We start from the raw sequence: 65041 nt of genomic DNA, 5'->3' as shown, positions 1-65041 counted from the left end.
AGAAGAAACACTTCCCCAGGAGGAAAAGATTTACTGGCAGGATGTGACAAGGGAAAATATGTGGGCCCTGAGCTAGAGACTAGACTAGCCTAACATAAGCTGGTGACCAGACCGACCTTGACTGGTGAGAGAGCATGAATGGAGTTGGTTCCGGAAAAGCAGAGCCGTTAGGACTGGGCCAGATGGGTAGGGGTGTCCCTGGGAGGAGGCACCGCTGAAACAGGGAGACATCAGGATTAAGATGTCAGATGTCAAAATTGATGAGATTTGAGAATTGATGGAACTCGAGGGGGAAGCTGGCCCAAGCCTCACTAGGCCAGTCTGACGTATTTGTTGAGCCCTTGTGTGTGCAAAGGGCTACTGGGGCTGGGCCTGTAACAGGTCCTCACCTGGAGGGACCAGAGCTGTGCGCATGCCCAGATCACCTCTCGGGCGTGCCGGAAGTGCTGCTGTCAGGCCCGCGGAGGGGTAGAGCTGCGAGCCAAAGGGCACTGCTGGCCGTGCGGGGGTGTCATCTTGGAGGAGACAGAATTTTGTGAGGAAGACGGGAGGCTATTCCAGGCAGAAGGAGGTTTGTGCTGCCAAAGTGATTCAGAAGTCACCAATATGGGGCTCCTGCCAGTGGAGGTAGAGATTGCTGAGGATGCTGGGAGAAGGTGACTGGTGCAGGCATCACCTGGACGAGGTACTGAGTGAGGTGAGGGGGACTCGGTGGACAGGTGTTGCAGCTGGAGATGTGAAGACTGGAAACTGGAATGAGACTGGAGGACTGGAAACGAGTGAATGAGTGACCAGCTCTATGGTTGGCGCTGGGTTTTCACCCTCTTTACACCCACTTGAGTGCTGACCCGACTTTCAAATGAAGAAAAATGAGGCTCATAAAGGGGAAGTGACTTGTTCTAAACCCCAGAATTGGGACACAGGGGAGCTGGGATTTGAGCTGGCCTTTTGATTCCAAAGCCAAATCTGGAGCTCCTGTATTGGAGCCTAGGGGGCAGGTGAATGGTCTAGAATAGAGCTGGGCAAACTTTCCCTGTACAGGATCAGATAGTAAATATTTCCCGCTATGTGGGCCAAGAGGCAAAATTTAGAGGGTATTAGGAGATAAGTAAAAATATAAGAAGAGATGAAACATATTTCCATACATCTTTACTGACAGAATTTAAAACATTACTTATGGACACTAACTTTTGGGTTTCATAGAATTTGTGTCATGAAATACTATTCTTTTGATTTTTTTCAATCATTAAAAATATTAAAAAATCACTCTTGGGAATTCCCTGGTGGTCCAGTGGTTAGGAGTCCGAGCTCCCACTGCAGGGGACTAAGACTCCTCACGACTCGTGGTGTGGTGCCCCCCACCCCCCAAAAAAAGTCACTCTTTGTTGAGGAGTCATACAAAATCAGACAGTAGGCTGGCCGGATCTGGGCTGTGGGCCATGGTTTGCCAACCCCTGGCCTAGATCTGTGCTGCCCAGTATAGTGACCATTGGCTCCATGTGGCTACTGAACACTCGAAAAGTATGTAGTCTGGATTGAGATGCACTGCAAAATACACAGTGGATTTAAGGCAATCTAAAAAAACCAGCAAAATATCTCAATAATTTTTAATGTTGATTACATGTTGAAATTATAATATTTTGGATAGATTGGTCTAAATTAAATATTATTAAAATTAATTTCACCTGTTTCTTTTTACCATTTTACTAATTGTCTAATAGTCTTTTAATGTGGCTATTAGAAAATGTTAAATTATCCATGTGTTTGCATTTGTGGCTTGCATCATATTTCTGTTGTACAGTGCTGCTCAAGGAGTGAGACTGGGGACATGGGGTGAGATGGCCCCTCCACTTGTGTTGAGGGAGGTGAGAGGAAGTGCAGCCTGGCATTCAGGAGTGGAGTGTGGGGCCATGTTGGGGCCATTGGATTTCATTAAGAAGAGGTGGAAGGGCAGGGTGAGGTGGATATGCAGACCAAGGAGGCTTCTGCAGGACTAGGTTGGAGGTGGTGAGGGGGCTTCAGGGAATAGTGGGGTTGAGCTGTTTGGGGGACAGCTGTGAGAAGCTGGGGGGCAAGGCAGCTGGCGAGAAGCAAGAGGTTCCTGAGCAGTCAGCCAGGTGAGTGTGGGATGAGGACCCTGCCCTGAGGAGCTTCCAACTCTCAAACCCCCTGGATCAGGAGACAGTATGAACTTATCTTCCATTCTGAGCCTACTTGGTGAAGTGGTTTGGCTAGTTCACTGGCAGAATGTGGAGATAGAATGATAAGATGCAGCATTCACCCCCAAAATCCTTGCTTTTCACAGCTGGAGAGGGCTCGTGGCTAGAGATCATTCCTCTCTCCTCAGCTATGTGGGCCCCCTCTGCCCAGCATTGGGAGTCCTGCCTACTCTGGCCTTGTGCTGGGAACAAACGTGACTGTCAGAGCCTTGGCTCCTTGCACTTGGTGTTCATGCCCAGGAGCTGGCTTTGCCTTGCCCTCTGGAAGGAGAAAGGGGTGGGAGGTGCTAAGGAGATGGTACCTGCCTGTGGATTCCTGTTTCTTGGCTCGTAGGAGAAAGGCGGAGTTTCTGTGTTCATATCTGTCATCTCTCATACTCAGCACTTGAGGTGGCAGGATGAAACCCTCAGCATGCCTGTTGTCTCTTGTTTCCCAAGTGCCCGGGGCTTGAGGGAGCGCTAGAGGTGCTGAGAGGACACGGCACATGGAGGCCTGGCTTCTAGGCCTGGTGCCACTGGACATGTTACTCCTTGCTATAGACTGAATGTTTGTGCTCCCCCTGCAAATTCGTATGTTGAAATCCTACCCCCGCCACAAGGTGATGGTATTAAGAGGTGGGGCCTTTGGGAGGTGATTAGGTCATGAGGGTAGAACCCTCTTGAATAGGATTAGTGCCCTCATAAAAGAGGCCCCACAGAGCTCCCTTACCCCTTTTGCCAGGTGAGAAGTAAGAGGGAGAAGACAGCCATCTGTGAACCAGGAAGTGGGTTTTGCCAGACACCCAGTCTGCTGATGCCTTCATCTCGTACTTCCCAGCTTCCAGAGCCATGAGAAATAAATTTCTGTTATTTATAAGCCATGTAGTCTATAGTAATTTGTTATAGCAGCTCGAACAGACTAAGGCACTCTCCCTTCTCTGACCTTTGGTTTTCTTCCCTGGTAATGAGGGGTTTGGACTTCATCTTTGAAATGGATCACCTCTTGATCCTTTTCTAGCCATTAGGGACTAAAGTTCCAGAAGAAATGGACAAAATAAACTGCGCTGCTAGAGACAGGCATAGGCAGGAAGCGAGGAGGCCGTCACCTGTGGGGGGATGGTTTTCTACTTGAGAGAGGCAGACAGTGCTTCCCTCTGCCTTCCTTGTCAGGCCTGGCATTCAAGGCCTTCCACCTGATGGTTCTGCTCCAACTTTCCAGCCTTACTGCCCGTCCTGCCCCTATGCATGGAGTCAGGGTTGTAACCACACATGTTCCTTAATGTCTCTCATCACCCCCTCCTTTCATGGACCATTGCCATTGCAGTACTCACTGACTTCCTGTTTCCTGTGGATGAATGGAACCCTTTGTCGTGGCATGTAAAGCCCCTGCCCAGCGACACAATCTCAGCTTCTCTTTGTCATGTGGGGCTACTTGCAGTTCTCCAAACAGTCTGTGATTTCTCAAGAGCTGAGCCTTTGCTCAGTCGGTCTCCTCTGCCCATACCCACTTCTCCCCCATCCCTGCCTGGAGAACCCCCATTCAGGCTCCAGGGCACAGCCCAAGCGTCTGCTCCTGTGGGAAGCCTTGCCCTTCCTGCCCACTTCCCTAGCTTACTTTAGTGTCTCTCCCATGTGTCCCTGTCCTCCTGTGCTTCCCTGATACAGCATTCATCTCACCACGTGGAAAAGTAGACTCCACTCCTGGGGCAGGGGCAGGGGCAGGGGCAGGGGTGGCCTCTGATAGTGGTGGCACTTGGTGATGGTCCCTGAAAGGCAGGTTGACTAAAGGAAAGCTATCCTCTAGAGTCTCCCTTCGCTGTCATTAACACAGAGATGTTGAAGCCTATTGTGAAAACTAGGCACCCAGTCTGTCCTTGCCTTCCCTGTGCAAGCAGCTCAGCTCGCTTCTCAGAGTCCATGGCAGTAAGGCAAGGCCACCAGAGTTCCAGCCAATGGAAAGTGAGAGTGACATGTGCCACTTCCAGGCCTGGGCCATCAAGACTCACACCAGCTCCACCCTGTATGTTTCCTTCTGCCAGCTGTGTGCGATGACAAGGCCCGAGGGGCTGGTGGAGCCATGGGAGGGGCCTGGGTCCCTAAACGACCCCATGGAGGAGAGCCTCTTCTCTAGCCTGAACACCACCCAGGACTGTTATCTGTAAGAAACAATCTTCCGTGGCTTTTAGATATATTTGGTACACAGTGTAGCCTTCCCTGACTGATATTCCTGTAGTGCAAACCTGAGTGCAGGTGACAGTAATAAAGGCACGTTCAGGCCTAGGTGATGGATTGGATAGGGGAGGAGTGAGGAGAGGGGTGTTAAGGCTGACCCAGTCAGGTTCCTGGCCTGCACCTGTAGGGTGGTAGAGGCATTCTCTGTGGCCAAGAGCACCGGCAGAGGGTCTGGGCTCAGGGGAATGTAATGTGTTCTCTTTTAGACATGCTGAGATTGAGGTGCCTTGGGGACAGTTCAGGAGAGATGTTGAGGGATAGTGACTCGTGTGGGTTTAGAGTTCAAAAAACAGGTCTGTCCTGAGGGTCATGTTGATGGCAGGCGAAGCCCGAGCTGTTCGTAAATGAGTGAATATATGAATTGTCGTGTGATCAGAAACTGAGGCTCAAAGGGAGAGTCTCCCAGGCCCACCCTGACTTAGTGGCAGTGATAAACCACACACACAGCCCCTCCAGGGCTGCTCTGATGAGGAGGTGCTGCTGCCTTTCAGCAGGGAGATGGGCATTTCCTGGTTTCACAGGCTCGTCCCCGACCTGGTCAGCAGCAGTGCATCCTGAATCTGTCCCTATCCCAATGCCCCGTGCCCAGAATGCTGTATAAAAGTGAGAATCCAGCCCCAGGGACCTGGGAATCTGAAGTTTTAAAAACTACGCAGGGGATTGTGATATGAAGCCAGGCTGGGCCCCTCTGTATGCCATGTCCACTGAATGCAGCCCTGCAAGCTCCGAGGAGACTGGGAGGTTTAGGTCTGTATGTGAACCACATATTCCAATAAGGTCTGATTCCAGAAGGGTGTCCTAGGCAATTCTGATTGGCCTTTGCTGGGCAGAGGCTGCCTCTGAGACTCAAACTAGGCATGGGTGGCTGTCGCAAGAATGTGACCTTAGCGGGTGTGGGCAGGGCGTTGGCTAGTAGAGCTTCCCCAGATCTTCCACTTCTGTTTTGAGGATTTGATTTGCGACGCGATGGGGAGCTCATCAGCTGAAGGAGTCATCCCTGAGATCTTCTATTGTTACTGTTGTTAGCAGTCCTAGCAGCTGGCATTTATATCTACTACCCGCCTGGCACTGTGCTAAACTCTTGGCAGACAGTCTGTGAGCCCTGCAGGAGTGCTGAGAGGCAGGTGTTGTCATCCCTGTTTTCAAGAGGAAGAAGCTGAGTTTCATGGAGGCCTAGTTAGGGAATGGCATCCCTAATGCTTTCAGTTGACGATGATGAGTTTAGAGGGCCCAGGAACAAGACATTAGGACCTTGTGAGGGCTGGAGTGAGCTGGACGGCACCTGCTCCACCTGCTGGGGGGCAGTGTGACTCAGCTCCCGCTGAGTGTGGACACGTGGGACTGTGGCCCCGTGTGACTTTATCTAAAAAATTTCCAAAGGTACCTGGAAATGTAATGTTTTGTAGAAATATACTTTGTAAATGTTGGCAAATAATTTTTTACGATGTTCAAGACACTGTATAGGCAAGCAAGCACATCTGAAAGTCAGATTCAGCCCACTAGGAACCAGTTTGTCACCTTGGTTAAGAGACCTTTTATTCAGTCTGCAGGTATTGGAGTGCCCACTGGAGGTGTCAGGGCAAAGGAGACAGACCTGGTGCAGGATCTCATTGAGCTCTTGGTCAGTGTCAATATTGTGTGATCTGTGCTCTGAGAGGGGCCCTTCCTTGGGGCCTGACAGAACACTTTCTGGAGGAAGCTGAAATCTGATGGATGTTGGATTAGTCAGCTAGGGCTGCCGTAACAAAGCACTACCAGCTGGGGGGCGTAACACAATAAAAATTTATTGTCTCTGTTTACTTGATAACAGGGGCAAGGATAAAAATTGTGAGACAGTAAGTGAATAAATAAACTCAGCAGTACTTGCTTTTTTTTTTTTTTAGAAGTTACATTTGGTCATACCCAAAAAATTGCAGTATAAGAATTTGAGGTTATATATCAAACCCAGGTAACAGGAAATTGTACTAGCAAGACACCTAAATAAATGTCTGACAAAGCAGAAAAAAAAGAAAAGAAATTTATTATTTTACAGTTCTGGAGGCTAGAAGACCAAAATCAAGGTGTTGGCAGAGCCACACTCCCTCTGAAGGCTGTAGGGGGGAATCTGCTCCATGCCTCTCTCCTAGCTTCTGGTGTTGCTGGTAATCCTTGGTATTCCTTTGTGCTATGGACTGAATGTTTGTGTCCCTCCAAATTCATATATGGTGAAACCCTAATCCGCAGTGTGATTGTAGTTGGAAGTGGGGCCTTTGGGAGGCAGTTAGGTTTAGATGAGGTTTAGATGAGGTCATCATTTAGATGAGGCAGTTAGGTTTAGATGAGTGGGGCCCTCATGATGTAATTAGTGCCCTTTTAGGAAGAGACATGAGAGAGCTTGCTTCTCTCTCTGCCCTCTGCCATGTGAAGATACTATAAGAAGATAGCCATCTGCAAACTAGGCAGCAGGTCCTCATCAGACATCTTGATCTTGGACTTCCCAGCCTCTAGAACTGTGAGAAATAAGTTTGTTTTTTCAGGCACCCAGATCATGGTATTTTGTTATAGCAGCCTGAACTGACCAAGGCACTTGGTTTGTAGACTTGTCACTCCAGTCTCTGCCTCTGTTGTCACATGGTGTTTTCCTTGTGTCTTCTCTTTTTATAAGGCACCAGTCATATTGGATTAAGGGCCCACCTACTTCAGTCTGATCTCATCTTAACATCTGCAAAGATCCTTATCCCAAATACGGTCACATGCACGGGTACCACGGGTTGGGAATTGAACAGATCTTTTAGGGGATACAATTCAACCCAAAACAGATAAGTAGAGTAGGCAGGTAAGATTTGGGGAAGAATATTCCAGGTAGAGGGAACAGCAGGTGGAAAGACAGAAGGGTGCAGGTGAGTTCCAGCAAATAAATCAGCACAGCTAGAATGGAGAGCTGGGCCTGAGATGTGACTGGGGTGGCTCGAGCCATGTGGAACGGTCAGGCTTGGCTAGGCTCCAATTAGAGATAAACCCCCAAATCTCAGTGGCTTGACCCAGTACAGGTTCATTTCTTGCTCACATCAAGTCTGATGTGGGCTGAACAGCTCTTCTTTATAATGTAGCTCTAACATGCAGAACACATGGTCTCCAGGGGAAGAGAGGTCTGGGGGAAGCGCCCAGTCTCAACCGCTCAGGCCTGGAAGTGACTCTTCCACTCAAGATGAAGAGAGGTTGGAGGGAGGGGGGCATGGATTTCTGTGAGCCCCATCTGTCCCTCTCACCTGTATTCAGGGTTAAGACTTCATCCTCAGAGTATTGGGAAGCCAGCCACAGTTTTCATGCAGAGTGTGACAAGGTCCAACTTGTGTTTTAGAAAGTTACCTCTAGCTGGAGCCCGTGGAGCTGTGGTGTGGGAAGTGGCCCCCTATGGGAGTCAGCCACAACAATCACAACATATTTGCAGTTAACTCCTGCAATTTCCACCTTGCAGGCTCAGCCAAAATAAGAAAAAAAAGAAAAAGAAAAATTTATGTAATTTAAAAAACTTTTAAAATGCATTTTGTGTCTATCCTCTGTATTCTAGATTGGTGATTGTACACATTCTTACACATGTATTGCCTGACAGTCTGAATTCCCAAAGCCATGGGACTTTACTTTGAGGCCCTCTTAAGGGACTTTGGCGGGTAACTGGGCACCTTGCTGATTTGAGAACCTCATTGTCATAGAAGATGCCCTCAACTCATGTCTGCAACTAGGACCAAATAACAAGATTCCCTTGTGTCAAAGGGAATTACTGCTGCTTCCAAACAGCGTGGTGCCCTGCCTCTGTCAGAAGCACCCTTGCATGCAGTATAAAAGCATTCTGTGCTAAGACTGACCCCTATTTGTCTGCAGTTCTTTACAGTTTATAAAGTATGTTCTAGGCCAGTGCTTTATTTGAGGCTCAAAGTCATTTAATCTCATATGAGATCTAATTTAGACCACGGAACTCAGAAGCTCAGAGCCCCCTTGTCCTAGTCAGGAGTAGTCAGGAGCCCTGGAGACAATGTAGAATTGGAAGTGCTGGCTTTGTGGCCACGATTTCAGCTGTGTGATTTCAGTGTTTTTGTGTATAAACTATGGATAACTGCATAGGAAGGTATTTTGAAGCTCCAAGAAAGCAATGTTGGTGAAAGTATTTTGCAAACTGTGAAGCACCATCCAAATGTTGTTATCCTCAGACTTGACATGTCATTGAAAGCATTTCCCAAATTGTGCTAAAGGAATCCATGTGGACAAGAGCAGGAGATTAAGTGAATGTATGCCCTCATTAGTTATGTCCTGTGGCTACACTTGACCTTGATTGCCTGAATTTTCTTCATGGCTTGGGCAGCTGTGCCCATCATTGCCTGTGACCAAAACCCTGGTCCTTATTTCTGTGGGTGGGCAAGGGCTGGGGTGGAGGTGGGGTGGTGAGTTTGTTAGGGACTTCCCTGCAAGCCTTACCACCAGATTTCAGTGACATGACCAAGGTTTTATGGAGATACGTGAATTCCAGTTTATGGAATCTAACCTGAAAGTGAAATGGTCAGGTGAGCCTTGGGGTGAACCAGAGGCATTTGCTCATCTTGGGGTGGGTTCTCAGCTCTAGGGCTTTGATACCTTGGGGAAAATGCAGTGTTGTGTGGCTAAATCTTCAGATTTTTTAAAAATTATTTTTTCAAAATGTGAAATTGTGACATTTCACATTCTCATGGCAACTCCACTGGCTGGCTGACTTAGGGAGTGAGCCTTGGGCCAGGGCTCTGGGCTTGTTTTCTCATTTATAAATTGATTATGGTACCACCTTCCATAGGACTGTTAGGAGACCAGATGAGAAAATAGAATGCCCAGCCTATCACACCGGGCCTGGCAGCAGGATTCCAGTGGGAGACGTCAGCTACTTGTGTTCTGCTGTTGTTTGGTAATCCCCAGGCTTCAGAGGTTTTAATCCTGGTTCATTTGGGGCTTGTCACCCATATGATTAAAAGGAATCGTGGGATTACGCAGGCCTTTCAAGCTTGGTGGTCAAGTAGATAAATATTAAGGGGTTTTGTATATTAGAAAAAGAGAACTATTCTTCCCTTCCCCCCAAACTTCATGATTTCAAGGAAGTGGTACATTTCTCTTAAAAATAGATTTTAGCAAAAATAAAGAGTTTAAGTAATCAAAAGTAAAAATTTGATGTCAGTCGTCAACGTGGTGCCAGGCGACCTAAGATTGGGGAACACCGTGGTCCCACCGTTTCTCCCGCCACATCCCGGCGGAGCACCATTGGCAACAGTCACTCGATGAACTCCGCCCCCTCCTCGCTTCTCACCTCCGGGGGAGGCGGCAGAAGTGGCGGGAGCGCTTGGCTTTGACGGCACCAAGGTCAAGGGGGAGGGCGGGATCCGTCCCAATTTCTCCGAACCAAGCTGAGGGTCTTGGCGGGCACTATGCGCCCAATCTCGGAAGGCCGGGTTCTGCACTTCCAGTTGGGGCGACTTCGGTTTCCGAGGCTTCCTTGAGTCCAGTTTCCTCTTTTGGGAAACGGAGTGGCCAAGGCTGCCAATGCTGGATTAGGGCGCACCGGGACGAGGGACTACGGCCTCAGAGGGCGAACGGTCAGTAATGAGCCTCTCCGCCCCTGGGCTCGGGCCGCCGGCCGCTCGGGACAGGGTAGTCGGACCACCGGACCCGGCGACCCTCTGCAAGGCCCCGGCTCGCGCGAATTCTAAGATGAGGACAAAGCCCGCCTGGATTTACCGTGAGCGCGCCGCCGCGGCCAATGGGGAGCCGGCGCGGGGTTGAGTGACCGGCTGGCGAAGCCAATGAGCATGTGGTTTGTTGCGAGGTGGCTTCGGCTCCGGCATTATAAAGAGCGCCACGAGTCGGCATTGTCAGGCGGCAGCACCGCGCGGGCCTGGTGGAGCTTCTGTGTTGGTGGCTATCGTGCAGCGGCGGCAGCGGCAGCGCAGGCCGAGGGAGGAGGGCGCGAGGTCGCGGCGGCTCCGTCGGTAGACGGGGGAGAGGCCCGGCAGCGCAAGCGTGAGCGCGGCCGAGCCCGCGGTGCCTTCCCGGCGGGTGGGGACGAGCGGGCCCCGCGGCGTCATCGGCGGCGAGGTGAGCGGCCGGGCCCGCGGGTGGCGGGCGGGAACCCGGGAGGGAGCGGCGCCGGCCTGATGCGTCGTGGCTGCTCGTTGCAGGAGCCGCGCGCCACGGCCTAGCATGTCGGAAGCGGGTGAGGAGCAGCCCATGGAGACGACGGGCGCCACCGAGAACGGACACGAGGCCGCCCCCGAAGGCGAGTCGCCGGCCGGGACTGGTGCTGGCACCGGGGTCGCGGCTGGCGCCGGAGGCGGGAGCGTGGCGCCCCAGGCCGGCAACCAGAACGGCGCCGAGGGTGACCAGATAAACGCCAGCAAGAACGAGGAGGACGCGGGGTAGGTGCGGCCGCTGGCCGACGGGGGGCGCCGCCTTTGTTCCGGGGCCGCCTTTTGTTGGCGCCACGCGGCGGGGGGAGGGGCGGGCGGCCGGGGCCTGCTCGCGGCCCGCAGAGCAGCAGCCCCGCGCCGCCGGCTTTCCGTGCGCGCCGGAGTTTGCAGGAGTTTGTTGGGTCGACTTTGGCGCCGCCCCGGGGCCGTTGGCTGGCGTCCGGAAGCGGAGTGCGCTCGGACCCGGGGCCCGGCGGGTCGCGGACTGCCTGAGCTGCGTGGGCGGAGTTGGCGCGCGCCAGGGCCTTCCTTCTCCGCCCGCCTCTTTTCCAGGGCGGAGTCACGGCCTGAACTCCTTCTCGGCCCCGGAAGCCTTGAGTTCCTTGAGAGCGAGTGCTCGGAGGTGGCAGGGACCGTAGCGTTTTGATACACGGTTGTTAGACAAATTAGATTCCTTACAGTTGTGAGTGCCCAGGGCCTAGCTCTCCGGCTAGGTTGTGCTTCCTTTTCCCCCACCTCCTTGGGGGTACGGATCACCTGAGGCTTTGTTACGGTCAAGATTGGGTTTGGAAGGGAAGCGGAGATATGTTAACATCTTCCAGAGGTAGAACCCTGTGGGCCCTAAGGGTAAACCTTTGTTCCGAATGGTGGCTTTATTTACAATCTTTTCAATGAAAGTTTTGCTAGGGCCAGTCCTTCCGAAATGAGTTTTCTAAGGCTTGTTTCCCTGTTCTCACCCCACCATTTCAGAAAAATGTTCGTTGGTGGCCTGAGCTGGGATACCAGCAAAAAGGACCTAAAGGATTATTTTACCAAATTTGGAGAGGTCGTTGACTGCACAATAAAAATGGATCCCAACACTGGCCGGTCAAGAGGGTTTGGGTTTATCCTCTTCAAAGATGCAGCCAGCGTGGAGAAGGTAAGCTGGGTACTTTATAATCAGAAGTCTGTGTATTCTATGAGGATACTATTCTTAGACCATGATTGGCTTATGTGTTTTGCACATGGTTGGGTGCTTTGGGAAAAGCAGAGAGGTTGGGAACTCCTGCTCTCCTTTTTGAAGGGATTAAAAGTAGAGATTAAATGGAGGAGTGAGTGGGCAGGAGTGGTCCAGGAAGATTATGGTTGACTGTTTAAGTGAGTGGGCAGGAGTGGTCCAGGAAGATTATGGTTGACCGTTTATTATCTTGTGCCTATTCTGGACCCTGCTGAAGCAGACATTTCATTGAGAGGACTAGAAGAGAGTCCATGGTTGCTAGGAGATAAACATTATTTTACTCATTTTGTCGAAAACAAACCTAAGGCTTAGAAGGTTAAGTAGAAGAGATCACATAGCTAGTAAGGGGTGGAGTGTGAGGATTCCAGCCCTCACAGCCTAGCTCTAGCCTGTGCTTTTAATTATTGCTTTACTTCCGGAGGAGATAGGCCTTAAATTGGGGCTGCCTGGGCAGGAAGAGGGGTGTACGGCATGGGCAAAGACTGGTGGGGGGGTTTGAGGATAGATTTATAGGTGTTTAGGTAAACCAAGTGAAGTTTGGAGATAGGGTTGGGAAGTCAGATTGGGGGTAGAGTTTGAAGGGAGTGAAGCACGTTTTGTGTGCCTGTGTTGGAGTCTTGTGGTTCAAAGAGAAGGTTCTTGTTCAGGGTCATGCTGCTGAGTTAGAACCCAGCTCCCTTCTGTTGGAACAGGTTCTAGACCAGAAGGAGCACAGGCTGGATGGCCGTGTCATTGACCCCAAAAAAGCCATGGCCATGAAGAAAGACCCAGTAAAGAAAATTTTTGTGGGGGGTCTGAATCCTGAAGCCACTGAGGAGAAGATCAGGGAGTACTTCGGCGAGTTTGGGGAGGTGAGTGTGTGGCTCCCGGAGTGGTCTGCCAGCTGCACCGAGGTTGCCTTCTTCCTGGTCCTTGGCACCTTGGCTGGCTGGAGCTCTTTTTCACTCTGGTGTTCTTGGACGTTTTCTCCTGTGAGTTCCTTATAGGCTCTGCGGTAGGGTCCTGAGCTTTGCTTACGTTTGCAGATTGAAGCCATTGAGCTTCCAATGGATCCAAAGTCGAACAAAAGACGAGGCTTTGTTTTCATCACCTTTAAAGAAGAGGAACCTGTGAAGAAAGTTCTGGAGAAAAAGTTCCACACCATCAGTGGAAGTAAGGTAAGGTGTCCCCAGCTGTGTGTGCTTGGCATTCTGCTGGAGAGCTGGCCTTTGCAGGCGTGGATTAGGCATTGGGTTACCTCCAAGAGTTCTCCAGGGTATATGTTACTGTTTTCTGCACTGTTTGCTGTCCTCATAGGGGAGGGGCAGGTTGTCCTGTCTTTCACGGAGCTCCTAGGCTGGTAGGACAGGATATGAGGGAAGCAGAATACTGGAGGACGGGAGGCTTATATGGGATAGAGAGTGTGCTGAGTAGCCTCTTCAGTTCCTGACTTAAAGGTAGAGGTCATGGTGTTTGGGATGTAGAGTGCAAAGTGTGTAAGTCCTACAGTTAAGGTCTCAGAAGATTCTAAAATTGCCATTTACTGTTTTCTGTGGAGAAGTCTTACCTGCTTTGGACGTTGTTGTAGAGCTTTTATCTTTATCTCCTGCCACAACCAAATCTGTTTTATCTCCATCCCCTTTGGTTACTGGTTAAATTAAGCCCCACCCCAAAGATCCTTTCCAGAGAGCTCCCAGGGTCCTGGCCACCTTAAATCTAGAGTCAGTTTTGACTTCAAATAAGCGAGAGTCCTGTTCAGTGAGGGGCAATTCTTCCCTCTGAACTCTGGACGGGAGAGAGGGTAGGTAGTTCATGCTCCCTGTGTTCTCCAGTGGCCGAGGCAGTTGGGAGTTGAGGGTGTGGCCCACTGGCAAGGTGTGGCAGGCTCTGCCTGAGCAGGAGTGGCAGCCAGATAAGGTGGGACACATAGGGTGGGGCTCCTGGAAGCCTCAATCCTGGCTGGGAATTTTTGGAAAGATTGGATTTGGGATTGGGTCCCCCTAAATTTTATGTAAAATGAGATGGGATCATAGGGGCTGTTGGGTGAGACCTCATCCATTAGTGGTTACCCCAGTGGACAGTGACATGGAAAGAGGTCTTTGTGCCATGATGTGAAATGGGCATGAAGAGCCTATTAGGGCACCATTAGTCAAACTGCTAGTGGTTGATTTTGAAATAAGTGTATTTTAGCAGGTTGTATTCAGTATTTTTAACTTAGTAGGACAGAAAACATGAGATTGCATCACTTGGTAATTTGCTGATTTTTTGAGTATGCTTGTATGGGGGCATCTTACGTAAAATGGTTTTGTTTTTTTGTTTTTTTTGCGGTACGCGGGCCTCTCACTGTTGTGGCCTCTCCCGTTGCGGAGCACAGGCTCTGGACGCGCAGGCTCAGTGGCCATGGCTCATGGGCCCATCCGCTCCGCAGCATGTGGGATCTTCCCAGGCCGGGGCACGAACCCGTGTCCCCTGCATTGGCAGGCGGACTCTCAACCACTGCGCCACCAGGGAAGCCCCCTAAAATGTTTTTTTAATTGGTCTTAATGGAGAGGGTTATGTGTCAGTGGACTTTCTTTTAAAAATATACTTAAAGCAGGAGCACTTGAAGGTCCATGACCCTCAGAGTTTTGAGCAAAAAGGAAATTGACTCTCTGGGCCCTAAGAAAACAAAGATATCTGGCCCATCCCAACAGCACACCAGTGGTTGGAGGAGAAAGGGGGAGCAGTATGGCCTTAGGGAAGGCTGCCCTGAGCCTCAGTGGCTTTCTTTATAAGATGGAGGTCAGGTTTGCCACCTCAATAGTGTATTTGAGTGGAATGCTTTTATTTCTTCTGGGGGGAAAAAGAACCTTTTTTCTCTAAGATCCCTTACCTGGGAAGCCTTCTCTGACTCCCTTGCCCAAGGTGGCACCAGATTGACACCTGGTGTGGTGTCTTGCTACACTGGACTGGCATTGGTCCAGCTGTCCCTCTTCTCCCACTTGTTAGAGCACCCAAGGGTGACCATCAGTAGACCTATCCCATTGGGTGTATCCCATTGTTTCAAGCACTCTGGGGAAAGGCTTGAGCCAAAAAGCCCATTGTGTGAGTTTTTCGGTCTGTCTAGATTTTAGTTGTGATTCTGAGAGCTAGTCCAAATGTGGTTTCCCACCCCAGCATGTGTTCTTGAGCAGATAGAGAAGATCTGCCTCCTGAACGTTTGTCAGCGAAGGCCTTCGTGCACACTTCCTGCCCAGGGCTTGTCCCACTGGCATGACCCACTGTTCTCTTGGCTTTCAGTGTGAAATCAAGGTGGCTCAGCCCAAAGAGGTTTATCAACAGCAGCAGTATGGCTCTGGGGGCCGTGGGAATCGCAACCGAGGGAACCGAGGCAGCGGTGGTGGTGGCGGAAGTGGAGGAGGTGAGTGGAACCCAGATGAAGATGAGTCCTGTTTCCCTGCCTGCATGGAGCTTCTGTGCCTGTTTTGGGGGCTCTCTTGGCCTCTGGTGCTTGGTGCAGCAGGGTGGGCAGAATCAGGAATGGTTTTCCTGGGTTGAGGCTATGCTGCTGCTGCTGCTGCTGCTGCTGCTGCTGCTGCTGCTGCTGCTGCTGCTGCTGCTGCTGCTGCTACTGCTTGGAGTAGAAGAGCCCATTTTTCTCATGTGGTCTGGGGCCCCAGGGCAGAGGGGCGTCTGCATCAAGACGGGGTGTACTTGGCTCTGTGGCTGTCCTGAGTCTTGGTACACCCATGGGTGGGTGGGCTGAAGGGTAGGGCAAGGCTGTGCCAGGCGCTTAACCTCCTTCCGTCCCAGGCCCCTCTGACTCCAAAGCCTGAACTCCATCCTTTTTAAGGCCAAGCTGCCAGGGGGGGGTGGGGGTGAGCAGAGGGTGATTTGAATGAGAGTGAGCTGCCTCGGTTGCCCCAGTGAAGTTAGTTTTCCATCCTGGCCTGGCCTTCTTACCCCCAGCTTGGGTCTCAGGTACAGGGCTGGGCCCAGGGCCCTCCCTCTACACCAGGACAGCAGCCCCTTGGCTTTTCTGAGTTGCCATAGTAACCTCGCCACCCAAAGGGCAGGATTTCCTCCATCCTAGCTCCTGCGTGTGCTAAATGGTCCATGGGCCCCTGTGCCCTGCTCCCCCCCACAGGTCAGAGTCAGAGTTGGAATCAGGGCTACGGCAGCTACTGGAACCAGGGCTACGGCTACCAGCAGGGCTACGGGCCCGGCTATGGCGGCTACGACTACTCGCCTTATGGTTATTACGGCTACGGCCCCGGCTACGACTACAGTAAGTAGGAGAGAGGGAGGCCCCCATCCACTCACCCACCCTGGGAGGCAGGACAGACAGTGCAGGGGCCACTGGCAGCAGGGGCTTTGGAGTCGGACAGGCTGGGCTTTGTGGCCTGGCTTGCTCACTGGAGCTACCCGATTTTGAGCTTTTGGGGCTCAGGAAGGTGGGGAAGATGTCCTATCAGAGTTGTTGGCTCTGGTGAGGATGTATATCAAGCGCCTGGCACAGGAGTAAATGCTCAGTAAGTTGTAGCTGCTCTCATTGTTGTTCTTGTCCCTAGGTCAGGGTAGTACAAATTACGGGAAGAGCCAGCGACGCGGTGGCCATCAGAATAACTACAAGCCATACTGAGGCTTTGGCAGGAGTGTCCGACTGACCGCACACGCTTTGTTGGGATATCGAGTGAACACAATTATGTACCAAATTTAACTTGGCAAACTTTCTATGGGCTGTCCCATGTGCGTCTTATTTAAAATTTCCCCCCTGGAAATCACTCTCCTGTTTAATATATCCAGAGCTCTAGTTGTTTTAGGCAGCGTGTGGTGTCTCGAGGCCAGAGCGGCATTATGGGCTCATTTTTATTACCCGGTTACCCGGAGCCAGATTGGAGGGTCTGCTTCCTGCGGCCGCTCTGCAGCCTGGACCTGTGGACCCTGGTTGTAAAGAGTAAATTGTATCTTAGGAAAACAGTGTCACCTTTTTTCACCTTTAATTTTATATTATTTGTGTCATACATTTCCTATAATGGAAGTGTTAATTTTACTGTACTTTTTGGTACCTTTCGGGAATCTAATGTATTGTAAGGTATTTTACACGTGTCCTGATTTTGCCACGACCTGGATATTGAAGCTATCCAAGCTTTTGAAATAAAAATTTAAAAACCCCCAAGCCTGGGTGAGTGTGGGATATACTGTGAAGGGGGACAGGTGCTCCAGAGCTCCAGTATCCTCCAAGACCACCTAACCTGCATCCTGTCAGGCATAAGCACACACTCTCCACATCTTTGGTTAGTTTCCTTTAATGACTTGGCCCTGCCTAGGGCCTAGGACTTGTGCCCCTTTAAAGAAAGTGGAGTGGCTCAGATATTTGGGGCAGCTGTTCAAGGGGGTGAAAACAGTACAGTGAGGGTTACCACCCTCAGTGGGGACACTGCCCCAGGGCAGTTCGAGTCTGGAGCACCTTGGAACACCTGTCTTGACTTGCCATTGGAAGTGGGATTCTCTCTCCCAGCAAAGACAGTGTGAACCTAAAGATAAGAGCAGACACACAAAGGGCCAGCTGGATCTGGGCAAGATGGTGCCCCTCCTGGTTGTAACGGCCCCCTATGGCAGGGCCTATCTGTTGGCCTGATTGGAGTACCCCAAGTCTAGTGGCTGAGGCCTAAGATAGCTAGTTGTAAGACACAGCACTTGGCTGGGGGCTGCAGGTGGATAAAGCCTGCCAGAAGCTCTCCCGTGGAGGAACCCGCTGGAGAAGGGAGGAAATAGCTATATTCTTTGCTCAGCCATCAAATGCAAACTTAAGTACTTTGGAGATTTTTCTGGGGTGGGGGATGGGGAGAGCCCAAGGCAGCCAGAGCCTCCCAGTATTAAAACTAACCTGTGGGAAGGGGACATCACTTGGAACAAGAATGTTGAAGGAGCTACTAAATGGGTGGTAAGGAACCCAGTTCTGGTTCTCTAGGAACAAAAAGTAAGGCCACTTACCTAGAGGACACGCCTCAGCAGAGCTGCGTCAGGGCTGGAGCCTCAGTGTCTTGCAACTTCTCACTTTCTCTTCCATGTCTGAAAAAGATGGTCAACCTTTCTCCTCTGCTAAAGACTTCTGCCTTCAGTGTCCAGGCTTCTTGGATGGCATTGTGGAGACTGGGCCCACTGGCCTGTCCAAGCCCATTGTCCCACCCTTTACCCCTGTGTACAGGCCACCACAGGGTCAGCAACAATTTCCCAAGAGGACAAAACCAGCCCTCAGATTTCCTGAGGCTTCCAGGCTCAACTGAAGTCCCTCCTATACAGTAACTCCAAGCCAGTTCTGTGCCCAGTCAGCTTTTCCTCCGCAGGCTTCCCGAAAATACATTCCCTTCCCCCAGCAGGTTCCGTACCACCTCCAGTTGTGTCTAGTAGGGACTGGCCTCAGCTCTAGAGACCTGGTGACCACAGTGAAATAGCCTGGGGGTGGGGTGGGGGTGGTTGTAGCTGGGCTGCTCTGATCTCTATCAGGAAGATAGCATTTTGCCTATTTTGGGGTCCCCCACTGAGCTCTGTACATGCAACATCGCCTCAGTGCATCGATGTGTCCAATTTGGTAATTATAGATTTCCTTGTAAGTGGATTTAGAGGAGAGTTTGACTTTCCTAAATGATAAGGAATGTGCAGAGGGATTTCATTTTGTGTTGAATCAGTCCAGGGTGCAAATCTCATTTCAGCCACTTAGCAGCTGAAGAAAGCAAAGCTACTGCCACCTACATCTCAGGGAGGCTTTAAGGACACAATGGAACCTCCCACTAGTTCCGATAGTTGGGCTTAAAAGCCCAGCCCTGCTTCCCTTGTCCTGCATGCCACACTGGTGCCTGCCCAGGCAGGATGGGTGGTGGCTCATTTCCCATCTACCCAGGGCTCAGATTTTTTGGGGGCACAGGCAGGAATAGGGGAGGCCTCCACTTCAGCTCCCTACTCCCTGCACTGTTCAGAGGACACCTGGCTCAGCTGTTGCACCCCTGTCCCTGGGCATGCTGGGAGGTCCTAGCTCCAGGCTGGGTTGTAGAGACACAGTTATCAGCTGCCCCTTGGGTGTCCAGGCTCACCTGTCAGGATGGCATCCAGCTTTGCTACCACGTGTCGTGCGTTGTCCAAGCTGAAACACATCGGGGGCTTGAACTTCAGGACATTCCTTCCGGGGCCGTCGGTGCTCAACAAAATGTAGTTTTCTTTCAGCCTGCAAGGATAGGACACAGCAGGGCCTGCTGCCCACCAGCCAAGGGCACTTCACATGGGCCTTTCAGACCTTCCTCAGCCTGGCTTTGGCCTCGTGGGCGCGACTCCAGCCACACTGCCCTCAGAACCTTCCATAGGCCAGTTCCCACCAGGATACAGCACTGGCCACCCCCTGCCAAACTCCTGCCCAACTTTATGGCCCAGCATCAGAGGCCCCTGTCTGGGGTGCCCTACATCTGGCCCTGAGCCTGCTGCCTGCACCCCCCCACCCCCAAGCAGGGGTCTTGCTTCGTCCATCCCTGGAGCCCCAGTTGAAGCCGAGATTGGCCACGGGGCTACAATGTGGACAGCAAGAGTCCTTGCATTTTTCATTTTAACATGGTTTATGTGACATTGTATGGTTTACTTTTTATATGGAAAGTGTCCAACATTCACAAAGAGAGTAGTACAGTGAACCCATGGAGCCCTCACCTAGCTTCTAACTTCCCTGCCAACCCTTTCTCTACTCTGCCCCCAGGTTATGTTGTAACCCCAGACAGGACTATCCAGTTTTAATTTCCAGTTCTTTTTGGAAGTTATTTAACATCATCATTGGTATCTAATAAATGTTTTTAATATTCCACATTTACACTTTCAACCTAGGAAGGTATCTTGGCCTCTGAGAGAAGGGGTCTGATGTGACTGTATTTACACTCTCTCTGACCCCCCCCCCACTCTCATTCTTTTTTATTTATTCCTTTTATGTAAGTCTTGTCAGGAGCAGGGTGTCCTCAGCCTGCCTTTGGCTCCTTTCTCGCATCCCAGTCTTCCTGGCACTGACAGCATCTGTGCTAGAAAGATCAGGTTCTGGACTTTAAATCCAGCTCTGCCTTTAGCAGGGTGACTGCCACTGAAACACCGTTCCGCCTGGTTTCTGTTTCTTCACTGAACTGGAGAAACCACAGGGGTGGTTATAAGGTGGAGGAGGTCAGGCTTGGCTGAGGATCTGACTCCCTCTTTCCCACAGACCATCCTGAATTTCTGAGTCTTGAGGCTCCCTGGGGGAAGGGGTGGGTGAGCTGGTGGATGTGCCCAACCAGCACAGAGAAGGCAGGGGCTGGGCAGCCACGCAGGAGGGGTCAGCTTCAGAAAACGTGTGGGGAGAACGATTTTTACATCAATACTGTTTACGTGAATTCGAAACAGAATGACACACATTTCACAACTTGAATAAGGACACGCATCAAACACTAGATGGGTTTTCCAAGGTGGGGGAAGGAGGTAGGAGTGAGGAATGGAAATAAAAAGGAAGTAACGAAACAAGAAGGGAAAGGGTCCTGCGGCTTGGGTCCTGCCTGGGGTTCAAGTGAAAGAACATGGGAACCAGAACTGGGAGCGAGGGCTCCTGAGTCCTGAGATGCTGAGTCATCCAGACACTCCCCACTCAGACAAGGAACAGGAGTCCTATTTGAAAACCCTCTGGGAATGGGGAGTCTGGTTCTGCCACAGCCTCAGGTGTGGCTCTGGAGAAGCTGCTTCCCTCGGGCAGCCTGGGGCTGTGAAATGCAGCATTGGGGCTGCCTGGGTCTGAGAGCTTCTGCAGCTTTGGCATTTTTGGCAGAAGTGTCTGCTCAGGCTGGGAACGGACCGCACCCATCTGAAGCCTTTGCTGCCAGGCACTGGGTACAGAGCTGATGGGGCCGCTTTCTCTGTCCGCAGAGCCCAGTCAAAGGGGTGCACAGATTGGCAGCCCTCTAACCCAGAGGCTAAAGGCCACCTCCTTCAGTCAACCCTGTGTGGGCCCAGCGTGCCTGGGAGAGGCAAGAGGGGAGCTCTTTCCCAGTCAGGGCCGTAGAAACAAGTTGTTTCAAGAAAAAATACCTGGATACCACATAGTCAGCCTCTTCGGTCGCTGGCATCCTTGTGGCCTCATCTTTGATCAGATCCACACCAATGAAGAGCCCAACGCCCCTGGAGCAGAAGGTGACATCTCAGGAGGCCAGGCCTGAGGGACCATGGTCCTTGCTCTCACTCTCTGCCTGGGCCTCAGCCAAGCCCCTGTCAGAAAGCCCACCAGGGCTTGCACCTCTGCCTCCTGGGGAGGCTGAGAGCTGTAGGAACCCTTGGAGGGTGCTAAAACAGTTCCAGGAAGTAACTGTGATGGTGAGGGGCCCTCAATGTGGATAGAGGAAAGTTTGATCCTGGCTTCACCCCCCTCCTCCCTCCAGAGGTGCCATCTTGGGCAGTAGCACCTGTAGGTGCTTCAGTTCCTCTGCGGAGTGGAGATAAAAGTTCCCACCATCCCAGGTGGTGATGAAGTGAATGAAGGAACCACACCGGGCCCCTGGCAGGTGGTGACTGCTACCCTGAGCCTCACCTGATGTCCCCAAGGATGGGATGTTTGGCTTTCTGCTGTCCAAGGAGCTCCATCAGGAGGCTGCCCACAGAGGCAGCATGAGCCTGCAGCTGCTCCTTTTCCAAGACATCCAGGACGGCCAGCCCCACAGCGCAGGACACTGGGCTGCCCCCAAACTGAGCCAGGGGACAAAGAGCATGTCAGGTGCTCAGCAGAGTGGGCCATGCCCCAGGGACTGTGAAGGGCAGCAGAACTGCCACACACAGTGCAAAGGCAGTGATGAACACAGGCCTGAACCCCTCAGGGCTCAGCATGCTGGGCAGTAAATGGGGTTCTTCTGAGTCCCCCATGGGTTGTCCCATCTTTCCAGGTGCTAATGTGACTGTAATCCAGGCCAAGTACCCCCAGGGGTGCAATAGGATCCCCAAGAACAAGCAAAAATCAGAGGAGAGGATGTACTGGGCATTCCCACACAGCTGATTTTGTCAAAAGGCTTCAGGGCCCCATCTCATGGACTGGACCCAGACCCACTGCATTGCACTGCCCATCACCTCTTTCAAGGAGGGTCAAGAGCAGCATGCCAGAGCCACACCCAGGAAAAGTCACTCTGTGGTTCCAGCTCACAGCTCTGCTGGCTGAGCCCAAGGCAGATTTTAGGGCGCAGACCACAAGCTGCCTGTGAGCCAAATGCAGCCTGAGGATTCATTTTGTTTGGCTTGTGTGGCATAATTAAAAGTTTTGAATTAGGTGCTAATGTCTTAAGAAGAGACTTAACACAAAAATATGTCTGACTTAAACCTAGCCTATCTGGCTACATTGGCACTACCTGTCCCCTTCAGGCACCCTGAGTGCTTTGACTCACTTCCTCCACCTGGCCCTGCAGGTGTCTGAGGACCTGCATTGCAGAAAGTCAGAAGGAAGGGGTCTCCTGCAGACCATCTTTTTTTTTTTTTTTTTAAACTAGATCTTAAAAAAACCACAAAACTTTATTGAGGTATAGTTTACATAAAATACACTGCATATATTTAAAATGTATGTAGTTCAGTGTGACTTGACAAATGTATATACCTGTGGAACCTCCACTACCATGAAAATACAAAACATTTCCAGCATTCCCCAAAGTTCCTTGTGCTTCCACCCACTACTGGCCCAGGCAACCACTGACTCTTTCTGTCACTATAGTTTTGCCTTTTCTGGAATGTCATGTGAATGGAATCACAAAATATGTAACCTTTTGTGCCTGGCTTCTGCTCAACATGTTTTTAAAATTCATCTATAATGTGTGTATTGGTCGTTTGTTCATTTTATGGCTGCATAGTATTCCATTATATGGACACACTACAATTTGTTTATCCAAATTCCCGTTGATAGACCCTTGGGGCTTATTTTGGTTTTGGGCTATTTACGAATAAAACTGTTATAAACATTTATAACAAGTCTTTTTGTTAACATACGTTCTCATTTCTCTTGGGTAAATACCTAGGAGTGGAACTGCTGGACAGCTTGATAAATATATATTTAACTATATAAAAAAGTGAAACTGTTTTCCAAAGTCGTACCATATTACATTCCCACCATTAGTCTATGAAATCCCAGTAGCTCCACATCCTCAAAAACATTTGGAATTGTTGCATTTTTTTTTTTTTTTTTGTGGTACGTGGGCCTCTCACTGTTGTGGCCTCTCCCGTTGCGGAGCGCAGGCTCAGCGGCCATGGCTCACGGGCCCAGCCGCTCTGCGGCATGTGGAATCTTCCCGGACCGGGGCACAAACCCGTGTCCCCTGCATCGGCGGGCGGACTCTCAACTACTGCGCCACCAGGGAAGCCCTGTTGCAGTTTTTAATTGCAGCCATTCTAATGGGTATGCAGTGGTATCCTGTAGACCATCTTGAAAATTTGCTTGCAGAACCTCATACTTGTGATCATAAAAAGCTTCCTAGGTGATTTGCTGTGAGGCAGCTTTCTGATATGTCCAAAGCAAATTATGTGTGGCATGGACACAGGGGATGGATTGAGGCTATTTATTGCATATTATTATCAACTGTGAACTTGTTAAAAGGTCGTGTGTTCTACCCACAGCATCTTTGGTTTAGAATTGTGGCCTGGCCAAGATGCTGAACTAGCATAATAGATAACATTAGTTGTCTGTTCTGAACTAGTTCAGAAAAGGCAATATACAAACAACAACAAAAAGCATCAACAACAAACCATGAGGAGGGAAAATGATTTCCAATGTTGCCACATTATATTATTTAAAAATGTCTAGTTCTCAACAGAAAATTATGAATCATGAAAAGAAAGAAGAAAGCATGGCCCATATATGGGGTGGTGGTGGTGGGGGGTGTGGATACAATCAACAGAAACTGTTACGGAGGAAGCCCAGATGATGGCCTTATTAGACAAAGACTTTTTCTTTTTTTTTAGACAAAGACTTTAAATCAGATATTATAAATATGCTTAAACACTAAAGGAAACCATATCTAAAGAATTAAAAGCTAAGCATGAAAATGGCGTCTTGCCAAATTTGGAAGATCAATAAAGAAATAGAAATTATAAAAAAGAACTAAATAGAAAGTCTGGAGTTGAAAAGCACTGGAGCTGAAATGAAAAATTAAGAGGCTCAACAGCAGATTTAATCAGGCAGATGAAAGAATCAGCAAACTTGAAGATATGTTGATTGAGACTGTCCAGTCTGAAAATTGGAAAGAAAAAAGAATTAAAAAAATGAACAGAGCCTCAGAGACCTGTGGGACACAAGCATACCAACATATGCAAATAAGAATTCCAGAAGGAGAGGAAGGGGCAGAAAGAATATCTGAAGCAACAATGGTCAAAAACTTACTAAATTTGACTAAAAAAACACCCCAACAACAATCTAAACATCCAAGGAGCTCAATGAACTCCAAGTAGAATAAACAAGTTTCATACCTAGACAAAACATAACCAAGGTACTGAAAGACAAGAACAAGAGGGTGGGTAAATGGGTGAAGGTCGTCAAAGGTAAAAAAATTCCAGTTGTAAATAAGTCACAGGGATGTAAGGTACAGCACGGTGACTATAGTTAATAATACTGGGGACTTCCCTGGTGGTCCGATAGTTAAACTCTGTGCTTCCACTGCAGGGGGCTTGAGTTTGATCCCTGGTCGGGGAACTAAGATCCCATGTGCTGCACAGCGCTGCCAGAACAAACAAGCAATACTGTATTGTATATTTGAAAGTTATTAAGAGAGTAGACCTTAAAAGTTCTCATCACAAGAAAAAAAACTGTAACTTTACGGTGATGGATGTCAAGTAAACTTATTGTGGTTATCATTTTGCAATACATACAAATATTGACTCATTATATTGTACACCTGCAACTAATATGATGTTGTCTGTCAATTATAACTCAAAAAAAAAAAGGACAAAGAGAGAATATTGAAATTAGCAAGAGAGAAGCAACTCATCATGTACAAGAGATTCTCAACAAGATTAATAGCTGATTCCTCATCAGAAACCCTATAAGGCCAGAAGGCAGTGGGATGACCTATTCAAAGTGATGAAAGAAAAATACTGTCAGTCCAGAATTCTCTGTAAAGTAAAAGTATCCTTCAAAGATAAAGGAGACAGGAATTCCCTGGTGGTCCAGTGGTTAGGATTCTGTGCCAAGGGCCCGGGTTCAATCCCTAGTTGGGGAACTAAAATCCAACATCCCACAAGATGCATGGTGCAGAATAAAAAAGGAAAGAAAAGAAAGAAAGAAAGGAGGGGAAAGAAAGAAAGAAAAGAAAAAGAGGAGAAACTAAGGTAGTTCTAGATAACGAAAAAACTGAAAAAAATTTGTCAGCAGCAGATCTACTTTACATGAAATACTAACAGTATTTCTTCAGGCTGAAATGAAAGGACATCAGATGTAAATCAAATCCACATGAAGAAATAAAGAGCACTGGTAAAGACACAAGTAGGTTTGAAAGCAAGAGAGTGAAGGTATGCCATGCAAACAGTAACCAAGAGAGCTGGTGTGGCTGTAGTAATATCAGACATAAAAGACTTGCAAGATTAAAACTGCTATTAGCAACACAGGAAAACATAATGATAAAAGAGTCAATCTATCAAAATGATATAACCACTACAAATACATACGTACTTAACAACAGAGCCCCCAAATAAGTAAAGCAAAAAATTAACTGAAAGGAGAACTACAGAATTCAATAAGAATAGTTGGAGAGTTCAGTCTCTCATTTTCAATAATAAACAACTAGGCCAACCAGGAAGTAGAAGGCTTGAGCAACACTATAAAGCAACTAGATCTAATAGATATATACAGAACACTCCACTTCAAAAAAGCAGTATAAATACTCTTCTCAAGTGCACATGGAACATTCTCCAGGATAGACTATATATCAATATGTTAGGCTATAAAACAAGTGTTAATATATTTTAAAAGTCTGAAATCATAGAAAGTATCTTTCTCACCACAGTGGAATGAAGCTAGAAATAAATAACAGAACACTGAAAAACTAAAAAACTATGTGAAAATTAAATAACATGCTTAAACAAACAATGGGTCAGTCAAAGAAGTCACAGGGAGATTAAAAAATATTTAGAGATAAATGAAAAAGAAAGCACAACATACCTAAACTCATGGGATGTGGTAAAAGTAATGCTTACAGAAAACTTCATGTCTGTAAATACTTCTGTTAAAAAAAAAATCTCAAATGAATATTTCCACCTTAAAAAGTATAAAAAAGAAAAGCAAACTAAATCTAAAGCAAAAATAAAGGAAATCATAAAGACTACAGTGGAAATAAATAGAAATATAGAAAAACAATAGAAAAAAATCAACAAAACCAAAAGTTGATTGTCTGAGAAAATCAACAAAATTGACAAACGTTAGCCAGACTGACCAAGATAAAAAGAAGAGTCAAATTACTAAGATCAGGAATGAAAGAGGACATATCACTGCCAATCTTATACGAGTAAAAAGAAGTATAAGGGAATAATGTGAACAACTGTCTGTCAACAAGCTAGATAACTTAGATGAAATGAACAAATTCCTAGAAAGATAAAAAATACTGACACTGATTCGAGAAGAAATAGAAAATCTGAATAGACCTGTGGCAAGTAAAAAGAATGAATTAATAATAAAAAAATCCTCACAAAGCAAAGCCTAGAACCAGATGGCTTCACTGGTGAATTCTACCAAAATGTTGAAAGAATTATTACCAATCTTTCAGAAAGTCTTCCAGAAAATAGAAGAGGCATGAACACTTCCTGGATCATTTTTTTTTGCAGTACGCGGGCCTCTCACTGTTGTGGCCTCTCCCATTGCAGAGCACAGGCTCCGGACACGCAGGCCCAGCAGCCATGGCTCACGGGCCTAGCTGCTCCGCGGCATGTGGGATCTTCCCAGACCGGGGCACGAACCCGTGTCCCCTGCATCGGCAGGCGGACTCTCAACCACTGCGCCACCAGGGAAGTCCCTGGATCATTCTTTGAGGCCAGTGTTACCCTGATACCAAAACCAGACAACGATATCCCAAGAAAACTACAGATCAATATCTCTTAAGAACATAGATGTAAAAATCCTCAAAAATCACAATAGCAAACTTAATCTAGCAACATATAAAAAGGATTATACACCATGATCACGTGGGATTTATCTCAGCAATGTAAAGTTGGTTTGACATGTGAAAATCAAATAATGTAATAAACCATATTAATAGGATTAAGGACAAAAAAAAATGACATGATCATTACAATAAACGAAGAAAAAGCATTTGATAAAACCCAACAGCCTTCATTATAAAAGCTCTCAAAAATTAGGAAAAAAGGGGAACTTCTTCAACCTGATAAAAGGCTTCTATGAAAAACTCACAGCTGATACTATACTTAACGGTGAAAGACTGAATGTTTTCCCCTAAGATTAGGAAGAAGACAAGATGTCTACTCTTGCCATTTATAGTCAATATTGTACTGGAGGTTCTAGGGCAGTTAGGCAAGAAAAAGAAATAAAAGGCATTCAGAATGGAAAGGAACAAGAAAACCATTTCTATTCACAGATGACATAATTTGGTACACAGAAAATTCTACAGAATCTATAAAAAACTATTAGAGCTAATAAATGCATTCAGTAAGGCTGCATGATACAAGATCAATATCCAAAAATCAACTGTATTTCTGTACACCAGCAATGAAGAATCTTAAAGTGAAATGAAAAAAGCAATTCAATTTATAAAAGCATGAAAAAGAATACAATACTTAGGAGTAAATTTAACAAAAGTAGTTCCAAGACTTTTACAGAGACTTCCCTGGAGGTCCAGTGGTTAAGACTGCGCTTCCACTGCAGAGGGTGTGGGTTCAATCCCTGATCAGGGAACTAAGATCCCGCATGTGGTGTGGCCAAAAAAAAAAAAAAAAAAAGAAAAAGACTTTTACAATGAAAATTATGAACATGATTGAAAAACAAAGACCTCCATAAATGGACAGATATCTCATGTTTATGGATTAGAAGACTTAGTACTGTTAAGATGGCAATACTCTCCAAATTGATCTGCAGATTCAATGCAATCTCTTATCAAACTCCAAGCTGCTTTTTTGGTAGAAATTGACAAGCTGATTATGAAAATTCATAGTGAAATGCAAGGGACCCAGAATAGCCACAACAATCTTCAAAAAGAAGAACAAAGACTGGGGGATTAACAGTTTCTGATTTCAAAACATACTACAAAGTATAGTAGTCTAGACTGTGTGCAACTGGCAGGAGGACAGATTTTTGATCAGTGGGACAGAACTGGAAGTTTACAAATAAACCATTAAATCCATACATTTGGGACTTCTCTGGTGGTCCAGTGGTTAAAGAATCCACCTTCCAATGCAGGGGACGCAGGTTCAATCCCTGATTGGGGAACTGGAACTAAGATCCCACATGCCATGGGGCAACTAAGCCCACGTGCTAGATCTAGAAAATGCGCACCACAACTAGAGAGCCTGCGCACCGCAACTACTGAGACTGTGTGCTGCAACGAAAGATCCTGCATGCCACAACAAAGATCCCGTGTGCTGCAACTAAGACCCAATGCAGCCAAAAAAAAAAAAAAAAAAAATCATGCATTTATGGTTGATTGATTTTTTTTTAAATTCAGTTATTTAATTTTTGGCTGCATTGGGTCTTCGCTGCTGCACACGGATTTTCTCTAGTTGCTGAGAGCGGGGGCTACTCTTTGTTGCGGTGCGCGGGCTTCTCATTGCGGTGGCTTCTCTTGTTGCAGAGTACAGGCTCTAGGTGCGCGGGCTTCAGTAGTTGTGGCACACGGGCTTCAGTAGTTGTGGCTCGTGGACTCTAGAGTGCAGGCTCAGTAGTTGTGGCGCATGGGCTTAGTTGCTCTGCGGCATGTGGGATCTTCCCGGACCAGGGCTTGAACCCATGTCCCCTGCATTGGCAGGTGGATTCTTAACCACTGCACCACCAGGGGAGCCCTGGTTGATTGATTCTTGACAAGGGTGCCAAGACCATTCAATGGGATAAGATATAATAAAGAACAGTCTTTTCAGCAAAAGGTGTTGGGACAACTGGATATCTATATGCAAAGTTAAGTAACCCCACCTCATACCATATTTAAAAACTAGCTCAAAATGGATCCAATACCTAAATATAACAATAAAAACTATAAAATTCTAGGAAGAAAACAGAGGTGTAAATCTTTATGACCGTTGATTAGGCAATGGTTTGTTAGCTATGACTCCAAAGTACAAGCAACCAAAGAAAAAATAAACTGGACTTCATCAAAATTAAAAACTTCTGTGCTTCAAAGGATACTATCGAAAAAGTGAAAAGACACCTCAAATAATGGGAGAAAATACTTACAAATTTTATGTATTTGGTAAGAATCTAGTATTTAGGATACATAAAGAACGCTTACAGGGCTTCCCTGGTGGCGCAGTGGTTGAGTGTTCTGCCTGCCGATGCAGGAGACACGGGTTCGTGCCCCGGTCTGGGAAGATCCCACATGCCGCGGAGTGGCTGGGCCCGTGAGCCATGGCCGCTGGACCTGCGCCTCCGGCGCCTGTGCTCCGCAACGGGAGAGGCCACAGCAGTGGGAGGCCCGCGTACCGCAAAAAAAAAAAAAAAAAAAAAAAAAGAATGCTTACAACGCAGCAAAAACAGACAGGTAACCCAATTAAAAAATTTGCAAAGGATATATTCTTTGGAATATATGTCATATATAATGGGATACATATATATATACATACATATGTGTGTGTATGTGTGTATATATATATATATATATATATATATATATGGTCAATAAGCACATGAGAAGATTCTCAGCACCTCTAGCCATCAGGCAAATGCAAATCATAACGAGAAACCACTTCACACTCACTAGGATGGCTATAATAAAAGAGAGAAAATAAATGCTGGAGAGGATATGGAGAAATTGGAACCCTCATACGTTGCATGTAAAGTGGTATAGCTGCTTGGAAAAACTTTGTCATTCCTCAAAAAGTTAAACTTAAGAGTTGCCATATGACCCAGCAACTCCACTCATAGGTAAGGCATACGCTCAAAAGAACTGAAAACACATTCCATACAAAAACATCTACACTGAATGGTCAACTGCAGCATTATTCATAATAACCAAGGAGGGGAAACAACCAAAACATCAGCTGAAGAATGGATAAATGAAACGCGGTATACTCATACAATGGAACATTAATCATTCATAAAAAGGAATGAAAGACTGATTCATGCTATAACATGGATGAACCTTGAAAACATTATGCTACGTGATAGAAGCCAGACACAAAAGGTCACATATTGTGTGACTGCATTTATGTGAAATGTCAAGAACAGGCAAATCCATGGAGACGGAAAGAAGGTTAGTGATTGCCAGTACTTGTAGAGAAAAGGCAATGGGGAGTGATTGCTAATGGGTATGGAGTTGCTTTTTGGGGTGATGAAAATGTACAACAATGAAAATTAAGACAGTAATAATGGCTGAACAACTTGGTGAGTATACTATAAAAGACTGAATTGTACTTGAATTAAAAACCATTGAATTTGTATTTGAAAGAGTAAATTTTATAATATGTGAATTATATCTCAACTAAAAAAGAATCAGTGATTTCAGCGTTTTCAACAGCAACACTGCATGCAAGGTGACAATGGAATACACTTTTAAAAAAAAATGAATCCATCAGCACTGACTTTATTTATTTAGGCCTGCTGCGTGGCATGCAGAATCTTAGTTCCCTGACCAGGGATTGAACCTGTGCCCCCTGGAGTGGAAGCGTGGAGTCTTAACCACTGGACAGCCAGGGAAGTCCCTGGAATATACTTTTACAGTAACTAGGACCTAGATTCTATTTTTAGCTAAAATAGTTAAATATGAGGGCCTGACACAAATACCCTTAGGCACAGAAGACCTCAGAAGGTTCGCAACATAAAGGCTTCCACTGAAAGGAATTTGGGATGAAATACATGTAATACAGATACTTAAATAAAATAGGAAGGATTAAAAGACACAGAAAAGTATGGTAAGCTAAAATTATAAATTAAGATGCTAGCAACAGGCCTAAATACATCAATAGTTACGTTAAATTTAAAGTCATTACTTTGAAGTCAAATATTAACAGATTTGGGCAAAAACCCAAATTCTAGATATATGCTGGTTAAAAGAAATACACCTAAAGCATGAGCACACAAGGTTGAGAATAGAAGGGTGGAAAATAATACATTGGGTAATTGATAGTCAAAAGAAAGCTGACTTAGCTTTATAATATCAGATAAAATAAACTTTAAGACCAAAAACATTATTAGGAATGGAAACTATTACTCCATATAATAAAAGACTCAATTCTTGAGAAACTGCACAGCCACATGCAAAAGAATGAAACTGGACCACTATTTTACACCATACACAAAAAATTAACTCAAAATGGACTGAAGATTTGAATGTAAGACATGAAATCATAAAACTCCTAAAGAAAACATAGGCGGTAAGCTCCTTGACATTGGTCTTGGCAATGATTTTTTGGATTTGACACTGAAAGCAAAGGTAACAAAAGCAAAAATAAACAAGTGGGACTACATAAAACTAAAAAGCTTTGCACAGCAAATCATCAACAAAATGAAAAGGCAATCAACTGACTGGGAGAAAATATTTGCAAATCATGTATCTGATAAGGAGCTAATATCCAAAATATATAAAGAATTCATGTAACTCAGTAGAAAAAAACCAAGCAATACAATTAAAAATTGGGTAGAGGGGCTTCCCTGGTGGCGCAGTGGTTAAGAATCTGCCTGCCAATGCAGGGGACACGGGTTCAAGCCCTGGTCCAGGAAAATCCCACATGCCAAGGAGCAACTAAGCCCGTGCGCCACAACTACTGAGCCTGTGCTCTAGAGCCCACAAGCCACAAGTACTGAACCCACGTGCCACAGCTACTGAAGCCCCACTCGCCGCAACTAGAGAAAGCTGGCACACAGCAACGAAGACCCAACACAGCCAAAAATAAATAAATTAAATAAATAAATTTTTAAAAATTGGGTAGAAATCTGAATAGACATTTTTCCAAAGACATACAGATGGCTAACAGGTACACGAAAAGGTGCTCAACACCAGTAATCGTCAGGGCAATGCAAATCAAAACCACAATGAGATGTCACCTCACACCTGTTAGAATGGCTATTATCAAAAAGACCAGAAATAACAAGTGCTGGCAAGGTTGTGGAGAAAAAGGAATCCTTGTGCATTGTTGGTGGGAATGTACGTTGGTGCAGCCACTATGGAAAACAGTGTGGAAGTTACTCAGAAAACTAAAAATAGAACTACCATGTGATCCAGCAATTCCACTTTGGATATTTATCTGAAGGAACTGAAAATACTATCTTAAAGAGCTATCTGCACCCCTACAGTCATGGCAGAATTATTTACAATAGCCAAGATATGTGTCTATTGATTGATGAATGGAATGTATATATATAAAATTCAGCCCTAAAAAAGAAGGAAATCTTGCCATTTGCAACAAGATGCTTTCATAACTTGAGGGCATTATGCTAAGTGAAATAAATCTGACAGAGAAGACAAATACCATATGATTCCACTTATATGTGGAATCTAAGAAAACCAAAAACCAAACACCCAAAAAACCCTGAACTTTTAGATACAGAGAACAGATTGGTGATTGCCAGAGGTGGGGGTGGGCAAAATGGGTGAAGGGGGTCGAAAGGTACAAACTTTCAGGTATAAAATAAAATAATAAGTCCCAGGGCCGCATAGTGACTGTAGTTAATAATACTGTATTGTATGCTTGAAAGCTGCTAACAGATCTTAAAAGTTCTCATCATCATAAGAAAAAAAAAATTGTAACCATGTATGGTGATGGATGTTAACTAGAATTATCGTGGTGATCACCATATATATATATATATATATATATATATATATATATACATACACACATATATATACACACACACATATATACATACACACACACAAGTACTGAATCATTACGTTGTACACCTGAAATCAATATAATGTTATATGTCAATTATACCTCAATCAAGAAAAAGATTCAATTCCCAATGAACATACAGAAAAAAAAACCATATATACTGCGAATTCCCTGGCAGTCCAGTGGTTAGGACTCCATGCTTTCATTGCCGAGGGCACAGATTCAATCCCTGGTCGGGGAACTAAGATCCTGTAAGCCAAGCAGCGCGGCCAAAAAAACCCAAAAGTATATATATATACTACTTAATATTATTAAGTAATATATATATTACTTAACAGCCTCACAATATATGAAGCAAAAATTAACAGTATTACAAGAAAAAAACTGATCATTTTTCATCATAGTGTGAGATTTAAACACACAGTTCTTAATTATTAATAGGTTAAGTAGGAAAAAAAAAATCCAGTAAGAATACAGAAGATTCAAACAACACAATTAACAAGTGTGACCTAAGAGACATTCAGGGAGTCTGGCAAACAACATTTAGAGAACCCACAATTTCCCAAGGACATGTAGAACAATCACGTACCAGGTCACCTCAACACATTTTACAGAATAAGTATCAAAAGAATAAGTGGCAGTAAGTCAGAAGTTAACAAAAAGATTTGAAAAAACTAGAATTGAATGATAATGCAGTGGTTCTCAAACTTTCGGTCTTAGAATTCCCTTACACTCTCAAAAACTTGTGAGGAATCCAACGAGCTTTTGTTTATATGGGTTATATCTATTTATATTTACTGTAATATTTACGATAAAACAACTATATTTACAAGAAAATTAGTGAGTAGTAGTGGCCTTGTTTGTACAGAAGCCACCATGGTGCTTCCTGGCCCTGGAGCCTTCACTCACCGTGTTGAAGTACTCGACGCCGGTGGCTTCAAATGCCCTCGCCACAGCATGTGTTGTGGCCACACAGGCTACAGGGTGGCCATTGCCAATAGACTTGCCCATGGTGACAATGTCGGGGACAAAGTCTTCCCCCTGCAGCTGGAAGGCCCAGAAGTGCTTGCCTACTCGGCCAAAGCCCACTTGAATCTCGTCTGCAACAAAGACCCCTCCGGCCCTGCGGATGTGCCTGTGGCAGAGGACACACGGCTGATGGGGGACTGTGGTGAGAGGGAGGAGACCAGAAGCTGGGTCTTGGGACTCTGAATCCTGGCTTTGCCAACAGTAAGGTGGGGACCTTACGCAGATAGCTGGCCTTCTTGGAGCCACTATTTCTTCAGGGGCTTTGTCTGACAATTCTGGCAGGAATTGCCAGGCTGAGGTTGGAATTTGGAACAAAGGCTGGCAAACCCCACCCTGAGGCAGCCTCTCCCACCTACTCACCCTGCCACTTCTGGGAAGTAGCCAGCAGGAGGAATGATCTGCCCTCCCACACTGGGCAGAGACTCAGCAAAGAACGCTGCAATCTGTGGAGGAGAAGGGAATGGCACTGCGGAGGGGCTGAGCTGCAAGCTGAGCACGTCCGCTGATGCTGGCTCAGTGCTGGCTCCAAACATGATGAGTTACTGTCCGCACTGTGCCCCCACTTTGGGCTCCACATCACACCTGAGGGTCTGTGACATAGCTTTTTCAGGCCTTGAACCAATTCTTACCACCTGGATGCCTCCAGACCCCCTGTACTTAGCATGCTCCAGATGAAATCCAGACTTCTCCCCCATAAGCCTGTTCCTTCCCTTCTCCCATATGGTGAGTCCCATCCCTCCCAACTAGGACAGAAATCTGGCCCCATCCTTGATCCAGCCTCCTTCTTCATCTATCAGCCAGCACAGCCTCTGACTCTATCCCTGTAACATCGTTGCACCCACTCCTTCCCCTCCCCGCTGGATACTCCTGCCTCCTGGCAGACCTGCCAGTTTCTGCCTTGGCCTCCTGCCTTCTAACTGGACACCTCTTCCAATCCATCCTCCACTGGCCACCAGGGTGATGCCTCAGTGTAGACACTGAGCTCATCACTGTCCTGTTTAAAACCCTTCACTGACCCTTTTGCTTATAGCAATGACTTCCAAACTGTGTTCTGCCTTGGAGCTGCTTCAGAGGCTACTGCTGGGATGAAGGAAGGACTGGCGGGGTGGGAAACCGGTCACCCACCCATGCTGCCACCACAGGAATCTCTTTTTTGGTTTTATATAAGTAGGTGCAGAACATCGGAAATGCATGGGCCAGGCTTCCTGGATCTGGCTCTGCCAACCTTCCTGGCCTGTCTTTGCTATATATCCTGTGTTCAGCTGTCACTCCTTCAGCAAAGCCTTCTAGAGAGCCCTAATACCAATCGCCAGCTGCCTCCCTTCTACTGCTGCCATGGCTGCTGCTCTTCCAGGGTATGACATATCTCTCCTGTCTCTGCCCCACAATCCATCTCTACTACGCTGCCCTGGGTGGGTCTCCCCATTGCTCACTCGGGCCAACAGGGCCTCTTCATGTCACCTGCCCTCAGACTGGCCCCATTCAACTGCATCCCCTGGTCCTATTACCTTCTCTCTTAAAACTCTATAAATGTCTCCCATGGCCTCTAGCCCCTCAGCTAAAGGGGTACTTGCAGTCCACGGGCCTATGGTCCTGCCTGCTTCTCTAGGTTCATCTCCTGCCGGCTCAGCCTGGCCCCATACTCACATGGTTCCTGCACAGGCCGCCGCTCTGTTGAGGATGCCTTTCCTTGTCTACCCCGACCCCACCTTGAATGGCTAACTCCTACTCACCTTATATTACTAAAATCAGGCAGCACCCCCTCCACGGGCCCACCATCACACACACCCCAGTCCAGCTTGGGCCCCTGGAGTCCAATAACGCCCAGGACATATCTCTACCTAAACACTCTGCTGAGCACTTATGCCCTCTACTAGACTCCCAAAGGGCAGGCCCTGGTTCCAATTTCTCTCAGGGTTCCCAAGATCCAGTCCAGGGCTGGCAACATTTGCTGTTTGCTGGACCAGACCTGCGTGGATGTGGTTACCTTCCTGCCCTTCTCCTGTGCGCTGCCGACCACACGTTTCACCTCACTGGCATAGGCCACAGCTGGATTGGGGTGGTCCTCCCGGTAGGGGCCCCGGTAGGTGTCTGGGAGAGGTGCCTGTGGGGAGTGACAGCACCATGTCATCCAGGCTGAGGCGCAAGCACCGGCCTGTTGCCCACTTGAGCAGTGCATACCACGTGGACCCACTCCTTCTGGCCATCCAGGTCCCGGAACTTGTAGGGGCTGATGTCGATCAGGGAGCTCAGGTGACCATGATAAGCACTGGGAAGGAGAAGGGAGAGTGGGCTCAGACCCAGGTGGCATGTACTTCCTGGCCTGGCCCTGACAACTGTCTGTTCACCTCAGGAAACACTCAGGGAAGACCAACCTTTCAGACACAGCCTGAGTCCTAGGGCCAGGAACGAGCACAGGCCTTGGAGTCAGCAAGCCTTCCTCCAAGGCCACTTACTAGCTATGTAACGGTGGCTAATCGTTAAAATCTTTGGGCTCAGTTCCCTCCCCTGTAAAGTTGGGGGTGGTGGTGTTTCTCCTTCATGGTTGTAATGAACCTTAAATGTGATAATGCTCTAACCCTGGGCCTGGGTCTTGTGCACAGCAGATACTCAGTACAATGGGAGCTACTGTTGGAACATTTTTTAATTTTATTTTTTTTATCTTTTGGCCGTGCCACACGGCATGTGGGATCTTAGTTCCCCAACCAGGGATCAAACCCGCGCCCCCTGCATTGGCAGTGCAGAGTCCTAACCACTGGCCCACCAGGGAAGTCCCTACAACAGTTTTAATACCTAATATGTGGGACCAACTCTCACCACCTTATAAAGCATTCTCTGCTCCCCAGAAGCTGCCACCACAGAAGAGACACCCGGGGGAAAGAGCCGCCTGGTGTGTGTGTGTGGGGTGTCTCTGTGGCCAGGTCCTCATGATCCTCTCCAGGCCCAGGCCCCTCATCTTTCCTGCCCAAGGCACCCAAAATCAGAGCCTCACTGATCCCCAATAAGCAGCAGGCCCACACTTCTGGAAATGGCACTTACTGATCTAATACCACCACGTCCCAGTGTCCTGTGTATTGGCGCGCCAGCCTCAGGGCCAGGTCGTTGGCTTCTGACCTACGACAGAAAAAGTGGATACTGCTTGGACAGCTATCCAAGGGCTTTCCCTCCAGGATAACTGCTTTCTACAGAGAAACCTGGAGGGAAGGAAGAGCCCTTCCAGCAGCAAGAAGATTCTTAGGACACCATTCATTAGTCATTCGCTTATTCATTCAGTAAACATTTATCAAATGCCTTCAATGTGCTAGGAGCTGGGGGCGAAAATAGTTAAGTAAAACAGGCAGGCTCTGGCCCTCCTGGAACTTACATTCTACTATGTGTCACGAAAGCCAATAAACAAAGACAGAATGATCATTTGGTAAGTGCTACAATGGACACAGGGTACCGAGAGAACCAGGTGGGGCCCTACCTTAGATAAGGGGTGTTATGGGATGAATCGTGTCTCCCCAAATTCATGTGTTGAAGTCCTAACTCCCAGTATCTCAGAATGTGATTTTATTTAGAGACAGGCCCTTTAAAGAGGTGATTAAGTTAAAATGAGGCCATCTGGGTGGCCTTAATCCAATACAACTGGTCTCTTTGTAAGAAGACATTTGGACACACAGAGAGACACCCGGGGGTGTGCATGCTCCAAAGAAAGGCCATGTGAAGACAGTGAGAAGGTGGCCACCTGCAACCAAGGAGAGAGGACTCAACGAAACCAAATCTGCCAGCAACTTGATCTTGGATTCTGACTTCCAGAACTGTGGGACAATAAATTTCTGTTTAAGCCACCACGTCTACAGTATTTTGTTACGGCAGCCAGAACAGACGAAGGCCACACCTGTAGAGTCCTGAGGGTGAAGTTTCTAGGCAGAGTGAGCAGCACACACAAAGACCTTGTGAAGGAAAATTGCTCAGGGAACCACAAGAAGACAAGGGAGGCCAGGGGCAGCATGAGAGAGGAAGTGGGGAGATAGGCAGGGCTGCAGAAGGAGCCTGGATTTTCTTCTCAGTGCTATGTGAAGCTACTGAAAAGTTTTAATCAAAGAAGGGACATGATTCAGCTCCCATATGAGGAGGAAGCCTCTCTGTGTATATAATGGAGTAGAAGGGAATTAAAGTGCAAGTGAGGAGACCTAGAAGGAGGACACGAAGGTGAGAGCAGGTGGTGACCACGCAGACAGAGAGAGATGAATGGAGTTAGGAGACAACCTGGAGACAGACGAGGCAAGCCTGATGCAGGACTGGGAGGAGGGTGCGTTTCTACCTTGAGCAGAGGCGCAGACGGTGCTGCCATTTGCCAGGACAGATAGGGTGAGGGAGGGCCGGTCTTCTTGGGAAAGTCTGGGGTAGGTGCCTGAGAATGTCAGGGAGAGCCAGTGCCGTGGTCCCACACCAGGTGTTAGCGAAGACAACTCTTTTCTTTTCTTTTTTTTAAAAATAAATTTATTTATTTATTTTTAGCTGCATTGGGTCTTCGTTGCTGCGCACGGGCCTTCTCTAGTTGCAGCAAGCGGGGGCTACTCTGTTGTGGTGCGAGGGCTTCTCATTGCGGTGGCTTCTCTTGTTGTGGAGCATGGGCTCTAGGCATGCGGGCTTCAGTAGTTGCAGCACACGGGCTCAGTATTTGTGGCTCGTGGGCTCTAGAGCACAGGCTCAGTAGTTGTGGCTCATGGGCTTAGTTGTTCTGCGGCATGTGGGATCTTCCCGGACCAGGGATAGAAGCCGTGTCCCCTGCACTGGCAGGCGGATTCTTAACCACTGCGCCACCAAGGAAACCTGGCGATCAACTCCTGATGTCTTTTGGACAGGTGATGTTAGACCTGTTCCAAAGTCAAGTGGGCAGTTAGAACCTTGAGGCTGGAACACATGGGAAACATCTGGGTTTAAGATACAAATCTGGGGGACTTCCCTGGTGGTCCAGTGGTTAAGACTCCACACTCCCAATGCAGGGGGCCCGGGTTCGATCTCTGGTCAAGGAACTAGATCTCACATGTCGCAACTAAAGATCCTGCACGCCGCAATGAAGATCCCGCGTGCTGCAACGAATTCCTGGCACAGCCAAATAAATAAATAAATTTTAAAAAGATACAAAGTTGGGAGTCACCAGCATGTGGATGATATGTAATACACGGGAATGGATGAGGTAAGGAAGGCAGAGGGCTCAGAGAGGACCAGCCCTGAGGAATAGAGTAGGAAGAATCGGCATAGGAGACAGGGGGAGTGGCCAGAAGCTGGCAGAAAACAAGAAGCGTGAAATGTTCTGGAATCAAGACCAGAAAGCATTTCCAGAGAGAGTGGTAACTCTGTCAATATTACTGAGAAACAGGAAGACAAGGGCAGCAAAGAGACCAGGTCCCCCCACTGTTTCTATGCCTCATAATTCTCTGTACTTTTCTCTCCCAGGCACACTGGGCTGGTTCTGTGTACACGCCATCATCTGCCATTTCTGCCTCCACTGCTACTCCCAGTGTAGCATAACCTATCACCGGTCACTAAACTGGTGCCTAATGGTGTCCATTCTTGCTTTCCTCCAGTCCTGATGACACCACTTACCTGATTAAAACCCTCTGATGGCTTCCCAATGCTCTTGGGATACACAGATTCCTCACTTGACCAATAAAGCCCTGGGTGATGGGCTCTGCCTCCCTCCCCAGTGTCCCCAGGCTCCCACCCTCTGCCCTCCCTCACTGGCTGCCTTTCAGCTCAAGTGCGCTGGGGTGCCAAATATTCTTCCTGCCATAGGACCTCTGTACAGGCTGTTCCGTGTGGTGACCTTGACAAGAACACTTCCAATGGAGCGGGCAGCACCTTACCTTCCTCCTCATCTAGCTATCCCCTAGTCAGCTCTTAGCCTAACATCACTTCTTCAGGGACGCCTTCCCCAACCCTCTCAGAGCAGGCCAGGTCACCCCACTGCTTCTATGCCTCATTATTCTCTGTAGTTTTCCTCCAGACAGTGATTCCTCTTTGTAATTTTGTATTTCTTTGAAGCATCTTTGATGTTTCTGTTCCTTACAGAGCAGGGATTTTGGCTGTAGCTCCCAGCACTGTGCCTGTGTATGCATAAAGCAGAAATAAAGGAACATATTACCTTGGTAAGCCCCAACAATGATCTTAGAAGAGAGGTAATGGCACTCCTTACAAAGAGAACAGGAAAGTGGATCTGACAGAGAAGCAGTGGGGCCTGCCGCTAGGAAGCGTGGGTGCCTGGCCCACTGAGGGCTGCCTCTCCCCACACTCCGTCGGCTACACAATGCCGACGTGAGCAAATGCCACAATGCCATGTGAGCAAATCTCTCCATCGTTGTCTCATCCTTTTGCTGGGGGCTGGCCACAGTGCACTTACCCAGAATTCAGGAAATAAAATACACAGAGCTTCTCCGGTAGGGTCTCGGACAGCCTCTGTGCGTAATCCACGATGTTGTCGTGCAGGTACCGGCTGTTGGTGTTGAGCACCTGGTTCTGTTCATGTGCTGCTTGGACCACGAGAGGGTGGCAGTGCCCAACTGCAAGAGGGCCACCTCCATCACACAGCCGGCCTCACTCAGCCAATCCCTCCGGGCCTCTCCCAGCCCCAATCTGTGAACCCAACTAAAGGAGATGCAGTTATAGAGGCAGAGGTACAGAGGAAAGACGGGAGTCTGAAGACAGAGGGGGTGAGACAGAGGTGCCAGTCTGGAAAGGGAGACCTAGAAAGGAGTCCCTGAGATTCTGGCAGAAGGCAAAGTTCTCTGGCAGAAACCTGATCTCGAAAACCTATGCTCTTTTTTTTTTTTTTTTAACATCTTTATTGGGTATAATTGCTTTACAATGGTGTGTTAGTTTCTGCTTTATAACAAAGTGAATCAGTTATACATATACATATGAAAACCTGTGCTCTTTAGGAAGCTTCTTGAGGCCTTCTGCTCAACAAAGACAGGGGTGTGGGATATGGGGGATGGACAAGGGGTAGGGGTGTCGTCAGTGGCTTGACTTCACCAGGCAGGGGGGCTGGAAGTAATGATGGCCAATGGCCAAGGATTATGATAAGAGAATGAAGATGATTGGGTGCTCACCAAGTGCCAGGCACACTCAAAGCAAGTTACATGAATTAACCCACTTAATCCCCCAAAACATCTGGAGGTGCATACCAAGTATTATCATGTTCATTTTGCAGATGAGCAAACTGAGGCACAGAGGCCTAAACTTGCCACAAAGATAGCAAGTGGAGGACAGGGATATGAACCCAGGCAGTCTGGAACTCCCTTTCCTTCCACCAGCTCTGGTGGCCTCATCTGGATAACTGAATTCCTACTTCAGTTTCCTTGTCCAGGACCTGAGATGATCACATGGGCTGAAGCCTTGCCATGACTGCCAGGGCTCGGCCAGGGTCCTGTTGGGTTGCTGGCCATGGCTGGGCTGACTGCTGTTCTCTGAGCTCACTATCAGTCCCAAGTGGAAGTGGACCCTTAGACTTAGGTCTCTGACTCCTGCTGATTTAGCAGAGCTACTGCTTGGAAACTTCTACAGCTACCCCAGAAAGACCGGGTCTCCTCTGCACATGGATGCTGGTTAAGCAGAACCTGAGTTCTCTGTACCTCTCTGAACCTCAGGTTCACCCTTGGACCAGGTTCATAGTGTTGGCATGCTTTCCTGCCCCATCTTGAGGTATGATACTGACCGTGAGCCACATTGTTGATGCAATCGATGTATTCTGCCCCCTGTTCATCATACATGTATTGCCCTTGGCCCCGGACAATCTTAATAGGATCCTCAGGAAAAAAGAGTCTGCAGGAATTGCTGTGGGGACAACGAATGGACAGCCATGTCTGAAGACCGGAAGGGAGAAATCCACCCATCACAGGCCTCCCCCTACCCTTTCCCAGTTTCTGGAAAGGACAAAAGCTTGAAGGGCAAGTTGTTGCGTCCCTGCCTCCACTCCCTCCCCCACTCCACAGGTGGCTGGAAAGGAGAAAAGGATGGGGTAAGAAGTTGCTAAAACAAACTGTTTCTTGGGCTTCCCTGGTGGCGCAGTGGTTGAGAGTCCGCCTGCCGATGCAGGGGACACGGGTTTGAGCCCTGGTCCGGGAAGACCCCACATGCCGCGGAGCAGCTGGGCCCGTGAGCCATGGCCGCTGAGCCTGCGCGTCCGGAGCCTGCTCCGCAACGGAGAGGCCACAACAGTGAGAGGCCCGCGTACCGCAACAAACAAAAACAAATTGTTTCTTAAGTCATTTTAAGGCTATGTGGCTTCATTCATTCCCACATGTGCCCATTGAGTCGCTCGGGTCCCGGGAAAGGTGGCTGCTCCAGACCCACACGGGGTCCCTAAGGCAGTGTCTCTTTGCTGGGATGAGTGAGTAGGGCACCACCATTTGGTGGCTGGCTCTCGGCCCTAAACAAGTCCTTGCCCTCCAAGCCTGCTGCCCTGGTGGGGGCCAGCCCCAAGCTCTAGCCCAAGGCTGCCTCATGCCCCACGTCCCACCGACAGCCCCTCAGACACAGGTCAAGGGTAGACTTTCTCTAAGGCTGCCTGTGAGCCGACACCCCACCCCACCCTTCGTCTGGACTTTCAGCCCCTTCCTGGGTCACTCCCGAGCCGGGCCCAGGTCCGGAGGGCGGGCCACCACTGGGCGAGGTCCTCCCAGGAGCCCGGCTGCGGGGGTGGATAAGACGCTGCGGGGGAGGCGCGGGATAAGACCGCCGAGACAGGCTGCGCGCGGCGGGGTCTCTGGGGCCAGAGGCGCCGAAACAGGGATAGGTCGTGCGAGGCCGCGGGGGCTGGGGCCTGTAGGCTCGCGCCGGACGTGCGTGCCTTGTGCGCGGCCCCCCCCCCCCCCCCCCACCGCGTCGCCGTCTCGGTACCTGAGTAGCCGCCTCCTCAGGGCCAGAGTCGCGGCCTTCCCGCGCGGATCAGTGGCCATGGCGCCCGCCAGCACTCGCTCTGAGACACTGCGCGGAGGTCGGGGGTGGGGGTGGGGTGGTCCCGGCTCCGCCCAAGCCCCGCCCCCGCTGCGGGCCCCGCCCATGGCAGAGCGCGACTCGGAGCTACTGTTTGCCCCGCGGCCCCGCCCCCAAGTGGGCTGTTTCGAGTTTGTTCCTTAATTAAGTTGGCTAAAGAGTCTGACGGGCTCCCCACCTCTGCGAAGTTCCTTAGACAACGCCGCGCGGGAGCCGGGTTTGTGCTCGCCTCGCCTAGTGCTGCCCCGGCCCTGGGAACGCACCACGGTCCTCGCCCTCCCGGCCGCTGCTGTTTCCCTCCCCGGGAAGTGCCCCCCGGTGACCCCGCCGCTGCTCCAGCACTCGAGGGGGGTCTCTGAGCCTCGGCAGGGGCCTCGAGCTCAGTCCCTAAGTCGCCTTCCCCGTGCATAAAATGGGATGAGCCGTAAGCGTTCAGTGGGAACGTGTGACAGGCACCCAGCCTGGTGCACAGCTGGGGCCTCAAGTAGGCGAAGCCCAGGGGCAGGATCTTGGACTTCCCAGCCCCGTGAAGGAGCAGCAGGAAGGGCAGAAGGAGGGCACAAGGCCACTGCTGGAGCTGACTGAGGAGGTCCTGGGCATGACCTCCAGGACTTCTGCTGGAATCCAGGCAGGGTGAACACAAGCTATAGCAGCACTAAGAGAATCTTACAGTGTTTAGGTGGGAGGAGAGTTAGGAGGCTTCCTGAGCCTTATACATGGCCAGGAAACGGAGGCTCAGAAAGGGAAAGGGCTTGTTCTTAGACACACAGCAAGTGTGCAGCAGAAGCTGGACTCTTAATTCCAGGGAGTGAGAGGAAAATGCTCCTAAGGGAATGGGAACCCGGGATAGCAGAGAGATATCCCCTCCTGGGACTTTCTGCCTCGGTGAACCCTAGAGCAAGGCTGTAAGACTGCAGCCTGAGCTGGGTGGCCTGGGCAGGCTGGGGAAAGGGAGGCTCCTGTTGTTGCTCCTGTCACTTCTTCATGAGTCTCAGCCCTCTGCTTCACCCCCTCATTGCTGATTTCTTCATCTTTTCCCCCATACAACTGTAAAATGCTTAAGGAATTTTTTTTTTTTTTTGGTTGTGCTGCGAAGCTTTTGGGATCTTAGTTCCCCAACCAGGGATCGAACCTGGGCCCTGGCAATGAGTCCTAACCACTGGATTGCCAGGGAATTCCTGCTTAAGGCATTTATTAAAGAACATTTGGAGTTTCTTTATTGTGGTAACATATATATAAAACATAAAATTTACCATTTTAACATTTTTAAGTGTACAAGTTCAGTGGCATTAAGTACACTCATGTGCACCCATCGCCACCATCCATCTCCAGAACTTTTTCTTTATTGCACACTGAATGAAGTTTCTTTCTTTTAATTGTAAAGCTGAATTGAACCTTGATTCATGAAAAAAATTCCTCCCAAATTAACCAAGAGAGGTTGCTTGTGGCCTGCACATTTTTTCTGAGGGTCAAGCCCCCCTCCCTGCATGTGAAATGTGAGTGGGAGGTCACTGGTTTTCTCAGTGGATCTGCTCCTCCTCTTTGGTAGAGAGACAAATAGGTGTCTGTACATCCTGCAGTTCCAGCTTTTAATGTAATGTGCATGCTTTTGTGTGTGTGTGTGTGTGTGTGTGTGGCAGAGGGAGTCTGAGAGCTCTCTGTGGGGCCCATCTTTGGCCCTGTCTTGAGCCCAAACACAAGCCTGTCTTGTGGCCCAGGCAGCTCAGAAAAGTCAGGTTGGCTCAAGGACTTTTCCTGCTTTAGGGTAGAGGGTAAGAAGGCCGCAGTCAGGCCCGGCTCATATCTCACCCACTCCTGGGATGTCCAGAGTCAGGAGGTTGGAGGTCAGACCAGGCTGGGCCGTTTACTGGGCCAAGAGTATCTACAATAGGGGCAGGACAACACCAGGAAGCTTCCCCTTCTTCCTGCTCAGAGAAGCCCAGTCTTTCTTTCCTCTGGCTCTGTGCTAAGCACTCCTCTGTCCATTATCTCATGCCCGACCTTTGAGGTACCATCGGAGGCCAAGAGGGCAGGGGAAGAGAGGAAGTGGCTGAGTCAAGATTTGAAGCCAGGGCACGTCGTTTCTCAATGCAGGCAGCATTGGCATTCTCAGTGAGATGGTTCATCATTGGGCAGGACCGTCCCATGCATTTATGATGTTTGATGTCCCTGGCCCTACTCACTAATGCCAGGAGTGTCCCCCAATCATTGTGGCAATCAAAAGCATTCCATGAATTTCTAGTAGCATCCTAGGGATTGGGAGAAAGGAGACCTGGGTAAGCTCACTCCTCTCTGGCCTCAGCTTCATCTGCAAAAGGGGAACAGTCATCCTTGTGATTAGTTTAGATGCCATGGCACACAGTGGGGCTCCATAAATGTGCTTCCTTTGCTTTTGAAAGGGGTAGTTTGAGGCATAGCTGCCCTTGGCAGGGGGACGTGAGGCCCTCAGTCCTTAAGGCTCAGCTGTGAGGCAGGGTGCTCCCCTGTGTCTCAGCTGGGACCTTAGCAAGTCACTCTTCTATAGTCTCTTGCCCCCACCCCAAGCTCTTGGAGGACTCTGCAGACTAAATTTTGAAGTTTACAGACCTGAGAATACACAGCATGAGGCCACAAGGGGGCAGCAATGGGCCATGAATGGCCCTGTCCTGCCCAAAGGAGCAGGAAAGGGACCGCCTTGGGTATCTGGGGAAGGGGGAACACGTGGCTTCTACCCTCATGAGGTTGTGCTCGCCAGTCACCCAGCATCATGGTGCTACCCACAGACTCCGTGCTTTGCCAAGCAATTTGGGAAAGATAAATTGGAGGACATCCAAGAGCCTAGGTTCTGTCCCAAGCCTGCTACCATGCATCCTTGAACAGGGGACTAACCCCTTGGAGCCTCACTTTCCCCATATGTAAGATGGAAATAGTGACACCAACCACATAGGCCCTTTACAGGGCTGGTGAGGGGATCCAGTGAGTTACCTGGGTGGAGGAAGGAGCAAATTACAAATTGCAGAGTGCAGTAGATTTGTGCGGTGATGCTGGAGCTCCAAAGGACACCTGGATGTCCACTGGTCTCCATCAGTCATCACAGCCCCTCTGTGTTTCTGTTCCTTTTCATACTACTGACTTCTCTGGTGACCCATGTGACTGGCTGAGCAGCATGGCCTGCCATTTATTGCCAGCAACTGAGGGAAACAGAGGTGGAGACTTGACCTATTCTTTCTCCTTAGCCAGTGTGTGGCTGGGCCTGTTTTGTTAGTGAGGAGGCCACGTAGCAGTGTCTGGGGGGACTACCCATACTGTGGCCTCCTTAGGCCTCAGTTCTTGGAGGGAGAAGGCTGAGACACCATCACTGCAGGCCCCTTCTTGTCTACACCCCTGTGGCCCTTGCTTGGGCTTGGGGTCAGGAGGAGAGAGGGAACTTACAACCATGGTCGTTTCCGAGTGCTTGACCTGTCCTAGGTTCTTCGTGTATTCTCACTAAACCACAGTCAGCATGGTAAGCACTGCTGTCCCATTGTACAGATGACGTGGCAGGTTGAATTTTCTAAGATGGCTGTCCATCTCCTATTCCATTTTCTCCTTAAAATATGATGTCGAAAATTTTCCCTTAAATTAGGGTGAACCTCTGATTCTGGCAGGAAGTAACACCATATGACTTCTGAGGCTTGGCTGTAAAAGGTGACACAGCTTCCACCTGGTCCACCTGTGACATTCACCCTGTGAATCCAGTAGCTTCCTTCTGAGGAAGCCCAGACCACACAGAGAGGTGTTCTGGCTATCTGAGGTCCCAGAGGACAGACAACATCAACTGCCAGGTGTGGGAAAGCTTGAGTGACAACCGCCCAACTGAGCCCATTACCCCCAGAACTGTAAGAGAGAAACAGGAAGGATCATTGTTTCGTTTGCTTGGCCATGCCGCGTGGCTTACGGGATCTTAATTCCCTGACCAGGGATTGAACCTGGGCCCCTGCAGTGAAAGTGCCGAGTCCTAATGACTGGACTGCCAGGGAATTCCCAAGGATCACTGTTTTTTTGTTTGTTTGTCTTTTCTTTTTAAATGTTAATTTATTTTTTTATACAGCAGGTTCTTATTAGTTATCCATTTTATACATATTAGTGTATACATGTCAATCCCAATCTCCCAATTCATCCTCCCCCCACTTTCCCCCCTTGGCGTCCATACGTTTGTTCTCTACAGCTGTGTCTCTATTTCTGCCCTGCAAACTGGTTCATCTGTACCATTTTTCTAGGTTCCAAGGATCATTGTTTTAAGGCAACAAATTTTAGGGTGATTTGTTATGCAGCAGTCACGGGTCATGAGATCAGAGGAAACACAGGGGCTCACTGACATGGGTGACTGCACAGAAGGCTCAGCTGGTATGTAGCAGGGCTAGGCCTTGAGTCTGTGTCTTCCTAACTCTAAACCCCATCTTTGCTGTGAGGCTGAACTACTTCCTCTGGTTTCTGGGGTGGCTCTGGCCCAAGGAGAGTTCCCTTATCCCTCCCCACCCAGCAAAAGCCAGGCTGAAACCTCACCTAGGTATGGTGCTAGGGGCAGTCTGCAAGGACAGGCATACCCAAGACACACATTTGTTGTTTATTTCATGCAACAATTTCCATCTACACAGAGAGGGGAGGCAAGTGGTTGGGCTGGAGCTGGTGGCCGGGAACCCTTGTCAGAGGTGGGGAAGCCTCTTCTCAGAGCATCACTGGCTCAGGGCATAGGTGCCCTACTTAGGCAGGCCTGGGAGCAGCCCCGAGGCTCTCTTCATTTGCATAGCTCACTCGGAGGACTCATTTTTGGCAGGCTGACCAGAGTTCCCCTGGGTGGAAGCCTTGGGGTCAGTGAGACCCCAACTCTGAGCTTGAGGTCCATCTCCTCAGGCTGGCAAAGTCCCATCAGGTCCCTGCTGTGGGTGGTGGAGAGACAAGAACAACAGACATTCCAGCCTGGGACCTCCACATCTGGGGATCATAGGGCTCCCTGCTGCTGGGTCCATGTGGTAGTTATCACAGCGCTTGGCTTCCACTCCCGGCCAGAGGACACTTGTTCTCACGGAAGGCAGGCTGGTTCCTGAGGCCTACGGAACTTGGCGGGGGCTCAACCCCTTAGGGTGCTTCCCACAGCTCCCCGTGTCCAGCTACAAGTGGTGGGTGGGAGTCGTGTCAGTTGGCTGTGGCTGAGTGCAGAGGCCAGAGAGGCCAGGAGCAGCTGCATTTGCCATTCATGCCCTGAGCCTTTTTGGATGGTGTGGATCCTGGGCTCCAGAGCTTCAGAGGGCAGGCTCTTGCAGGGCAGTGGGACAGCCAGAGTCTCTGCTAATCAGGTGACTGAAGGCCCAACCTGACATCTTTGCAGCCTCTCCTGAGCCAGGCACTTTCACCTTCATCTCCTTCCCGGGAAAGCCAAGTCCTGAGGGTGCCCCTCAAGTACACATTGCCCCCAATGGGCCTGTCCACTTTCCTGGCAGCTTCACGTGCTGATCATTCTGGGGCTGGGCTGGGCACACTCTCAAATGTCAAAAGGCCACAGGTATGGTGGTGCATCCCGTGAAAAGATCAATATATTACTGTTTTGTTTTTACAAAAATTAAAAATGTCCACACGGATCTGTACAGGTTGTGAGATGCGTGCTTGGGGTCACTGGAAAAGGAGGGAAAGACTGAAGGTGAGGAGGGGACTGGGAAGCCCCAGAGGCCCTGCCCCTGGTCTGCACATCCCCATCCTGCTCATTTCCTCAGGAACAGCTGTGCCCCCAATCCTCTCACCCCAATCTCCTGGATTCCACCCCCTCTCAGGGGGGCGGTATGGACAAAGTCCCAGGGGGTGCTGATGGCTTTGCACTGGCCGGGCCAGGCGCTGAGTGAGCCCTTTATGACCAAGAGGGTGGTCTGTGCACAACCACCTAGGATCACAGCCCTGGGCCTGGGGCCACGTGATGGGAGAGTCAAATCTAGGGTCATCTCGGGGAGACCTGGCTGTTCAGTCACTGTGTGGGGAGGAGCAGGCACCCAGCCCTGAGGCCCCCTGGGCCCCCCACTCCTCCCAGCCTGCCCTGGAGACTCTTCCCTGCAAAGTACCTTATGCCAGCAGCCAGGCACGGGCAGCCCATCAGGGCCCTGGAAAGGAAGAAGGTTTCAGTGACAAGGATGGGGGGCTGGTCAGGGCCCTACACACTCCTGCCCCAGGTGTAGGGAGCTGCCACCTCAGGCCACCGGACCCCACTGAGGCAGGGCCCGAATGCCTGCCCTGTCCACCTGGGTAGTCAGGTCATGGGACATGGCAGCCCCTCTCTGTGCTTATTCCAAGTGTGCCCCCATGGGCTTTGCTGGGACATATGTGCTGTGGGCAGAACCAGGACACCATGGAGTACAGGGCATCATGCCAGACATCCACAGGCCAGGAGTAGGGCCTGGCCCTGGTCCTTGCGAGGGGCTGCATGGCTTTCTGTCTGGCAGCTGTGACAGTGGCTCTAACAGTTCACACCGGGGGCCTGAGAGCTCTCAGTCATGTGACCAAGAGTATTTGAAGGACAGTCTAGGAAATGGGATTCCCTTTTGGCCTGTCCTGGTGCCTGTGTCTGGATCTGAGTGGCAGACAGGGGAGGTTGAGGTCAGGGTGGACACTGGGCCGGGGTGGGGAGGTGTGTGTGTGGGGTTGGGGTGGGGATCGTCTGGAGGCACCAGACACAAGCAGGGGGGCGGGTTTCTTCAGGTGGTCCAGAGGTGGGGAGCTGGAGACGGACAAAGGCTGACCCGTCAGTCAGCCTAGCGTCCCTGGTGGACGCTGTAGTGGACAACACTTCACTCCGTTCCAAAGTACACAGGCAGACCTCAGGCACGTGGGAGCACACCCCCGGCACTGCCATGCATCCACCAGGGGCAGAGGCTGGGACTCAAAGGGAAGTGGGGAGGAGGGGGAAGAATGGAAAGGCAGGCAGAATGGAGGAAGGCAGGGCACAGCAGCGGGCACAGGCAGCTCAGAATGCCCAGCACAGCATGGCACACAGCACACAGCAGGCCAGGCCGCGTACCACGGGGCAGGGTCTGCTGCCCCTCTCCAGGCCCCTGGAGCCTGGCGCCCATCGCCTGCCTCCGCATTTAAGATTCTCCTGTTTCAAAGACAAAGGCTTAATGACTTGGAGGGAAGTCTTGGCCCAGGGCCCGAGGCTGCGGGGCTGGGCCACCCTGTTCCCCTGCTGTCGCTGGCCCTTTCAGTGTGTGCTTGCCTCCTGCTCTGCTCTTTCTGTTTTTCCCATTGCCTCCTCAAAGCCATCTGGAGAAAGGGACTAGCATCTCCATTGCATGGATGAGGAGATTGAGGAACAGAGGGCCAAATGACCCACTAGAGGTCAGAGGACTGGGCTTCGGGGGTCCCTGCTCCTGACCCCCCTTTGGAAGGGGTACACCACATGGCTCCGTGTCCCTGGCAGGGAAGGCCAGATGTGAGTATCTGGTGAGTTTTAGTATGAAAACTCAGCTGTTTTGTTTTTCCTGTCTTTTCTAAGCTCCACTGGAAGAGTTTGACAAGTAAACCCTCCCTGCCTTCTAGAAAAAGAGAACCAAACTTTGGTTATTTCAGGTACTGAGTCTGGTGGGCCATGAGAGGCTGTTGTAAAGAAGCAGGAGAGAAGAAAGGCTGTGAAGTTCCCTTCACAGATGGGGCTTTGGGGAATGTGGAGGGGATGCAGGGGATGAGTGTGGGGCTACCCAGACCAGGAAAAGCCTCCTCTGGGATGGGAGAAACTCCCAGAGAGGTGAGGGTGGTCCCATCCCCCTTTAGGTCCCAGGAAGCTCTGTCCCTGACCAGGCCTCCCTCTCTATAGACAGGGTGGGTCCTCAGCCTTGCCCATGGAGGGGTCAGGACCAGAGCAAGAGGAGCCACCATGACAGCAGAGACAGCAGGGGTGGCCCTGCAGTGTGGGCCCCCCAGGGTGGGACCCATGGGGCCCCTGGGACTTGCAGCTGAGTTCTGAGTACAGGGAAGACATGGCCCCACCCTGGCAGGAGTCGGCAAAGACCTGGGTTGGGGCTCCCACGTCTCGCCAACACGTACCACTGGACATGGCTGGTCCAGGCCTGGGGGTCCCGGCTCGCCCTTCTGGCCTTTCATTCCTTTCCGACCGGGGACACCGCGCTCCCCCTGTGCAAGAAGGGAGATGGGGTGTGGCGGTGGCTGCCAGGCCCAGGGCACCCCCAATGCCCCTCAGAGAGATGGGCCTGGGGCCAGCAGCCACCCCTGCCCTGCTGTCCGCATCCCAGCCTTTTGGCCCTACCTCCTCCCGCCCACCCCGCCTTCTCTCTGCTTGCTTCCTGTCTCCCGCCCTCCTTTCTTTTCTGCCTGCTCTCTCCTTCTCTTCACTTGCCTCCCTCCTTCTTTCCTCCTGCCCCCACCTTCTCTCCAGCTGCCCCTCACTTTCTCTCCACCTCCCTCACCTTCTCTCCACGCTCGCTCCGGTCGCCTTTCTCTCCTCGAGGTCCAGGGAAACCCTGACAAAAGGATTAAAGGTTAAACATGATGATGAAATTTGAGGTCTGTTCTGCTTATCTGTACATCTCTGCTCCTCTCCGACCCACCTTTGCCCCTTCCCTCCACGCATACTCGTGGTACAAGCTGGACCAGCCCCAGCTCCTAGGTGACACAGATGCTGGGTACCAGGATGACTTAGAGAAAACATGCATTCAGGACACCAGCACTGCTTCCTCCAAAGTAGAACACTGTTGTTGTTTCTGGATGGAAGCCCTCAGGCAGAACCGCTAGCAAGGGGCTTTTTCTTATGTCAAGTCAGATGCAGCATGCATTGGCCCAGGCTTGGCTGGGGACAGAGACACAGGAAACCCATGTAAGTTTATATCACCATCTTCAGCAGACCAAGTAATGGTGCCCTCTGTTCTCTGCCTTTGGCTCAAACTCATATGCCCACCCACCCATCCATCCATTTGTCCATCTGTTCATCTACCCAACCAACATTTCTAAGCATTCACTAGGAACTGGGCTTTGGGCTGAATGCTGAGGGCAGAAAATCAGATTTGACATGTTCCCTCTTATATTTATTACGTTGTTTTTAGAAATATGATACATTGATATCCTCAAAATCTTGCTGGCTAGGGAGAGGCTGCCTCTCCCAGGGGTAGTCAACTCTTACATATAGCAAAGGGCTAGGCTGGGAGCATGCCTTTCAGATGCAAACCAACCAATCCCCCAACCACCCACTCTATCTAACTCACACACCAAGTCAATATTTCCCCTGGCCCAAATCATGCCAGGACCAGGTAGCAGGCAACAAGAGACTATATAGCCCAAAGCCTGCCAGGATTATTTAAACTAGCCAGTCCTAAACTGTTTACTCTGCTCTGCCTTGCTTTTCCCATAGAAACACCAATAAAAGCCCTGGCCTAGGCTTTTTCCTCACTCCTTACTGCCTGCCAACGAAAACTGCTGCGTCTCCATGTGGCCCCATGTGGGACATGCCATTTCCCTGGGAAATGTAAGCTATAAGTTCTTCTGTCAAAGGCATTAGGCACTGTGTGTCATCACTAAGTCACCTCCATGAATTAAAACCCTGCAGGTACAAAGGTACACAGTCTAACAGGGCAGGCAGTGGGGTGCAGAAGATGATGGCCAATGGTCAGTGACAGAGGTCTGAACCAGATACCACGGGGTCCCAGGGAGCGGGGCTCTTCTGTCCAGGTGTGAGGTCAGGTAAGCCTTCCGAGCAGGCTCCCCATTTCAGCAGGGCCTGGTGGAGTGGGTGCCAGGAGTTTGCCAGGTAGAGCAGGTAGGTGTGGCTTTGAGATGCCACTCTGAGCTCCAGGCCTCCCAGAGAGCAGCTGTGGCCACAGTGAGCAGCTGGTGGCATGGAGTCCCTTTTGCTCCACCCCCACTACCTCCCTGGGTCCCAGCCTGAGCTGGATTCATCAGTGTCTTCTCCTGACCCTCCTCATTGATGTAACGTGGCCCTCCCAGTCAGAAAGTCAGTCTAGAGTTCTTCCTCTTCCTTGTCTGCAGGTGCTTTCCATGGTGACATTTTCTCCTTAAAGTCTAGGGTGGACGCCAGAGCCCTTGCAGCCCTGCCTGCATCTGGTCACCATTTCCCTTGCAATAGCTACCTGATTTTCCTGGGAACCACCCTCCCTTCTCACAATTCACCAACTCCACCATCAGCTCCAGGATGGAGCATGTGAGCAGGCTGGCCAGTCAGGGCACTGCATTCTTATGGCAAGTGACATTTCAGCATTAACCTAGCTGGGGCCAAGAAGAGTTGATAAGATTTTTTCTCAAAGAGTAGAGAGTGAGGCAAATGCCTTTCTCCAGGATTTGGACCGAGGGGGATGCAGGTCTGGAGCTCTTGGCTCCATCTCATCACCATGCGGAAACTGGAATGATGACTACACAGAGGAAGCAGAGACAAGAGAGAATGAGAGGTTGGGTCATGTTGACACACTTGAGCCCTGGATCTATGTGTCATACATCTGGATTTTTCAGGTATGAGTCAGTTTAAACCAGTTTAAATTGTGCTTTCTGTCTCTTGATCCAATCAACACTGGGTTAATACTTCTCCTTCTCTCCTTCCCACAGTACTGCACTAGCTGAAGCCTCGTCATCTTTCACAGGATATTGCAACAGGCTCCTCACTGCTCTTCCCACCTCCCTACTCCAATGGATCATCCATCCATTCTCTATCCTCCATCCATCCTCCACCATCCTCCATCCATCATCTATTCACTTACTATTCATACATCCATGATCCATGATCCATCATTCATTTACATCCATCATCCATCATTTATTTATATCCATCACTCATTTACCCACCATCCACCCATCCTTCATCCACCCATCCATCCATCCATCCATCAACAAAGCGCCTACTCTGGGCTGTGTGTTGGACTTAGCAATGGGGACGTGGGCAGAACGAGTCAGTTGTAGTCCCAGCCATGGGGAAGGGGGATACATCCAAGCTAACCAGATCAAGTTACTGTATGGGCAGCATGAGGGCAAAACTTACACATGGGAGGGACCCAGTCACAGTGAACGGTGAGATACTTACATCTAGTCCTGGCTCCCCGGGTCGGCCCTGAGAAGAGACAAAGAGGAGATGTGAGGGGGCTGAGAAGGAGGTGCTGGGAACACAGCTGCTGGGAAGTTCAGCCCTGTGAATTGTCCACAGAACCTGAATTCTGGCCCCAGGGACCAGGGAAGTGCAGGGGTTGAGCCCCCAGGACTGAGTGACACGATAGTTGGGGGGCATTAAAGGAAGGATGTTACCTTCTCTCCTTTGGTTCCTGGCAGCCCAATAAGGCCTGGTGGGCCAGCTGGCCCCTGGGTGGAAAAGGAATGGGTCAAGAGGCATGACAGTTATAGAAATTAGCACCTCTAAGGACAAACAAGGCTCATGACACTCACAGGCAGGCCACTGGGTCCTCTCTCACCCGACATGCCCTTCTCTCCCTTTGCTCCATCCAAGCCCTGGAAGCAAAGGGGAGACACCAGTTAAGGGGGCCAGACAGATGGCAGGACAGGAAAGCTTGGGGCCTGTGTGGGAACCGAGGTGTACAGGGCAGAGGGACAGACTCCAAGCTCTGACAGGCCTGGCCCTGGCTCCCTTCTTGTGCAAATAATCAGAATGTGGGTGTGCACATTTTACCTTTTCTCACATGTGGGCTTTTTCAGTAATCATGGAAGGTCACACCCATTTCACAGATGAGGAAACAGAGGGACAGAGAGGGCCAGGGACAGGCCCAGTTGTACAGCCAGGGAGTGGCAGGGCTGAGTGGCAACTGCATTTCTGAGTCCCAGTCTTGGACCCCATCCCTGACAGCAGCTGCTTCTTCTGAACATGATCTGGGGAGGCCTCGGGACAAAGCAGAGCCAGAAGCAGCACATCTGGTTAGGCCACATGCCCGGCCCTGCTCAGCTCTGGGATTCCATGATTCTGAGGTCCCATTCAGCATCTGAGCTTGGGAAGCAGAGATGTGCTCTCCCCCAGGGTAAACTAGGGAGATGCAGGGAGGCCAGCTGGCCTCTCTGGGACAGGGCACATGGTCAGGCCACACTCACGGCTTTAATTTAAGAGCAGAGGACATGACTTTATGTAATATACACCAAGCCCAAGACCTCATATCCAGGTGTGGGCAGTTGAAAGACAGATGTGCACTAGGGGAGGGGGCAAGGAATGGAGAGGCCAAGTGTTGGGTGGGGGGCATCAGCGGGATTATTCTACAGGGGATTGGGAATGGCCAGGCCCTGGGAAGATGCAGGGCTGGTCCAGGGCCGAGCATGGGGCCCTCGCTTTGCCTACTAGCAAGACGTTTTGGAACTGTCCAGGCTGTGAGCCTGCAGCAAGTGGGAGGGGCTCCTACCCATGCTTTAGGACTCACCTTGGGACCCTGGATTCCCTGAAGGCCCTGGAGGAGGAGGGGAAAGCAGGTCAGAAAGGCCATCAGGATGGGTCCAGACCTCCAGGTCAGGCCCTGTTGCAGTGGCCACATAGGCTTGCAGGCCACTCACTGGCCCCTGCGGCCCTGACCTCTGTGGCCTCCCAAACCCAGACTTGGGCTCTGCCCTCCTTGTCTGATGTGCCCCCTCCCCCCTGCGGTATCCTCTCCTCCCCTGGGCCTGAGCCCACCACCCTCTTCGTATCCCAGCTGCTTCAAGCCAAACATTCTTACCATGGGGCCTGGGGGACCAGGGGGGCCTGGAGGCCCTGGTTCCACTATGATCTGGGCCTAGGAAGGGTCAGAGGTGGATTAGTCACCCATCGCCCCGTCATCCCTCACTCACCCACACTTGAGTTCATCGGACATTGGAGGAGCACTGCCTGGGTATGGGCGCCAAGCTCCCTGCTGCCCCCAGGAGGGCTCTGCCTGGTGGGAGGCCCAGTGCTGGCCTTTGGGTTCAAAGACAGGCCTCAGGCTCCCCCTCCCCCTCCCTCACTGCCCTGGGCTTGGTCAGGCCAGGTGGCCCTTGTGTCCCAAGGCTCAGGGCCCCAGCCAGCCCTCAGCAGAGATCATCAGCAGCCCCCTTACCAGGCTCTCCTGTAGGTCGTCAGATGCCGGATCTCCCTTCTCCCCCTTGGGGCCGTCGGCACCCTGCAGGATAGGATGGCCTTGAGCCTTTTCTGTCCATCACCAAAATCACCATCCATGGGGCTCAGCATCTCCCCTTCCTTCCCCCATAAGGCTTCTGGGCAGCAGCAATAAGTTGGCCTTTGCAGCTTAAAATAGTTTTCCTTAAATCAGTGGGTTTGTTTCCTGTGGGGCGGGGGCAGCCAGGGGCTCTGGAAGTAAAGACCTGGAGTTCAAATCCTGGCACCAGCTCTCTAGCTGAGTAAGCCTCATGGATGGACAATGGGTATGTAGTGGTGGCAGCTCTTCGCACCTAGCCACACATGACAAGAGCAGTGCTAAAAATGATGGTGACAGAGGGTATTTATCACATGTTAGCCAATCATTCTCAGCCCTGTCCATGTGTTCCCTTGTAGGAGTGGGAGATTATCACCCCCATTTTAATTAAATTAAATTAATTAATTTTTAACATCTTTATTGGAGTATAATTGCTTTACAATGGTGTGTTAGTTTCTGCTTTATAACAAAATGAGTCAGCTATACGTATACATACATCCCCATATCTCCTCCCTCTTGCGTCTCCCTCCCACCCTCCCTATCTCACCCCTCTAGGTGGTCACAAAGCACCGAGCTGATCTCCCTGTGCTATGTGGCTGCTTCCTACTAGCTATCAATTTTCCATTTGGTAGTATATATAAGTCCATGCCACTCTCTCACTTTGTCCCAGCTTACCCTTCCCCTCCCCACGTCCTCAAGTCCATTCTCTACGTCTGCGTCTTTATTTCTGTCCTGCCCCTAGGTTCTTCATAACCATTTTTTTTTTTAGATTCCATATATATGTGTTAGTATATGGTGTTTGTTTTTCTCTTTCTGACTTACTTCACTCTGTATGACAGACTCTAGGTCCATCTACCTCACTACAAATAACTCAATTTCGTTTCTTTTTATTCACCCCCATTTTAGAGCTGAGGAAACTGAGGCCCGGGGAGGTTAGGTCACTTGTACAGGGTTCCAGAGTCAGTAAGAGATGGAGCAGAATGCAAACGTGGGCTGTCAGAGCTCCCAGTCTAACCACCGGATACTAGGCGAGGCCTCCTTATTTCACCTTAAGGAGGCCTTGGGAGGTAAGTGGTAGGTCCTTCTACAGAGGAGGAAGTGGGGGCTCAGAGTCAGGGCAGCCCAGAGCTTCCCTTTAAAGGCTCGGTGGGCCAGGGCTGGGCTGAGACTAGGACCATAGGGCCCCAGCCCCTGGCAGCCACCGTGGGGGACACACATTCACCTTGGGACCCCTGCATGGGGCAAGTAGGGTGAGGCCCACCCAGCCACATACCGGGAGGCCTGACAGGCCCATCTCTCCTGCTTCCCCTTTGGGTCCTATCGGCCCGGCTTCTCCTGGGTCTCCTTTCTGTCCTTTGGGACCCTGAAAACCGCAGAACAAGGTACAGTAGGCACTTTCCCTCCCCCCAACGCTGGCAGGTCCCCAGAGCTTAGTCCAGGCCAAGCCAGACCCCCACCTCCTCCTTGTGGGTCCTCCCCTCCAGACCAGGTGATGAATGAGCAGAGGGGCCTGGTCGGAGACAGAGAAGGGGCAGCCCCTAGCGTGCCTCACTGCAAGCAGGGGTGCAGGGTGGGGCAGGGCGTGGAGGGGGTGGAGCAAGTGGGACTGGGACTGGGCAGCTACCAAGGGGCGCATATGGGGTTTGGGGCCAACCTTGTGCTCATATCTCAGGAGCCAATGGTGGGAGCCCCACATACAACCAACCATCCCTCAGTCACCCTTCCAGACACCGTATTCCCTCATTCAACCAATTTTGTAACGTCCACTGTGTGCCACACATGAGGGACCCAGTGCTAAAGCACATCCATGAATGTTAAGTGGTTCTCATGGACACTGTCGAGTCTATGTAGGATCACACATACACATGTACACTTGGAATAATATTAATAACGACAGTGATACTTTTAGCTAACATTTGAAGACTCTTTGCTATTACATGCGGGCACTGCTCTCAGGTGTGTTCCATACACAGTTATTTAACCCTCATGGCAGCCCTGTTATACCATCTTCACCTGTGGGTGAGGAACTAAGGCTGCCAGAAAGTGAGTAGCTTGCCTGAGGTCTACGGGCAGAACCAGGATTTGCACACAGGCTCCAGAGCCCACTCTGTTCTGTTGCCTCTCTCCAACTCTGCGCACACACACACACACACACACACACACACACAGAGTCCGACGCCAAGCACCAGCATCACCAAGGAAATAAAAGGCCCAGAGACCTTCTCTCCGTCGATTCCTGGAGCACCAGGCAATCCGAGTTCGCCCTGGAAGGGAATAGACAGCAAGGGGGGTTATGGTGTCCCACAGCCCCTGGCAGGAATTTGTGGCCAGGCTGCTTCCCCTGACCAGCACACCAGCCCTGGGTTGGGTCCCTGCAGTTGGAGCTTCAAGAAGATGCCCACTGGGTGTCCAGCACAGTGCCAGGCACCAACCACCCTCTCCTCCATTTCCTCAGCCCCTATGGGCAGGTGCAGCCCGTGGCTATAGTAGGTTGATAGGTTACAGATTTGGAAGCTGAGGCTCCAGGCCACACAGCCCAGGGATGATGGCAGAGACCAGACCCTGCCTGATTTCAAAGTCTTGGGCTCCTTCTCCTGAGCCAAGTGGGCAGGTGTAAACGATGCACACAGGCCATAGGAATGCCTATGTAATCTACAGGACTTTGTGAGGTCATGAGGGGCCCATTTATGGATTACACGTGTGAATGATCCCAGGGAGAACCCAGGGGCAAGAAGAAGGCACCCAGCTTGGTTAGGAAGGAGCAGGGCCACTTTCTCTGAGCCCCAGAAGCCAGGCCAGGGTGCTGGGAGAGAAGCAGAGGCAGAGGGGAGAGGGGAGGTGGGCCCTGGAGACAGGGGCCTGGGGGGACCACATAGCTACATCTGCACTAACCTTGGCTCCAGGGATCCCTGGTGGCCCGGGGGGCCCCTGTGGCCCAGGAGGACCCTGTGTGTGAAAGTCAAGGGGTCAGTATTCAGGTGGGGCCTCCCCATCACTCCCCACCCACCCCTACATCTGGAGGCAGCAGTGACCCTTATAGCCCCCTTCCCACCTAGTCAGGTCAGGCCTTGTGTCTTGGGGGAGGCCAGGCAGACCGCACCAGGTATCGGGTAAGACGTCACAGTGTCTAATTGCCACGAAGGGCCCAGAACCCCTCTGCCCTCAGTATAGGTTTTGTCACAACACACTCCTGCTCAAGATCCTGCGATGGCTCCCCCATTGCCTCTAGAAACAAGTGTAAAACCTTGCTGGCATTCAAGGCCAGCCAAAGATCACATTCCCACCAGTGGCCTAGCACCGTGCTCTCTGCCTCTCCTGTGAACTCTGGTGCTGTCTGCTGGTCCTGGGCATCCCTCGGTTTCACTGGGAGGAGATGGTGTCTTCACTCCCAAATTCCTGCCCCCACCCAGGACTCCCACAGGCCTGCTGCCCACCATCACCCCCCATACTCATGCCCCTTCACAAAGGCTGCAGCTGCCCAGCCCCCAGCCCAGCAAGTTCCAGGTCTCTTCCGTCCACCTCCTCTCACTAACCTGCCCCCACTTTTTAACAACTGAGGTATAGTTAATGTACAATATTATATAAGTTACAGGTGTACAAAATAGTGATTCAAATTTTTAAAGGTTATACTCTAGTTATAGTTATTATAAAATATTGGTTATGTTCCCTGTGTTGTACAATATATCCTTGTAGCTTATTTTAAACATAATAGTTTGTACTTCTTAATCCCTTACCCCTATATTACCCCTCCCCACTTCCTTCTCCCCACTGGTAACCACTAGTTTGTTCTCTATATGTGTGAGTCTTATTTTTTGTTATATTCACTAGTTTGTTGTAGTTTTTAGATTCCACATATAAGTGATATCATATAGTATTTGTCTTTCTCTGTCTGACTTATTTCACTTAGCATAATACCCTCCAAGTCCATCCATGTTGTTGCAAATGGCAAAATTTCATTTTTTTTAAATATCTGAGTAGAATTCCATTGTATGTGTGTGTATATATATACACACACATCTTCTTTATCCATTCATCTGTTGATGAACACTTCCAATATCTTGCAACCTGTGCCTTCTTGTTGGCTCCTCCATTGAGATGCCCCTGGTCTTACAACCTTCCTCCATTCCACCCACCCTTCTCCAGGTTCAGGCCCAGCACATGCCTCCCTGGTGGCCTCCCTGCCTCTAGCTATCCCCACCTTTCGTACCATTCCCTTCACCCATCTGTGTCTGCCCACTGCCCATTGAATCCAGTCATTGTCCCCGGCTGGCATCCAAAATCCACTTCCCGCCTCTCTGAGCTCATAGGGCTTCTCCATGCGGCTCATGCACATGCACGCCCTTGGGCCACGTCACACCACACCACGCCATGCAGGCCTGGGGTGGGCACATTACCATCAGCTTGTGCTTCCCTGAGGCCTGTAGGAGATAACTGAAATTGAAGCTCAGGTGGGATTAGGTGCTGACACCCAGTCTTGTCTCTGAGGACCACCTTTCCCCACCCCAGCTCCCCTCCCTGGTACCTGTGAGCAGCTGGCACCCAACCCCTCACTCTACCAGTGATGGGTCCCAAGTTTGCCCAGCACTGGGCCAGGGCTCAGAGGCCATACATCTCCTGAGCCTCCCAGTACAGGCCTTGCCACACTCTTCTCCCCCAGAGGTCATTAGAAGACCCAGCCCCCTCCAGCCTGTGTTCCCTAGGAAGGCCCCGGGAGGCCCTGCCTCCTGCTTCTGAAGGGTGAGCTTCCCTTTTTGCCTTGGCCTCTGAGGAGCTCAGGGCCACATGGGCCCCATTTACAGTAGCTCTCTCAGCATCGTGTGGGTCTCCACACAGAGTTGACTTCCATATCAGGCACCTGGTGAATGTGGAGCCTTTCGTTAAGCTGCCACTGGTCCCTTGTGTAAAGAGGTGCAGGACTTATACACAAAGTAAATGAATATTCCCTCAGGAAACGAACAGCAAGGGTGTATCAGGGTCTACCAGGAACACTACCATAAGGGCATCCAAGATCCTGCCATCGTAGTCAATTACCACCGTGTCTCCTTGCTCACCCTTGAGGCCTGGGGGACCCTGAGGCAGAAAGAAGAGGAAGAATTTCAGGGAAAAGCATGGTAGTCATTTCTGTCTTACCCAGAGAACCTAGTAACCAGGGCTGCACACAGGCCAGTGAGCTGTGGGTCAGCTCTCAGCTGTACCCTGGGCGGCCCCAGCATGGTGTCTTCTTGCATTCTCTCAGGCACTGGCACCCTGACTGAGCAATCCAGGGGCCAGGCAGGGGGTGACACAAGGGAAGGGGGATGCCTGGGGCCAACTGAGGAACACACCTCCGCCTAGCCTGGGGGTAGCTGTGATTTGCCTTCACGTGGGAACTGAAGCCCACTGAGGCCCATCCCTGCGTTCTTGAGAGAAAATGGAGAGTCTGATTTTGATGTGAAGTGCTTCAGACTTTTAAATGTTGGCAAACAAACAAAAACACCCAAACCCTCCAAAACACTGCGCGGGCCAATTAAAGACATGCCGGCTGGATGCTGCCCTTGTACCTCAGTTTCTTAACCTCAGGTGGAGACTGCACACACCAGGCACTGACACTCCCATTCGCTCCTGGTTCTGAGCACACACCCCCCCCACACATGTCCACATGTATGTGTTGCACATGCATGTGTCCACACAGGCACGCATCCTCACAGGCATGTGCACTGCTGCTGGAACCTCACCTTTCATCTGAACCTCACCTCCCCACTGGACTCTTCTCTGCTAGGAGAGCAGCGGGGTCTGGGAGCACTTTGGTCAGGCCTGAGGCCATCTGCGCAGGATGGAGAGACCCAGGCCAGGGCATCATTTGCCAGCTGCCTCCACGGTCATGGCCTTCACGGAACTGTAAGGTGTACACTGAATTCCCACACTCAATGCTTAATCCAATTCCCTGGCCACCTGCACGACCAGGCTGCGGGCTTAGACCTGTGTTTTGGAGGAGGAAGGCTGCCTCTGGGAGCATAATGGGGATGTGATTGCCCAAAATCACAGGGCCAATAACAGGGGCTGGGATGTAGTTCTAAAAGTGTGTTGATAGGGGCTCATCACAAAAGATCTGGAACCAGCTGCGGTGGCTGTGCTCCAGAGACAGGGGTGAACGGTGATGTGGGGCTGGGGGAAAGGCAAGGCCCCACAGGGGGAGGGTAATGCCATATGTCGCAAATCGAGGTCTATGTTTGAATACGCCAAGAAAAGAGTCTGGGAGGGCAGACACTTTCCTGGGGAGGAGGAGAAGAGGGGAGAGGACGGGACTCTTATTTTCACATCCATAGTTGAACATTTTACCAAAAGCATGTATTATGAGACTAAAAGCAAAAAAAAAAAAAAATCACTAATGAATTATTATTATTAAAAAAAGACTCCCAGTTCCTGCCAGCTCTTCTGGGGTCTCTGGGGGACAGGGGGCTTCAGAAGGAATCAGGCCCCTGGATCCCACTGGTGTGGCTGGGGGAAGACGGCTTACCCGCGGCCCTGTGGCTCCATCGGCGCCTGGCTGGCCGGGCTCCCCCTGTGGAGACACATGGTTGCAGCCAGGTGTGCAGGGCTAAAGCCAAAAGTTCCCCTGCCCACTCTAGTCCCCTCTTCCCCAAAGGACACAGGGCCGAGTGGACATGACTGGCATCCCGGGAATGGGGCTCCCTGAGGGAGGGCCTGTGAGACCTTCCTCTGACCCCTCGTTGTGTAGAGATGGGCCACTGAGGCCCAGAAGCCCAAGGCTACACAGTGGAGGCCTCATCACTCGCCCAGACCCACTGCCACCCGCCCCCAGGTGGGCTTCTGATTGCCAATCAAACAAGACCCCTGGGCCTGGGACCTCCCGGACTCCCAACTTAAAAGGGCAAATTGGAGGGGAAACCCATCTCCCCCGTGATGGGCCTTTGGGAACCAGAGCAGTGGACTGTGATGTCACCTTGGGCCCCAGGGCTCTGTCCACGCCATTCTCTCCCTGAGGCCCCGCGCTCCCTGGCTTGCCCTGCAACAGAGGCGTGTGCTGTGAGAGAGCGCTGGGGGCAGGCTGGGGGCCGCCTGGGTCTGTGGGCTTCCGGAGTAACTCCTGAGAACGTGCCTGAGCCCAGCCGGGGGTTGGGGGGCATGGGCTCAGTGCAGCCCAGAGGACTCAGGACCAAGGCCCCTTCTGGTTTGGTCTTGGCGCATGGTTGGAGCAGCTCAGGGGCTCAGCCAGTTTGGAGGCAGGCTGGCCAGGATTTGGTGGTTGTCTTAAGGGGTTGGGGAAGCAAGGAAGATACCCAGTTCCTGCCTTGGGGACTGGGTAGAGTGGGGCCACCTAAGATGGGAACCAGAAGACTTGAGGGTGTGAGGGGAGGCAAATGGCTTGGGTGACTTGCCAGGCCCGTTGGTGAGTGGGACCCTGGCCTTACTGCTTGCCTCCCTCTGGCCTGTCCTGGTCATCAACCCATGTGCCATGATGTGAAAGGGCGGCGTAGGGCTTCACCAGGCAGGTGGGAACTGGGGAGGTGGGAGGCAGGGGGACCACTGAGGGAGGGACATGTACCTACCTTGGGCCCTGAGGGTCCTGGGAGCCCTGGCTGGCCTGGTGTCCCATCATCCCCCTGAGGAGAGAACAGTGGAGGCTGCAGCCCTCAACCTGCACACACTGGCTGGGTCCTCTGGCAGTCAGTTGGCCATCCCCGCTTTGTACTCCCCAGCACACCAGTCCACTTCTGGCAGCAGCACTGGTCATACTGGGTTGGGGCAGCGCCCCTCTCCCCTCTTCGTAACTCTAGGGCAGGGGTGGGGTCAGAGCCACCTCTGTCCCCTGTCCCCGCTAGCCCAGAGCACACCTTAGCAGGTGTGTGCAGAAGGAATGGATGGGTGGGTGAAGGAGAGGGAATTCATTTCCTCTGTCAGCAAACATCTCTGAGCACCCTCTGCAAGCCAGGCAGATGGGGTCCCTGCTCAATGAGTCAGAGGAGACTGAGGGCAAGGAAATATTCAGATAAATTCATAGCCCCATGCCGGGAAGTAGACAAGAGAATATAAGAGAATGTTGGGATAGAGAGGGACTCAGGGAGAGCATGTGTTTCAGTAGGTGGCTGTGGACAGTCCCCCGGAGGAGGGGGCAGCTTTGCTGAGCCCAGTAGGAGGAAGAGGAGGAGGAGGCCCATCCATGGGAAGCAATGGGGGAAGATTAATCTGGGTCAGTGGTTCCCAAACTTGAGCACATGTCAGCACCACTCAGGGGGCTGCCTGAACAGAGCACGCCCACCCCCAGTGTCTCTGACTCGGGGCCTCCGGGATGGGCCCCGAACACACATGTCTAATGAGCCCCCAGTGACGCTGATACTGCTGATCCAGGGATCACACTTTGAGAACCAATTTGACATGGGAACAAATCTGATATGTTTGAGTAACTGTATGTGTTTGATGTATTTCTCTAAGAGTGAGTGAATGAGTGAATGAATGAATGAATGAGATCCTGGCTTCAGAGACAGAGGTCAGAGCCGCCACCCACAGTCAGGACTTAGGTTGGGTTCCGCCGTGCCCAGCCCCTGCCCTTCTCTCCAGCCACTTCCCACATCCCTGCCAAGAAGGCCATCCACAGCCACCCCCACCTTCTTTCCAGGAACACTGGGCTCACCCTGCAGGGGAGACAGTGGGGATGCAAGAGACGTCAGAGCCACCTGGACACCAGGCGCCTGCTCCTCTGGTAGAAGTGGCCCTGATGACCCCCATCCAGCACAGCCCAGAGACCCCCGAGCCCCTCAGAGAGATGCATGTGGGTGCTGGGGCTGACGGTCTTGGACTCCACTCCGACCCTGACCTGGTCCCTCCCAAGCTGAGTGACCCTGGGCAAGTCACTGCTCCTGTAAGAGGGGCCCTGACTCCCCCAGCCTCAGAGGGTGGTTGTGAGATTAGAGGGAATGCATTGAAGGCCCTTGACTCCCAGCAGGCACTCACTAAAGGGGGCTCCTCTCCCACCTTTCCCTCCTGCTCAGTCCAGGGGCTCTGGCTCCTTCAGGGAGGACCATAGCCTGCCTTCCCACCCTGGCAGGTGCTGCTCAAGGAGGGAAGAAAAGAGAGCTGACAAGCTAATGGATTTTATTATTCGATCCTCACAACTTGCTGTGAAGGAAAGGC

At 50.4% G+C, this 65041-nt stretch overlaps 2 protein-coding genes across 7 annotated transcripts; one reads left to right on the top strand and one right to left on the bottom strand.

The window, feature by feature from the left end:
• Window positions 1-10297: 10297 nt before the first annotated feature.
• HNRNPAB (heterogeneous nuclear ribonucleoprotein A/B) lies at window positions 10298-16965 on the top strand. 2 transcript variants are annotated; one of them, XM_089905063.1, is made up of 8 exons: window positions 10298-10520; window positions 10604-10840; window positions 11582-11750; window positions 12521-12679; window positions 12854-12985; window positions 15087-15207; window positions 15934-16074; window positions 16358-16965. In XM_089905063.1, the coding sequence occupies exons 2-8, from the start codon at window positions 10626-10628 to the stop codon at window positions 16426-16428; spliced, it is 1008 nt and encodes a 335-aa protein (XP_089761189.1). In that variant the 5' UTR covers window positions 10298-10520; window positions 10604-10625; the 3' UTR covers window positions 16429-16965. The 2 variants fall into 2 exon arrangements, with proteins under 2 accessions (XP_089761189.1, XP_089761190.1); XM_089905064.1 differs by lacking the exon at window positions 15934-16074 and having other exon boundaries at window positions 10302-10520.
• On the bottom strand, window positions 16574-42810 carry PHYKPL (5-phosphohydroxy-L-lysine phospho-lyase). 5 transcript variants are annotated; one of them, XM_089905037.1, is made up of 14 exons: window positions 42702-42807; window positions 41843-41992; window positions 41518-41636; window positions 40204-40363; window positions 36855-36929; window positions 35997-36084; window positions 35803-35919; window positions 34176-34258; window positions 33696-33921; window positions 21367-21521; window positions 20871-20960; window positions 18881-19011; window positions 17784-17861; window positions 16574-17323 (listed from the first exon to the last, which is right to left on the bottom strand). In XM_089905037.1, exons 1-13 carry the CDS (start codon window positions 42758-42760, stop codon window positions 17812-17814), a joined length of 1503 nt encoding a protein of 500 aa, XP_089761163.1. In that variant the 5' UTR covers window positions 42761-42807; the 3' UTR covers window positions 16574-17323; window positions 17784-17811. The 5 variants fall into 5 exon arrangements, with proteins under 5 accessions (XP_089761163.1, XP_089761164.1, XP_089761167.1 ...); XM_089905038.1 differs by lacking the exon at window positions 41843-41992 and having other exon boundaries at window positions 42702-42805; XM_089905041.1 differs by lacking the exons at window positions 40204-40363; window positions 41518-41636; window positions 41843-41992; window positions 42702-42807 and adding an exon at window positions 39671-39787 and having other exon boundaries at window positions 35803-36084.
• Between the last annotated feature and the right edge of the window lie 22231 nt (window positions 42811-65041).

This window comes from Delphinapterus leucas, unplaced genomic scaffold (assembly GCF_059928025.1).
Source record: "Delphinapterus leucas isolate spDelLeu-1000000601 "Yukka" unplaced genomic scaffold, BTC_Dleu_Yukka2 spDelLeu_asBTCV2_sq25, whole genome shotgun sequence".
Classification (NCBI taxonomy): domain Eukaryota; kingdom Metazoa; phylum Chordata; class Mammalia; order Artiodactyla; family Monodontidae; genus Delphinapterus; species Delphinapterus leucas.
The sequence above is the reverse complement of the archived record's forward strand: the minus strand, read 5'-3'. Positions and strand labels throughout refer to the sequence as shown.

What these genes read in the sequence shown, in the direction of transcription:
- HNRNPAB (XM_089905063.1), top strand. Translation starts at nt 10,626, where the DNA reads ATGTCGGAAGCGGGTGAGGAGCAGCCCATGGAGACGACGGGCGCCACC. An exon ending in ATGCAGCCAGCGTGGAGAAG is followed by an intron (nt 11,751 to 12,520) that starts GTAAGCTGGGTA and finishes CTGTTGGAACAG; the next exon opens with GTTCTAGACCAGAAGGAGCA. An exon ending in ACACCATCAGTGGAAGTAAG is followed by an intron (nt 12,986 to 15,086) that starts GTAAGGTGTCCC and finishes CTTGGCTTTCAG; the next exon opens with TGTGAAATCAAGGTGGCTCA.
- PHYKPL (XM_089905037.1), bottom strand. Translation starts at nt 42,760, where the DNA reads ATGGCCACTGATCCGCGCGGGAAGGCCGCGACTCTGGCCCTGAGGAGG. An exon ending in CCCATCCTTGGGGACATCAG is followed by an intron (nt 20,961 to 21,366) that starts GTGAGGCTCAGG and finishes CTTCTGCTCCAG; the next exon opens with GGGCGTTGGGCTCTTCATTG. An exon ending in GCTGACTATGTGGTATCCAG is followed by an intron (nt 19,012 to 20,870) that starts GTATTTTTTCTT and finishes CTATCCTTGCAG; the next exon opens with GCTGAAAGAAAACTACATTT.